At 41.5% G+C, this 72,089-nt stretch overlaps 2 protein-coding genes and 1 pseudogene across 7 annotated transcripts in view; all 3 read left to right on the plus strand.

Annotated features, from left to right (window-relative positions):
* Window positions 1–465: 465 nt before the first annotated feature.
* LOC308081843 (syntaxin-4-like) lies at window positions 466–1,299 on the plus strand (annotated as a pseudogene). The gene has a single exon. The product of its transcript is annotated as a syntaxin-4-like (transcript).
* Window positions 1,300–4,849: 3,550 nt separating this feature from the next.
* phactr3b (phosphatase and actin regulator 3b) lies at window positions 4,850–50,797 on the plus strand (the record flags this gene model as incomplete). Its single annotated transcript, XM_080423465.1, has 13 exons — window positions 4,850–4,958; window positions 22,518–22,679; window positions 23,151–23,228; window positions 23,802–23,942; window positions 24,757–24,987; window positions 25,090–25,294; window positions 26,388–26,578; window positions 27,364–27,517; window positions 44,013–44,068; window positions 46,032–46,093; window positions 47,108–47,248; window positions 47,630–47,706; window positions 50,423–50,797. 13 exons carry the CDS (start codon window positions 4,850–4,852, stop codon window positions 50,436–50,438), a joined length of 1,623 nt encoding a protein of 540 aa, XP_080279591.1. The 3' UTR covers window positions 50,439–50,797.
* A 13,863-nt stretch (window positions 50,798–64,660) lies between these two features.
* usp48 (ubiquitin specific peptidase 48) overlaps window positions 64,661–72,089 on the plus strand; it is an 18,750-nt gene continuing 11,321 nt past the window's right edge. For 4 of the 5 annotated variants that reach the window (XR_013932951.1, XM_080424872.1, XM_080424873.1 and 1 more), the window contains exons 1-10: window positions 64,661–65,330; window positions 65,732–65,852; window positions 66,375–66,516; window positions 67,526–67,653; window positions 68,293–68,417; window positions 69,426–69,534; window positions 70,225–70,358; window positions 70,463–70,548; window positions 70,983–71,162; window positions 71,750–71,896. Coding sequence is in view for 4 of the 5 variants with exons in the window: in XM_080424872.1 (XP_080280998.1) it covers window positions 65,197–65,330; window positions 65,732–65,852; window positions 66,375–66,516; window positions 67,526–67,653; window positions 68,293–68,417; window positions 69,426–69,534; window positions 70,225–70,358; window positions 70,463–70,548; window positions 70,983–71,162; window positions 71,750–71,896 (1,306 nt within the window). In the remaining variant the exon portion in view is untranslated. The remainder of the gene's footprint in view (window positions 65,331–65,731; window positions 65,853–66,374; window positions 66,517–67,525; window positions 67,654–68,292; window positions 68,418–69,425; window positions 69,535–70,224; window positions 70,359–70,462; window positions 70,549–70,982; window positions 71,163–71,749; window positions 71,897–72,089) is intronic. The other variant, XM_080424874.1, reaches the window with a different exon arrangement.

Here is a 72,089-nt window from a genome sequence, read left to right on the forward strand (position 1 = left end):
ACACCACTAAGGTCATGTCCAACCCAGATTTGGCACAAACAAGGGAATGAACTCGTTCTCATGCTATGCAACAAAAATGTGGAATGCCCTACCAAAAGGAGTAAAGGAGTGTAAAACCCTACTCACTTTGAAAACAGCCCTAAAAAAACACCATCAGGAGGCTGCAATTCCCAACTGGCCCCTGCCAAAGTCTTAACCTAAAATAGTTTTTGACCATGATGTAGCCATACTTGTTGCCTTTCACACAATGTGACTACCAAAGCACAGAGTCATACAGAATGTGCCCTCTGAGTGACAGGAGTTCACAAATGGAGTTTCATTGGCATTAATTGATTTATCAATTTGGCCAAGAAGATGATTAGAAACCCAATTCTTAACTCGCTCTTATAACCACATTTCGTCGGTTTCGTCATCAGCTCAGCATTATATTGTCAAATTTAAATTGTAATTTTCTCACTTTGGAAAATGTGGGATCAGACAATAGAATTACGAAATAGTGGGTGGCCGGACGAGGATGAGGAGAATCCAGGACCCTCAACAGGGAGGAGTAGAGAGAAAGAGAAAAAGGCCTTTTTTAGGAAGGTGCAAGAAATCCACACAGGCCTAGAGAGTCTCAAAAGAAATGTCACAGACCTCGAGAAGAAACAGAAAACTGTGCTGGGTGCAGCACTGCCAGATGATAGTGTGAAGAAAGAGCTCCAGACGCTACGAGAACAGATTAAAACGATGGCCGGCGACATAAAGAAGAAACTGAGGATGATAGAGCCCAAGAAGGGAAAGGATGATGGAAAGTATGTGTCCATAAACATGCGGATGCAGCGCACTCAGCACGCCGTCCTGTCCAGGCAGTTTGTGGAGCTGATGGGCCACTGTAACACCACCCAGGCTCAGTACAGAGCCCGCAACGTGGAGAGGATCCAGAGGCAGCTCAAGATCACCGGCACCAATGTGACCGACGAGGAGCTGGACGCCATGCTAGAGAGTGGACGGACAGATGTTTTCACACAGAACATCTTGAGCGATGCCCAAGCCACCCGGCAGGCGCTGAATGACATCGAGTCGCGAGATCCTGAAGCTAGAGCGTAGCATCAAGGAACTGCACCTCATATGCCAGTCTCAGGGGGAGATGGTGAACGACATCGAAGCGAACATCAACCAGTCATCCATCTACTGTATGTGGAAGTGGCGAAGGAAGGTGTAGGACAGGCGGTTAAATATAAGCAGAATAGGTGCAAGAAAACATGTTGGGTTGTGGTGTGTCTTGCCATCCTCATAGTTATTCTAGTAGTCTTCATCTAGGCATTTGGACATTGGACTATACAAGACAGATCCACCATCACAAGCTTGAGTAATCTGTCATATAGATGATGCCCACATGTCAACTGACAGGGCACTGGGGAATTAGGCCTTAATTATGCCTTTCCACATTTTCCCCAACTACGATTATTTCTTTTCACATTACAGAGTTGTGCTCACCCTGTCGCCTGTCCCAACCATGGACAAAAAAAGGATGTCCCGTCTGCTGCTCATAGACACTGCTGCTTGATTATGAATCTCTGTCCAAGCTTGGTCTTCAGTGGACACCATAAGACCATGAGATGTGAGGACTTGTTATTGACATGGGGATATGCCCATATATGAGATCTCTTTATCTGTCAGTCCTTGACATCATATCCCTGATATAATAAACTATAATAAACTTTATTTATATAGCACCTTTTTAAACAATGTTACAAAGTGCTTAACAACTTAAAATCAAACAGTGAACAATACAACAATTAAAGCAATAAGAACAACACACAACAGTATCAGTGACAGACAGTAAGTATACAGGAGATGCACCAAATTCTGCTGTTAGGAGGTTAAAAAGGCCTTTCTTTAAAAATTGGTCTTTAATTTGGATTTAAAATGGCAATGGAACTAGCTACCCTGAGGTCCAATGGGAGGCTGTTCCAGAGTCTAGGGGCCCTGACGGCAAAGGCCCGATCACCCTTGGTCACAAGCCTAGACGTATAACATCTAGTAGGGCCGAATCAGAGGACCTTAGGCGGCGGACTGGCACATGGGGTTCTAGCAGGTCAGCTACTGTAGGTATTGTGGTGCCAGGCGCTTTAAAAGTTAACAATAAAATCTTAAAATCTATTCTAAAAGTTACTGGCAGCCAGTGCAGTGCAGCCAGTACCAGGGTTATGTGCTCTGATCTCCTAGTCCCAGTAATAAGTCTGGCGGCGGCTTTCTGTACTAACTGCAGGCGGTGTATGGATCCTTTGCTGAGAGTGGAATATAGGGCGTTACAATAGTCCAGGCGCAATGAAATTAGGGCATTAATGACTTTGTGAAGGTTGGGGGTGGAAAGGATTGGTCTAATTCAGTGTATGTTCCGTATGTGGAAGAAGCAGGTACGAACCAAATCTTTTACCTGAGCCTCAAGACGGAGGTCAGAGTCCAGTAATACGCCCAGATTCTTAGCTACTGGTGTGACATTTACTAACATGGAGTCAAGACAGTTGTGTAAGTGGGATCTAGAGGTGAGAGGGCCAAACAGGAGGATTTCTGACTTGTTTATATTATATTGAGTAGAAAATGTGCAGACATCCTGATGTCATCCATGATGTCATCTATATGCCAATTGATTAATTGACTGATTGATTGCACCTTTTTGTGCCCATAAATGGAGTCGACTGATTTGTTTGCGCCTGATGCCATTACAACACAGGTTAGACAACACACTCCATATTTGGGCGTAGCTGCATTGGGTGCTCCCTTAACATGAGGAAAAGTAGCAGACCATAGACTGTAAAAATGAATGGACAAAGCGACGCCATTGGTTTCTACAGACCGTAAATGAAGCCCATTCGTTAGCAATTTCAAATCCGCCATCTTTCTATATCGCGTCATAGCTAATGCAACCGGAAATGAATGCTATTGGTTGGGTAGCTTGTCAATCAAGAGCGGGGGCGGGGAATGAATGCTATTGGTTGTGTAGCTTGTCAATCAAATTATCCCGCCCCTCCTAGAGCATACCCTACTTTATTGTCAATTTTAAAATAAATGGGACCATAATTGACCAAAACGCATATCATGATGATTGAAAGAAGACTTTAAACTAGCGACTGGAAGCATATAGTATTTATGACAATGTTTATTAAGGTAAGAAAATCAAGTCTAAAGTTTCTTCAAAAAACCCCACACTTGCATTGAGAAAAATTCTTTCTGACTCCAGCAGGGGTAAAACAGCAAAACTACAGGCCATTCATATGAAGTGTCACTTCCTATATAGACTCAATTTCAAAGGCCAATGCTGGGCTCTTGGTCGCAACAGCTACAACAAATATTCATTAACAGTGCTGAAAGCAGACCACTGACTGACTTATTAAGTCAGTGGCCTTGCTAAGCCACAGGCAATGGGATCAGCCCATTACTTCTCTGATTGGCCATAATACTAGATCTACAAGCTCACAATGCGTTGCATCGTGACTCATTGTGGGCTTGTAGATCGTAGGGCTGGTGGTTAATGTCTGTTTTGTAATAATAATCAAAATCTACAAAGTAGCCATGCAGTAACCGATTGATTGATTGATTGATTGATTGATTGATTGATTGATTGATTGATTGATTGATTGATTGAATGATTGAATACTCTATTAACAGTTAAAGGTCTGTTAAGAGGATTTAATAGGAAGAAAGCACTGTGGCTTCTTTCCATTGGGGTCCTTTGTACTCAATTAATCAAAAAACTAAAGTTTGTTCAGTAGCTCTCCATGTCTCTCCAGCTCTTTATTAAACAGAAATGCATTTTCAGCTCAGGATACCAATTTTATTGAATCAGGACAGAGAACTCAGACATGATACAGATTAAACAAGTGAAATTGGAAGTGATGACACAAAGAAATGAGCACGCAAAATTGGAACTGGAACACTATAAAAAATTAAGCCAATAATGGGTACTCTCTCCTGATTGGCTGAAATGGTGTCACCTACTCACCTACCTGAAAATGTATTTTCTCTCTATCAAAGAGCTGGAGAGACAGAGACAGAGACACCCCTGTTACGGAACAAACACTCTATAGCAATCAGAATATAGTGCTTTAACCTTTTAACAAAAACCTTTTTATTTTAACCAAAACATATCAATAACCCCTACCTTTTAAGTACAGTACTTGAGTAAATGTAGCCTACTTAGTTACTAGGCTATTAGGCTACTAGCATGTAGATCACCTCAAGATGGTAAAATGTCAGTGCATGATTAAAACTTCTATGTATACTAAATCAATGGGTTGAAGGCAAATCAATGGATGGATGGATGGCTGTAGGTAGGGGGAACCTCACGTACAGCTACTGTAGTGGGGCGCTACTAGTGCCCCAATTTCAAAACGTCAAGTGCGCGCACTGTCACAGCAGGCACGACACACGCGCGCGCGCGACACACACACACACACACACACACACACACACACACACACACACACACACACACACACACACACACACACACTCACACTCACACACACACAGCACCAATGTGATTCTGCAGCTGCAGCGCGTAATGGATTTCCCCCATCAGCCTCGCTCCTGATCGGGACCCCATTAAACAGCAGCAACAGCAGCCAACAGCAACAGCAGCAGGACTGAAGCTGCAACAGCAGGACTGTGAAGCTGCAGCAGTCTGTCTGTCTGTCTGTCTGTCTGTCTGTCTGTCTGTCTGTCTGTCTGTCTATCTGTCTGTCGTGTCGACCACGTTCAATCTGCAATCCCACTTGATGCTGGTCGTGGTGACCTTGGCTGACGCTGATAGGCTGCCCACGTTCCGTTTGTCATTCTCCGTCCTGCTCGTCTCCTCATCGCCACCATGGCTTCTTCCAACGGGCTGGAAGAAGACTGCGTGCTGCAGCGAGGCAGATCTCAAAGTGACCCGAGCAACATCACCGAGGCTCGGCTAGGGGAGGCGCACAGAGCAGGTAAAAAAACATGGATGTTTCATGTTTCATGTCGCCGTGTGTCATCATCCGTGTCATCCCTTTTCAATCCCATGAAGTCTTTTTTTTTCTTCTTCCCATTCGTTGATGCGGTGGTCAGCTGCTTCCTTAACGGATCGTTTATTAGCCCGTCTCACAACCGCTTATGTTATGACATCCCTAATAATGTGTGTACGACGTATAGGCCATGCTATGAAACAACCTTAGTGCAGGGGTCTTCAACGTTTGTCAGGAAGGACCCCTTAAGCTGAGAGAGAGATGAACCAGGGACCCCCCCCCCCACTACATATTGAATAACATTATGTTTTTCATAGATTCCATAGATAGCTTCATAGACTTTGTTTGACAGCACTGTCATCAGTGTATGTTGGATTCATGTTAATGTGTATATTTTCAGACCCCTTAAACCCTCAATGCTTAGAAAACTTGTACTTGATCTGCTCTTTTTCCCCTCTACACCAAACCTCTTTGCCGGAAATAGCCGATCTACAAGCTCACAACGCCTCGCAGCGCAAGGCATTGTGAGCTTGTAGATCTGCTATTTTCGGTTAATGTTCCCCTCAGAAAAGGAATTCTAGGGTTCAAGTGGTTAATGTAAAATCACATAGTAGCTCTGAGGACCCCCTGTTGAAGACCCCTGCCTTAGTGTATGTTTTAAACATGCGCTATTTATACAACTATCCCTTGATCTCTGCTGTCCTCTAACCCTTTGTCTGAATTGTGTTCATAATTGCTTAATATCATTTAACACTCAAAAATCAAGGCTTATTTTAAAAAAATCATACATTTGCGAATTGGAAGACACGTTTCAAGTAACCAAATCATTAGTGACCATGAAAGCAGGTTCCATATCACCCAATTTTGGGGATTCTGGGATATGGATAGATGTGCAGTAGTAGTAGACTAAACAGAATTTGCCTGTTTAAATTGATAATCGCCTACTACATGTTACTGGTGGTAGTCCATCCATGTACAGTATAATGATCACAGAGATTGCACAGACCCTTATGCATCACTGCTATGAAGCACACCCTACACTGTATTACAACACTGTTTTAAGTATGGTGTGTAATACATAGTGTTGTGATTCATACAGTGTCCATATATCAGTGGTTGTTACCATTAACCTCGGGTGGACAAGTGCGTTCAAACCTGCATCACACAAGAATGGCCTGTGTTGAGTAGAAGCTGATTGTGACTGGTTGTGTATTTAGCTGTTTCCATGGTGACCCAAATGGCAGAAGCTAGCACTTGGCACTCCCACTGTGAGCAGAGATGGTGTTTATCTGGCTACTTCCCAGGTTGGTTTGCTCAGTACACACCCGGTGATGCACAGCAAAGCACAATCATGCTGAAAATGCCAATTAGACTCAATTGTGGGTGTGAGTGGGTGTGATCCGTTCTTCAATGTCGTCACTGTTGGGCAGAATCCTCTCATATCTCCATATTTGAACCCATTATTACCTGAAGCCGATTCTAGAATGTCTTCCAAATCCCAACAGTATTCTGAAAAACGTATGTTTCTATATCAGTGGTGCTCAAACTTTTTCATGTCAAGGACCCTCAAAATTATATGTATTTGACCGCGGACCCCCATCTCAAAATATTTTGTTCCAGGGACCCCCAGAAGCAACGATTTGAGTTAAAAATGTTCGCTTTAAAAGAATATAAGATTTGCACACATTTTCGCTATTTTTGAATAGCCAAAGTGTAAAATAATGTTTTTTTTTAGCTCAAATCAAAAAGTGACACAGATGCGTTCCAGGTCTTAATGGGTTAACTTATTATGGTTTTGCGTAGATTCATGCCTTACCTCATCATACTACCGTGTCACACAAAAGTAGCAAAAATAGAAGATGTACAAGCTCACAACGCGTCGCAATTGTGACGCGTGGTGAGCTTGTACGTCTTCTATTTTTGCTATTTTTGAATTTGAATCCAGAAAAGTAACAGTTTTGGACACAATGAGATTTCCACTCGACAGCAACAACGATGTCTGACATGTGTAGTTGGGTTAGTAGTTGCATGTGATACAACTGTTACTTGTAATCAGAAGTATATCTAAAGTTAGCCAATCAAGTCAAGCTAAAGTTTAGATATAACAATATTGTTGAAAGATTGTTATATTGTTATTTTGTTATGGTTTTTATGCCTATGTAATGGAGTGGGTATAAATTAGTCTGCTAGTGCTGCCATATGCCATTCATTTCAATCCATTTTTTTGCTCCAAATTCACACAGATCCCCTACCGCGGTAAAACAGATTTCAAGCAAAGCTGTCCTTTGCTGTGCAGCATCAGGCAGATAAGGCTTGGGCAATGCAGCACAGAAAAAACCCAGTCTGCCCTCCCCCATCTCCCCAACCTCTCTGCTCAGTTCTAACCCTTTCATATCGTTGGCATCCCTGTGGTAGCTGTGATCTTGGCTCATGTGCTTGAGGAACAGTGAGAAGAACCATCACTATTAGCTTAAAGGGATACTTCACTTTAGGGCCGGGGAGACATTTAAAAAAAATATTAAAAATAAATGAAAAAAGTTATGGAAAATTCATGGCCCCCTCACGCATTAGTAGGACACTCTAATGCGTGAGGGGGCCATGAATTTTCCATAACTTTTTTCATTTATTTTTAATATTTTCTTTAAATGTCTCCCCGGCCCGAAAGTGAAGTATCCCTTTAATATAATAGGGGACATGACATCTTAAAGAACTGATGAACATGACACTCAGGGCAATGTCACAATTCCTCAGCCATACAATTGACTAGTTTTAATATTAAAATTACCTCTGATTCCGTCAAACTACTTGGGTTATGGCTTAACTAAGAAAAAGTAAAGAAAAGATATTGGTCATTAAAGTTGTGGTTTCAGTGTGGCATTTAGAAATTATTACTCACGTAAAGCCATAACATTTTTAGGCTGCTTTACATGCCATAAGCACGGTGATTTATGAGGACCATCAACATTCCACATCAAACTGTTGACACTCTTAAAAAAGTAAAATTATAATAATCTGTGCAGTGTGCAGAAAGCTCATATAGTAGCCAATGGGCTGGCTGTAGGTTTTGTGTGTGTGTGTGTGTGTGTGTGTGTGCGTGTGCGTGTGCGTGTGCGTGTGCGTGTGCGTGTGCGTGTGCGTGTGCGTGTGTGTGTGTGTGCGTGTGCGTGTGCGTGTGCGTGTATATGTGTATGTGTTCCCTCAAGTGATGACGATACCTTGCTGATGCCCCAGTACACAGCAAAACCATGAGTGTAAATGTTTAACTCTGAGACTGGAAAGACTGGACCCTTTACAGGTCACTTTTACGCTCAGGATTTTTGCTGTGTAGCCTCTAACCTGTAGGAGGAGCTCTTGTTTACCCCTCTTGGCCCCCTGCTGTTGTACTAATCTGACAGGCTGCTGTCACATCAAAGGCTCTCTCCTTGGACTCTGCCCACCCCTGATCCACCCATTGATCCACCAGCCAGTTTCAGACTTGTGTTCCTTTTTGCATCCCATCAGAGCAGGTTGGAGGAGGCCCGATGAGGAGATTAGAACGCCATATATATGAGTAACATGTTTTATTAAATATCTATGCATGGATAGTTGTGGGCCTTCCCTGGTTTACCTATTCAGAGCTATGATTTAGGTGTTTCGAGGGGTGGTTGAACACAAAGAAAAGCCAGCCTGGCTCCTGGCATCTGGCAGCATACTCCTACATGTTATTGTGGAACCTTGGAGCCTGGTATTCAGCTGAAAGACAAATGTGCTGAATCCCAATGAGCATTTTCATGGCGACCTCAGTTAAAAATCTGAGAATGGAATAAAATATATTTGTTATCTGCTTATAGACCAGAAATGCTGATGCATAATGCAAAGAGAATGAAAGCAGAGAAGCTGTATATCAGTTATGTCCACATTTTTCTTAAGCTCGAATGAAATGTTATGCTGCGTTCACCCGGGCATATACAAAGACACATGCTACCATTCATTTGCAAAGGAAGCCAGCGACATGAAGATACAAAAAGATACAAATTGAAGTTGAGCTGGGTTCAACTTCCAGATACAAAGATTCAAAGCTACAACTGTAGCTCCGATGGACGCACGCTTGATGACATCAACGACTGCGTTGAGCAACGCAGATACAAAGCGACAGAGCGACAAATATGCTGTGTGTTTTTGTATCTGCCCGTGTGAACGAGCATGAGGCAACATGGCATCTTGATGTTCAGAGCTAGCACTACTGCATTCCATGCTTTTGGAATGGAAGAAGTTTGCAGAGAATATAAGCTAATGTCTGCTACATAGGGCTTGGCATTATTTGATATTATATTGATATTGTGATATAATAAGACTAGTTATAAATAATCTGGGATTTTGGATATCGTAATAGCGATTTCTTTTATATGGCACAAGTTTTAAACATTTAAGTCCTAGCTACTGCTACAGTTTAGCTCATGAGGCAGCTGTGGCTCTGGAGGTGGAGTGACTGTTTGGGAACCAGAAGGTCCTATAACTGGCTATTCCGAGCTTTGTGTGTGTCGAAGTGTCCTTGAACAAGACATTGAACCCATAACTGCTCCAAATGAGGGTGGTACCTTGTGTGGTTGCCTCTGCCGTCAGTGTATGTGTGAATGGGTGAATGTAACGCATATTATGAAGCGCTCTGGAATTAATCTGGATAAAATCGTTGTAGAAATGAAACCATTTACCACGCGGCTGAGGGACATCAGCCTCTACTGAAACAAGAATGGGGGTTTTCTTTAGACGTCTTTGACGCACATGTCAGTTGTCTTCATTCGCGCGCACACACGCGTGCGCGCACACACACACACACACACACACACACACACACACACACACACACACACACACACACACACACACACACACACACACACACACACACACACACACACACACACACACACACACACACACACACACACACACACCAGAGGAGACATGACGGTGCTCTAAGTGAGACGAGAAGTTCTCTGAAGAGGCCACATGAACGCAATACTTGGTCGGATACCAAGGTATTGCATAAATTAAGTTATGAAAAGTGTACAGCAGCTGCATGCTGCGACTACTGCGTCTGTGACTCATCGTCAGGGTGAGTTGGGCAGCTCAGCCACCTGCCCAATTGCAGAGAGAATGAGCACACAGTCTGTCCAGAGACTTGGAGCCAAGGTCATGCTGCCTATGTAGACCATTTAGATAAGACTTGCTGCATCACTGAGCACTCTGTTGCTTGCTTAATGTAGATATGCTAGTGCCAGAATCCTCAGAGGAAAGTATCGTTAAAATGTCACTCTTTGATGACAGTAAATGTCTTCAGACACCTTGATACAATGATGCAATTGAGACATTTTATGAAAGAAATGTTAGAAAACATCTAAATCGCTGTGACTCTAGCGAGAACATCTGAAAGCAGAGGTGAAGGGTTTGTCATGAGTAGCATGACAGTGGTTTGGTTGTGCATTGCATATATAATAACTGAATAATCTAAACTATAGTGTTTTCAATGAAAAAATGGACTTTGCCTATGTGATGTTTCATGAGTGCCTTTTCCCCCTTGGGTCTTTGCGCAGTATTGATTATTTTTTTAATATCTTCTGGCTAAGACACAAGAGCTACAGAAGCCAATTGAAAAGCAAAGGCACCTCATCCTGTGCATACTCATCTATTGTTCCATTATGCACCATGCAGAGATGTCCCTGGGTTCCACTGACTCCAGGGACAGCAACGCCACACACACACACACACACACACACACACACAGGGCAAAACATGACATCACCCTCCTCCAATCAAATGAAAGGACACTATGTGTGACTCTCACATGTGACAGGCTAGTTTGGTTGAGAAGGACACATAGTGAAATCATCCGTGTTAATTTAACACTGAGTGTAAAAATGGACCCAAATGGAGACTGGACTGGCAAGGTATTAGTTTGGCCCATACTCAAGTGCTGACTGAGCCCAAGAATGCTGGGGGACTGTCTGACAGACTGTCTGTCTGCAGCAGGGCCAGCTCAACTGTAAAGTTAGGCTTTCAACAGAAAATTGTGCCAACATGCCACTTTTTTCTGTGTTGTTTTTTCTCTTGTGAACCTTAGTGACCCTTGATATCCCTCATTGCGTTTTATTTACTATCAATATACTGCTTAAAGTGTTGGTGTGAGATTTGTCTTTTCTACTACTATCACTTTACCAGCATGGACATCTAATATCTTTGTTCTTTTGGATGTTTTGCATTTGGACATTGTCCACTCTGCACCTAGTGCATGCCTGTCTACCCTGGAAAGGTGCCTCATCTTTTGTGATCCTTGTTTCTTCCTCAAGTGCCAAAAGGGTGAATGAGCATTTTAAGCTTCATCTTAGATAGTTCATCTGAAATTGTTGACAAGTAACGTAAATGCTGGGAATCAAAGAACCAATGGTCTACAATGTAGGGCTGCATCTATGGATTATAACCGAGAAGTTTTTGGGGGGGATCATTTAACTTTTTATTAAACATTAACAACATTAACGTTTTTTATATATCAATAAACCAACGTGAAAAAATGTTAATAGATTTTTATTATCAACTACAACTAAATCAATTAGTATGACTAACCACTTAAGCCCTATTTTATAGTTTGTTGCGAAAACAGCGAAAATAGCCGATCTACAAGCTCACAATGCATTGCGTTGTGAGCACAAATCAGAATAAAACTTTCTAAGATCACAGGATATAATAATCAACATCAAAAGAAGCGCTTGATGTAATGTGGTAATTCTGTTTCAGAATGAGAAAATAGGGCAAAAAACATAGATGCTCCCCCTCCCCCGCTTACACACAGACACACAAACACACAGACATACAGTACACACCACCAACAACATTGCCCCTCCCCCTATTTACTACACAATATGAGATTTCATTTGTTAGCTACAGAAGGGTGTAAAAATCCATGTTGACAGAATAATCAGCTTTCAGAAACAGATGATTGTGTTTGATGTTTGCATGCATGAAAACAATAAAATATGAATAATAAAAAAGACAGACCAACCAGCTCAGATAGTAGTTATTCTTGCAAATTTTGGCTTGTTTTTACTGGCTGCTTGCTATCCAAAGCTTAAGTAGCTTACAACTCTCATTCCTAGTGTTGTTTTATTTCACTTTCAGTGCCCATGATCTTTGTAATTAAGCATAATACATTTTGCACATGCACTTTAAATGTTTATAATTGAATGCATGTTCTGTTTCATTAGAGAATGCAATAAGCCAGACATGTGACTGCATTCACAATAACAGAATAGCTTCTGGGGTTGGATGTGTACATGCAATACATAATGATGCTTACAGTAATTCAGAAAGAGAGATAATTATCCAATTGTATCAAGACTAGAAGTAAAGAAAGGTTTCTACCCAGTGACTGAGCAATGGACCAATCTTCCTCAGGGAATCTACTTGACTTAAGCTGTTAGTCATTTACACATGATGTATTTTTTATGAATGTTTCATGTGCTGACCTAAATCCTTTCAGACCTCAGTAAAAGCAATATGTTGCACATGAGAACACACTAGAGCATCCAGCTGATCCCTTTGACATTCTCATTATGCAGCAAGGCAGGGGAGGTTTGGGGAAAATAAAAACACATCTGTGATCGTGCACAGAATAGTGTGGAAAGGCATTTGTAGACTACAACCCACCGGAGCTAAATTATATTTCTTAATTTGAAAACATCCACACTGCGTCTTACAGAGAAGGGAATTGCACTTCATCACGAAGAGAGACCGTCCTCGTTGTGGTTGTGATGGATGTAATTAAACAACACGATCAAGCACGGAGAAGGAGTGGAGATGATCGCTCGCATACTGTAGACGTGACTCACACAAGGCGGCGTGAGGGGGGGGGGGTGAGGGCTTTCAACAGATACATTCATTCTGCAGAGAATGGTCACTGAAATTAAGCATGAGAATCTTTCTTTGGAATTAAGTCTTTAACCTCCCTCTGAGAGAGCTCAGAAGGATCCATTCCATTCATGCAACAAGCCCCAACAGGAATTGGCTAGGTTTAATATAAAACATCATCAAGGCATATATGTATATTTTCCACAAATAGCTGTCATAAATAGATAACCAGCTAAATTACAAATCGTAACCAATTACTACCTTGTGTCGGGTGTATAATCTGGCAATGCCCTGCAAACAAACTGCTGTGAGCATCTTCTGGTGTGGTACCTGCTCCGTTTTGTGAACTACCACACATAAGGACAAGGCCCAGTCGGTGCCAAGTTGAACCTGAGAAATCTGGCATCCTCCCAAGTTCCCAACATTGACGTATCACTTTCTGTGGAATCCTCCAAGTGCTCTGCAGCAACAGAGCAAAATTCTGAGTGTTCATTTTTTCATTTTTCAAAAGAGTCCATTTATTTTATTCTCAGAGTTAAAATAATTCTGCTGTGTGCAATCTCCCAAATATCACAAAGACTGCATTGGCTCATAGGCTACTTGCAAAGCCTTTTGGTTATATCTGAGGCATGATTCAGCAACTTTATGGGTACACTAGTGGATGTCTAGTGGATATAGGCAGGATGGTTTTGTCTGTATTCTGGTTCGTAACTATGGTAACTGCTTTATCATAATATGACATTTAGCTCATAATGCGTTGCATCAAGATTGTAGATCTGCTATTTTCATAAGTGCATTCATGGAGTATAAATTAGGCAGTAGGAAAAGACACATAGTAATAAGAAAACATGATTTTGATTTTCTAGATCTGAACAAAAGTCTTTATTACATGTTGATACACAATCTTTATCTTGATAGGTGAGAACTAATAGGCATTTGGACAATCTGCAAATAAAGTCCTGAGTATGTTGTTTCATCATTTCTTTAGCCCTCATGTCGTCGCTGTCAGGTGAAAACCTTGTTATTTTTCTTTTTTTCTTTTTTTGTGTGGATATTTTGGGGACTTTTCTGCCTTTATTGGACAGTACAGTGGAGAGTGACAGGAAACAGGGAGAGGAAGTGACTATGCAGTTATTATTCAGTCACAAGTTAATACTTTTCATTAGTTCAATATTTATAAAACCCACAGATACACTTAACCACTTTTAATTTCAGTTTAGCAAAAAATAGTCAATCTACAAACTCACAACACAATCTACATGGAGCTTGTAGATTAGCTATTTTCACTACCTCTGTGCGACACTCTTGAACGAAGAAGTAGGGCATTCATTTACCAAAAAGGTGAAATATGGAGATACAAGGATTCTGCCTGACAGCAACGATGTGCTATGGCTATCAATAGCTGCTCTCTGATTAAGTCACTCTGTGGATGAGATGTGCAATCAATTGTAAACCACTTTGGTACTAATAATTCCTGTGATGGACACACTATGGCTACTGGTTTGACTCGTGAGCTGCTGATGCAGTGCCTGGTTCTGCATTTCCCTACTCTCTTGACACTTACAGTAACATCAATTACTGATTACTGATGAAAACAATACAGAATATACTATAAAAAAACGTTTTTTTATCTCATCTGCAGCAAACGAGTTTCCTCGTCATCTGGCGTGTGTGCAGGTGCCCCCCCTACTTGATGCTCCCTCAGTGAATGATATGGTTCAACATCTTAATCTCAAATTAGAGTCAGCTCTCGACATAGTGGCTCCTATGAAAACTAAAAAGAAACTTAACTCTAGAGTAACACCTTGGATTGACGAGCACATGCGCTCACTCAAGAAAGAATGTCGTAAAGCTGAGCGAATTTGGAGAAAAAACAAACTCACTGTCCACCTAGAGATCTTTAAGAAGTCAACAGTGGCCTATAACAAAGCACTGCGCTTGGCAAGGCAGGCATATTTCTCACGCATTATCAATGACAACAAGCAAAATGCCAGAGTCTTATTCTCTACCATTGAACATCTCTTAAACCCCCCCCAGGCTTACAAGGAGTCGCTCCCTGCTTCTAAAGCTAAGTGTGATGAGTTCGCATCCTTTTTTGAAAACAAAATTTTTAGCATTCGAGCTGGTATTATGAATGCTGCTGCTAGCACTGCAAATGCGGCAAATGGTGCATGGTGCAAAAATGTAGATCCCTCCAGAGGAAGCCTAATATCATTCTGCGCAATTAATGAAGAGGAACTCCGTAAAACTATATCACAGATGACATCATCATCTTGCTCACTGGATGTAATACCCACCCCGTTTCTCAAAGAGGTTTTAGACAGTGTTATTGGAGATATCCTAAGAATTGTAAACAGCTCTCTACTTTCAGGCGTCTTTCCAGACTCACTGAAAACGGCTGTAGTCAGGCCGCTACTCAAGAAACACAACCTTGATCCATTGGTGCTGGGTAATTATAGACCAATCTCAAATCTGCCATTTTTGGGCAAGGTCTTAGAAAAAACTATCTTTCATCAACTGGATGTGTTCCTACAGAACAATAAGGTTCATAACAAATTCCAATCTGGCTTCAGGAAAGGTCATAGTACAGAAACAGCACTTGTAAAAGTAATTAATGATCTTAGGGTGTCCGCTGACGACAAAAATGTATCTGTTCTCCTACTCCTTGACTTAACCGCTGCTTTTGATACGATTGATCACACAATTCTACTACAACGTTTGGAGTACTGGATTGGTTTGTCAGGCACAGCCCTGTCTTGGTTTCACTCTTACCTAACAGGCAGAAGCTATTTTGTCAGTCTAGCTAACTTTGACTCAGACAAACACAACATCTGTTCTGGTATTCCACAGGGCTCAATTCTGGGTCCCTTATTGTTTTCCCTGTATATACTACCGCTGGGAGAACTCATCGCCGATCACGGAGTGAACTTCCATTTCTATGCTGATGATACCCAGCTGTATCTTTCAGTAGCTCCAGACGACCCCTGCGCTCTAGACCCATTGTTGACCTGTCTGTCCAGTATAAAATGCTGGATGAGTGAGAACTTTCTTAAGCTAAATGAGGATAAAACAGAAGTTCTCATAATTGGCTCCAGTGAGCAGAGAGAATCAATAACAAGTAGACTTGGTAACCTGGCTGTAGAAAGTAACACCACAGTAAAGAACCTGGGGGTGATTATCGATTCTGAATTGAATTTCAATACACACATTAATCATGTCACCAAGATTGCTTTCTTTCATCTTAGAAATATTGCACGAATTAGAGATTATCTGTCGTTAGACGATGCAAAAACGCTGATCCACGCTTTTGTTTTCTCTCGGCTTGATTACTGCAACGCACTCTACTCTGGCCTGCCAAAGAAAACAACTGACAGATTACAACTTGTTCAAAATGCGGCAGCCAGAATTTTAACTAAAACCAGGATGAGAGAACATATCACTCCAGTTCTAGCTTCACTACACTGGCTCCCGGTTGTTTTTAGGATTGATTTTAAAATTCTTTTAATAGTTTATAAAGCTCTAAATGGTCTGGCACCTTCCTACCTCTCCGACTGCCTAGAGAGATATGTTCCAAACCGGGCCCTCAGGTCTTCAAGTGCTGACCTGCTCGAGGTGCCTACAATGACATATAAAAAATACGGTGAAGCAGCATTCTGCTTTTACGGACCGACAGTGTGGAATAAACTCCCACTACACTTAAGACAGGCAGCCTCTGTCGATAGCTTTAAAGCACAGCTCAAGACCTATTACTTCACTCTTGCTTTTAGCTGATTCTTTGGTTGATTTTTAATTCCTCACTGTATTCCCTATTTTAATGTTGTTTTATGCCTTTGCTTTTGTTTTGTGTGAGTGGAAGAGAAAGTCACGGTAGTTAAAAGACAAGAGTCTGATAACTCCATCCGGAGGATTTAGTGAATTATCCTCTGGGGCACGTCGACACGTGGTGGACCCTCCAGGGCAGATCCTTTTGTCTATGTTTATTCTATATATCTTGTATAACCCCGATATCACTCTCAGGGGTGTACGGTGTGTGGTTTGGATGTGATAAGTTAGCAGATCCCCTGGGCTAGTCCACACGTGGTAAACATGGTGAAAATATATTACTAAGGTGTAATATTACTAAGTGAATATATATTACTAAGGTGTAATATTGACAATTGTGTGAAGATATATTACTAAGGTACACAAGGTACACATGTAATATTGGCAATTGTGTGTGTTGTAGTTGTGTTGTGGCGAGGGCCACTGCATTTTACTGCATTTTACTGCTTTTATTTTATTTTAAGCACGTCGACACGTTGTGGACCCTCCAGGGCAGATCCTTTTGTCTATGTTTATTCTATATATCTTGTATAACCCCGATATCATTCTCAGGGGTGTACGGTGTGTGGTTTGGATGTGATAAGTTAGCAGATCCCCTGGGCTAGTCCACACGTGGTAAACATGGTGAAAATATATTACTAAGGTGTAATATTACTAAGTGAAAATATATTACTAAGGTGTAATATTGACAATTGTGTGAAGATATATTACTAAGGTACACAAGGTACACATGTAATATTGGCAATTGTGTGAAGTGTGGATATTTCTTTAGCTGTGTTGTAGAGGACAGTGGCCACTACATTTAAGTTATATCCATTTGTGTTGTAGTTGTGTAGTGGCGAGGGCCACTGCATTTTACTGCATTTTACTGCTTTTATTTTATTTTATTTTATTTTTGTTTGCTTTATTGTTAAATTGGTTCTAACTGTAATTGTATCCTTGCTCTGTAAAGCACTTTGAGCTGCATTTCATGTCATGAAAGGTGCTATACAAATAAAGTTTATTATTATTATTATATTAATTGTCAGAAGTACCCCTTCACCACTCACACACGCATGCAGGCACGCACGCACACACACGCGCGCGCGTGTGCACGCACACACACACACACACACACACACACATACACACACACACACACACACACACACACACACACACACACACGCACACGCGCACACGCACACACACACACACACACTCACACTCACACACACACCTGTGATGGAAGCAATGGCCACAAGTATCAGTTAAGTAGAAATAAATAAAGTTAACTTATTAGTATTAAAGACAGTAAGAGTAACAGTATTAAACACTTTAAGGCTTCAGTATTGGTCTGTATAGTAAAGAGTAAATATATAGCATCCACTCCATCCCCGGCCATATCTATTGAACTCAATATAAATATTGAATGAGAGTCTAGTTGACTGAGCAGCACATGCCTTTGGTTTTGCACTTTACTTATTTATTCTGGGGTCCCTGGGGTCAAATTAAACCATTGACTTTTATAATGTTTGATGTGTGTTTCACCCCTCCCATTTAAACTTGTTTACATCCTTGTTTACATCCTTGTTTACATCCCTACTTGCTCTCCCCTCTGCTTGAAACTGATCTGAAACTACACATGCCAAATAAATTGTAAAAATGAATTACACGCACGCATTGATATATTTTTGTTTTAGAGATAGGCCTACCACCACAAAAATCAATCGCATGTTGGCTAAGCAAAGCTATTGTAAGAGTCTTTGCCAGAGCAGCCTTCAGTTGGCAACAACTCTAGGTACAAAACTAGAATGGTGCGTTCTGTGGAGCACAAATCTCTGCCTGGAGGCACACCCCTACCTCTCTCCATCGTTGTTTCTGTGTGGGGCATGTGATGGCATTGTTTTGTGTACGAAACGTGAACGTGTATGAAAAGGCACGGGGCCTTCATCCTAGTCTATGATAAAGGATGCTGATTGTTAATGCCTTGTGTCACTTACTGTATGTTTGTACAGGGCCAGACTGGGAATACAAATCAGGGCAGGAATGTAAATGACAGCGGCCCGCATGTCGATCCAAATTATCCATAATAATAAAGTAGGTAGCCAAAGTGTCGCAATCAGCTGATCAGTCAGTCTATGAAAGTAATATAAAGTAGACAATTTTGATTCATTGCGAAGTGTGTTTGCACCGACGCAAGGCGTGGGCTGCAGCCGCTAAGACCAGATGAATGCGCATGGGCAAATCGCATTTGTATGACAAGTGAAAGCGCTGGGAGCGTGCTCTATAGATGGGTTTCCGAGCGACGTCATCACAGAGCAGAGTGCGCAATCTGCGCATGCGGGTGGTAGAACGACCCGGAAGTGCCATTCACTCTCTTGTTATTTTCGGGATTTAGATAGGCATAATGCTGCTATTACAGGCATAATAGGCATAATGCTGCTATTATATACAAACAGATCCAACTTCCGACAAATCATTTTTATTGAGTAAAGAAGATATTACAAACTGCATCATTTAATCTACTTTCATTAAACCTGGTGAAGACCATTCATTTTATGAATGTACAATGGCCAGAGCTGCTGCGGGTAATAGCGCCCTCTACAGGCTCATCCCTCCACTGCGCGCATCATCCTCTCATGTTTACAAACAAGAAACCCATCTATAGAAATGTTGTTTGTAAAATAGGCCCCTCCCACAGATGTTGGAAGCCAATTATAACCAATTGGAATGGCATTACAATGTATGATCACACGACTCCAGAGATCACATGTAGACATTTTTGTCAAAATATGTAGGACTATCAGCTAAAAGAGGTAGAAAAAAAGGTAGCCAGAAATGGCCTTAATAATGGTGCAATACAGTGTTGACAAGTTTCTAGATATTTGTAACTACATTGTTTGAACTGTCAAATTATTGTAGCACATATTATTTGAAGTTAGAGATTTTGCAGGATAGCAAATCCCATTCTGAACTCCTAACTCATGTTGAGGCTTGGTCAAGGAACCTTTCCTGTCCTGCGGACAAGATAGGTACCCCGGCCCTTTCACATACCATATTGATGAGGACTGATCATAACCTATTGTCTGCCTACAAGTTAGAACGGCACTAAGTTGACAAAAGCTCTGCTTGTGCTCTGCTTGTGCCTTGCTCGCTTGTTTTTCATACTTTTTAGTCTTCAATGTATTTAAAGGTGTTGTCAATGTTACCTGAATGTTGAAAAGTGACGCGAAAGGATCTTTGGCTACAAAAAGAATACCTTTCCCGCGCGTATCAGACGGTAAACCTACCTTGGTGAGATTAACCATGGCACCAGGCACACATAGACTCTTACAGCGGCGAAAACAGAATCTCCGGTCCTGACCTTCAGCCACATAATAATTGTAGCTGTACAAGAAAACATTTCAGACTTATGTGGAAGTTTGCACGGATGTCAAAAAGTCCTAAAGAGGATCGGGGTCTCCATGGCAAGCCACAATAAACCACTGACATACGGTACATAACAGACTGACTTCAATTATTTTGTTTTATTTGTTCTACGGCGTGCATTGGGCCCACACAGAATGTGTTTCTCTTCAGATTGCCTTATTGCATCAGCAGCTGTGGTTCTGTTTACATCTCCACAAGAAAGCATCATTTTATTGCTTTGGAGATATTCGATCATGCACATGTTGAGTGCTTGAAGAAGACCACATGCTGCAAGTGACTGAAAACATCTCAATGATGATTAGCAGCATCTCCTTTATTATGGGAACTTTGAAGTAGTCGAGGCTTCATGAGACCAATTAAATGACTGGTAATGCCTAAAACAAGGATGATGTGATTATGCCAAATGCATTGCAGTGACAAATATAGACGACTAATAATGTAGCCTACCGATAGAGACGTAATATGCTTACTCTAGAACAGAAGAATAAATAAAATCTTGGAATTAACTTTATGTTTGATTTACAGAACCCTAAGCCACCCCCCTCTGAAGAAATACATCTTAGAAATAAAAAAATACAGGGACTTTTTGCTTACATTATGCATTATTATATCTCGGCTGTGATTGGCTGGAGATCTCTGTCTTTCTGTGTGGCAACAGCAACCCCCTATTCCTCATGCTCTTATGGTTCTGTGCCTCCAAGGGTCCCTTCTGCAGCATCCACGCTGGTAACCATGGTAACGGCAGTCTGACCCTACAGTGTTGCTGCAGTTATTAGCAGGCTTGACCTGAATTTCCTACCACATGTTAGCCTAGGCAGGCAGACATGGATGTATTAAGAGGCAGACATGGCTTGGACAATTGACCCGCTTCCCGTTGTTTGAGGTCAAAGACCGAGGCACCCACTGTGCGGTTGCCTCGGGTGTCAGTGAAACCCAAGGCGCCAATTTGCCACTCTTTCACGGATCGATGAGCTCAGTTATGTTTGGGCTAACGCTGTGCAAACAGTCTGGATGTCTGTGATGTTATCAATTTCCATCCCCTCCGTGTTATTCCATTCAAATCCTCCGATTTCCATCCCACTCGGAGCTGTACGTGAGAAATTGTATAACAAAATGAGCTACGCTTGTTTAGGCGGCTAAAGTATATGTTCTGCCTGAAACAAACGCCACAATGTTACACCCGTGGAGTGACAAAAACAAAGTGTGTTAATACATTAGGATTTCATTTTATGTGGGCTTATCATTCTGGACTTTACCATATATTTAAGAGCTAAATGAACAGATTTTGTGATGTTACACTGTTATAGTAGATGTTGGTAATAGATAGAAAAGTGGAATATTATTGGAATAATCCCTCGCACAGCCCACAGCTCAGCTGTAAACTCACTGAAGTGTCAGGCAGCTCGTTGTCAGAGACAGACTGTGTAGGAGTGTTGTCTATTTCTGCTCTTCCTCTCAGAGACCATGCAGGAACATCTCCCTGTCTCCAACACCCAAGTACAGCATATAACACAAGTCAGCTTTCACAGCACACCCTGCCTGCTTCTCTGCTACTTTGTCTGTTGTTCCATTGTAATCCCTTGCTTGGGCCTAGCTTAGCATGGAGGCTTAGCATTCCTCTACAAGTAGTCAGAGTGCTAGCTAACAGGAATGGTTATTGATACTTGGTCAAGGTCTGCCATTAGTACAAATAAGTTGAGATTGTGGTATCCAGTCATGTGAATAAATTCACACCTCAACTCAATTAAACAATAATGATTATTTTTGCAATCCACTGCGGAAGCAGAAGATAGCCTGCATTATTGGCAGCAGTTTCCTAATTTGGTCTGTGAATGCATGGGCAATTAAACTGAGGCTAATTTAATTTAATTCCATGTGTCTTTCAGAATGACTTTTAAGGGCAGCCTTTTGTCCCTGTGCCTGGAACAAGGACGGTCTGTCAACCCATGGAACTATGTGTGTCAGATGCAAACAATAGCATTCACTGTCTTCTCCTCAGCAATCAGACTGGAATCAATCAAGCTTTTACAGTCAATGGCCTACATCCACATTACCCTCATGAAATAGAGTTGGCCCTATATCAACTATTGTAGGTAGAAATTCTTTGAATGTTCAACTCTTGTGGGGTGCTAATTCACACCCCAGGAATGTTAGTTGATACTGCAGTGCACGTTATGTTATAATAACCACATGTTTTGTGTGTGTGTGTGTGTGTGTGTGTGTGTGTGTGTGTGTGTGTGTGTGTGTGTGTGTGTGTGTGTGTGTCTGTGTCTGTGTCTGTGTCTGTGCGTGTGCGCGTGCGTGTGCGTGTGCGTGTGTGTGTGTGTGTGTGTGTGTGTGTGTGTGTGTGTGTGTGTGTATGTGTATGTGTGTATGTGTGTGTGTGCGTGTGCGTGTGCGTGTGCGTGTGCGTGCGTGCGTGTGTTGTAGACATGACGGACCAGCAGAGGGTGCTCCATTCTGGCTGCCCGGTCTCAGGTGTCCGCACGCCCCCCGTCCGGCACAACAGCAAGCTGGCCAGCAGCATTGGTCGGATCTTCAAGCCCTGGAAGTGGAGGAAAAAGAAAAACGAGAAGCTGAAGCCCACTGCGAGTGAGTGAAGCTCAGTGACGTACAGCCACTTTAATGAAGCACACAGGGCTTCTTGAATGAGTTGCACCCCCGTCATTTGGGGTCATTGTTATGGATCTTTGATTAAAGGTGCAGTAAGTGATATTTTTGGGTTAAAATTGTGTTAAATAGCTCTATATTTTCAGGCCGCGATACCAATTTCATCCAATCTGGAGAAAGAACTCATACAGGATACAGGATAAATAAACAAGTGATATTGGAAATGATGACAAAGAAATGAGCGGACAACATTGAACAATATAAAAAATGGGTTACCTCTCTCCTGATAGGATGGAATTGGCAGCCCACCTGAAAAACACTTTATAGCGATGATTATCAGATTTAAGAACACCGTGAAGGGTGGATTTGCTACCATGCAGGCCCAGCAGTGGTTGTTTTGTGGTTAAACTGTGTAAAACAGTGGTATGAATGGAAACCGTTTGTGTCATTTAGCGCTGGAGAAGAAAGCAGCGACACAACAGCAGAGCAAAATGGACCTCGTCAGCAGGGGCACGGAGGAACCAGATCCAGGTGCATAAGGAGAGGGCATGGATACGCACGCACACACACACGCACGCACACACGCACGCACACACGCGCGCAACAAAAACTCATGTTGCTATGTCAGTGGTTCTCAAACTTTTTCATGTCAAGGACCCCAACATTTACATGTATTTGGCCCGCGGACCCCCATCTCAAAATATGTTGTTCCAGGGACCCCCAAAAGCAAAGATTTGAGTGACAAATGTTTTGCACAAATTTTCTTGATTTTTCAAAAATAGCAGATCTACAAGCTCGTAGCGCGGCACTCGGTGCCGCGCTATGAGCTTGTATATCTGCTATTTTTGAATAGCCAAAGTGTGAAATAATGCTTTTTAGCTCAAATCTAAAAATGACACAGATGCGTTCCAGGTCTTAATGGGTTAAATTGTTTATTTCTTCTTTTTGACTTTTTTTATGCCACGTAGCACTTTGAGATTTGTTTCAAATATGAAGTGCATCATAAATAAAATGTATTATTATGATTATAATTATTAATTATTATTATCCCATCATAATTATAGTGACCCATTCTTACCCTTTTCCACTGTGTGTTATATGTAGAGTCAGATCTAGCCTGTGGGGTTGACCATGATGATCCAGACAGCCCCACACAGTCAGACGGTGAGGAGAGAGACGAGGAGCCCATGGTCCCTCTGGCCACCACCTTGGAAGAACTGCTCAGTGATCTGAAGACCTTGACGGGTAAAATGACTGACTAAACTTTAGACACTAAACAAGCATCACAGGCACTCACTGCAAACCTACTGCAAATACAAATTAAAGACTCTATTCAGCACTGTGATTGGCTAGCGAGACACATGATGAAATTAATAACCTATAAATAGGACTTCCATCACTGTGATGACCACACCGCCCACTTCACACTGGGTGTGATTTTTTATATTTTTTCTGGAAAATGAAAAAAATTAAATACAATAAAAAAAATATATAAAATAAATCAAAAAGGTTATCGAAAAAACATGGCCCCTCGCGTATTAGGAGGGCAGGGTGAGTCACCAGAACCAAGGACAGGTGTTTTTGATTAATCTAACATGTTAAAAATGGAGTTTGAAGTTATAATGGGTTTGTATAGGCAGGGGGCGTGTCTGATAAAATGAATATCAAATATCTAAATACTGAATCAAAAACGGTCCGGGGGAGCCTGAGTAGACGATAAAATGACCAAAAGTTTTTTTGAAAGTGAAATATCCCTTTAAGGTCCTGTGTATTCAATTCATCGAGACCACACATAGTCCACATATTTTTCTTATTCTTGTGGACACTAGGGTAGGGCCTGTCATAATTCTAGCTGAAAATTATTGTTGACAAATTATTTTCAGCCTTGCATTTGGCAATTCTTTTTGTATGTAACAAATTTTATGTAACTGTAATGTTCTATTGCTTGCCCACAAGGTGGAGCCAAATATCACTGAAGCAGATCTTAACCTCGCCACCATCGCAACTTCTCATCATTTAGGGCATGGTTGAAGAAGTTGTTGCTGTTGTGTAATTTCAGTACAAGACCTGACAGAACATTCAAATGCAATTGGAGACCGAGGTCAGAGCGTGGAGATAGAGAAGGACTGCACGGCACTAACTGTCCCGAGCAAAGACCAATCCTTGGGGAAAGTGGAGGCCCCTGAGGGGAAACAGGAGGCCACCACGGCCCCACCACAGAGACGAGCCAGCACCCCTCCCCCACCCAACATGCCGGTCAAACTGCTCACCCGACTGGGCAGTCTAGAAGGTCGGTCTGCCAGGACAAAGATTCGATATGTTACGTAACAAGATGACAAAATGACCCAAGTCAGCACTGTATCACAATATGAAATCTCCCCTTACCATGCAGGCCCTCATCCGGTACCGGTGAAGAAGTCCCCAGCCACTTTGCCCAGGAACTTCACTCTTCCTAAAGATCCACAGGGCTCCCTGCTGCGAGGCAGGATCTCCACACCGACTGGGTCCCCTCACCTGGCGCTACACCCAAAGCTGCCCCCCAGCTGCATCATCGAGGAACTGCACCGTGCCCTGGCCAGCAAACACAGACAGGACAGGTAACAACATCAGGATTAGATATGATCTCTGCTGTACATCTGTATGGTGGCTCTTTATGCCCAGGATGAAAAGATGCCAGCACTCTCAGGCATAAATAATATGTGCCATTTTGTATGCACTACAGAAAATAAATAAAATAAAAATGTTTGGCCTGTGACTTTCATCACCGTTTTAGGACATGATGAGGAAATTACCCCTCTTTATAGATGACACACAGGTCAACAGTTTTGTGTATTTTGGGTACAATTATGTAAAAAGTCAGTGTGCTTTGCATAAGGCAGAAAAATAAAGAACAGAATTAATACATTTTAGGAATAAAATGGTTTTGCCTTTTCTCACACCATCAGCAATAAACTCGTATTTGTCGGGAGAATTGTATTGTGCAAGAGGATTTATCCTTAAATCGAAACAATGTTTTAACCACTTGAACCCTATGATTAGTTGACCAGAGTCCCCTAAGGCGCTATATTGTCAAGGCCCCCTCCTGTTTACGCTATACACTAATGATGATTGACATCACAGGCTGACTATATGAAGTCGGAGATCCAAATTGGAGCCATTCCATCCCTATGTGGATCCCGAGATCCACATGATTCTATTTTATTTATCTATTTGTAAATGTATTGACGTGGTTTATGGGATTTCTTTGGTTTGGCTTTTCCAGAGACAGCAATCTCCCTACACCAGATGGTAATTACTAGTGACCCACTGTTAGTAGACGTTTAGATTCACAGTTATGGGTGTAACTGCACACTGATGAAGGCTTTATGTCTAAAACTTAGTTTTTACTCCCTTCAGTTTTGTGCCTACCCGTGTCCCTTTGATGCCCATATATGAAGATCTCTATCTTTCTGGCCTTGTCCCTATATAAGGGGATTTCTTTGCCATGATTCCTGTTGATCCTGATGTTACATTTGTGTTCAGAGATCTTAGGAGTTTAACTCTCTTTGTTTTACCAGAGCAGTAAAATCACCATAGGCAGTTCAATTCATAAACCACATATTTGGTTTTGCATGATATGTGCCATCTGAACTTTACTATGTAAGTGGAAAGCATTGATTAGTAGGCTTTTCTTTTGCACTGTCACTGTAGCTTCCAGGGGAAGGAGGTGCGCTTTTCTCCGAAGCGGCGCTTAGATGGCCGTCTGTCTCGCACCTCCAGCACCGAGAAGGAGCCCGTCGGCGAGTCAGAGAGCAAGAAGGAATCTGATGAAAATAAGGAGAACCGGCGCATGGATGAATACTACAGTGACCAGGAGAGTTGGAATGAGTCAGTTATCTCCGGTAGGTCTGCTGATAATAACACACATTCACAAAATAATTAATGTATAAAGCCAGTATAATCCAGGCATCGTGTGAGTGGATAAAAAATAAAGAGTCCTAATTCATGGCCAGCCAGTCGGCCAGTGATGTCAATTTGATTGATTGATTGAATACTTTATTAACAGTTTGCAAATAGTACAGTGGTACGATTATACAATGGTGCTAAAAGGATAACACAAAAGCCCTAAGGGCTTGTTTCCATTGAGGTCCTGTGTATTTAATTCAATTCATCGAGTATGTCAGTACCCATAAACAGCTGTCTGAGGTTACCTTGCCCGTGACTCAATGTAAACGAGTGTTTGTATTTCACTTTTAGATTATTATATATTAATAGTAATACCAATACTAAAATACTATGCCATACGTAATATATTAACTACTGTACGTTAACATGAACATATGCCTGTTTTACAGAAACTATTATGTCCACAGCTTTGAAGAACTTAGTACATGATTGTTTGATTAACACTGTGATATAGGCCAATTGACGCGGCAGATGTTAAGAATGGACAAAAAAATGTCTGTGATGATTAATTTTAGATTTGAGGAGAATGGACAAAAGTCGCCTGTGTGACGATTCGTTTTAGATCTTAGGAGAATGGACAAAAGCCGTCTGTGTGACGATTGGTTTGAGTTTAGCAGCTTCAGCCGCGAAACGCGGCAGGGCAGACACAAAGGTTTGGCTGGTGACCCTAATTTGCTGCTAATGCTCCGGCAATAACAAAACAACACAACCCCACCAACAGGAACACTTCCACGCGGAATGAGGAAAGAGCTGCTGGCCGTGAAACTCCGCAACCGGCCCAGCAAACAGGAGCTGGAGGATCGCAACATTTTCCCCATGCGCAGCGACCAGGAGCGCCAGGAGATCCGTCAGCAAATCGAGACGAAGCTGGCCAAGTGAGTGGCTCTGTGTGGACCCGGCTACCCGTCGACACGTCCAGTTCATCGTCATCAGCCCTCTACCCCTCCCCTTCTTCACTGTGTCCCATGTATGTCTGTTTCATCATTCAACATCTACACACTATCTCAACCCATCCGTTGCTTTATCACCAGTGGTGGACAAAGTACTCAACCCCAGTATTTGAGTCAAAGAATAGTCCACTGAAGTCTAACGTCACTTCCCCATTCTAAATTCTAAATCACGAGTATAAGAACTGTGTTCCAAAAACAAAAAATGAGGTCAGTGATTTTACTGAATGGATATGAAGCATCAATTGATGGTGAAAGGGTATTAATTCAAAAATAAAGGGCCTGCCTACAAATTGACCACAGTTCGTAGGCTTAAAAATGACCCAACGACTACATCTCCCATTAAACATGCGTGCGGATTACGGCACTACCGTCGCACGTAATCAGCATCACGTTGTGTTGCACTGGATTTCTTCTTTCCGTTGGAGAGTAGCGTTGTCAGTTCTCAGTTGTTTCATCAAACAAACATGTTTTTACTGAGCGTGACGTGCTTCAGTGGGGACAGAGAGTCACGTGGTTTCCTACTCTAGTTTCCAACGCAACTTCCAGGTACCACTGCCGAATTAATAAAGCTACTCATTTGTTTATTTTTGGAACACAGTTCTAACATGATGTGGAGGGAAAAAAAGTCTATGGGATTTAGAATGGGGCAAACAACTCTGTGACCCACGGGGTAACAGAAGTGACCTCAAGACTTCTGTTCTGTGAAATCAAATATTACTCAACTACAAGTTGTACTTGAGTTAAGGTACTGGAGCACTTGCTTTTAAAAAGTATTCAAAAGTGCTTTTTTTTTTAATCCAGTATCCAAGTGTATAAATTACAACGTATATTTTCTTTTTAATATGAATGCATTGCTTGTAATGGAATTTAGACATAAAAAAGATTTTACAGAAATGTAAAAATAATAATTGTGAAAATAGCAGATCTCTCACAACGCGACACGTTGTGAGCTTGTAGATCTGCTATTGTCACTATTTGAAAAATAGTGGAGTGAAAGTCATAAATATCCAAAATACTTAAATAACTTAAGTACAGTACTCAAGTATATGTACTTTGTTACTGTCCACCACTGTTTACCACCAACCATTAACAACCCCCCTGTCCTGAAACACCTGAGAATTGCCTCTACACTGGATTGATTGATTGATTGATTGATTGATTGATTTTAACCACCATATCGGCTGGGTACCTTTTCATTGCCCAGCAGATATGGATTTACAAGACACTTTACACAGTGATCAATGCATACATTTAATACATCATATACAGATGGGTATCGAATTAAAGGAAAAACCTGCATGCCTGAGTAGAGAAACATGCAATTGCATCTGCTTCCATACAGGTTTACTGTATGATACAATTAAGCAATGGATATCATATCATGCTCTATGGCATGTATCAAAATGCTGAGCATGCCCAGTTAACCTCGATTTTTGATCAAGAGGTGTCAATGGACAGGGCTCATGTGTTTCAATGTATTGTCTATGTTGTCACTGCTAAAACCTCCATGCATGTTGACGTACCCTTCTGTCTTTCTCTAACTCCATATCTCGTGCTCTCTTTGATTCAGAACGTTAAAATGTATGCTGCATGAAATGATATCTACTGTTACCTACACTAGATTTTTAATGTATTCATTAAGGCTCATTGAGAGTACGTGCGTGTGTGTGCGTGCATCCGTGTAAGGGCCTCATCACTGCCTTCATGAATATTTCAAAGATGGAAATAATCTGACCTCTGTTGGAAAGAGATAGCTTTCCTTAAACAACTGATACTTTAATTGCCTTGTCCTAGTAAATCAAAATCCCACGATTTTATTTTAACCTGCCACAGGTGCAGCTTATTTGGGTCAAGCGGTCTGAGTTTTTGGCGTATGTAACAGGATTTTTGTGAAAGGCTGAGGAGGAATGCACCAGAGAACATAATCTTATTTGCGACGTTATGTAAATGATGAGAGGGTGCTATTGTGGGGAATTAAATAGGATTAACAATCAGTTGGGGTTCATTCTCACTGAATAATACAGTGCAGCATCTACTGGAAGTCTTATGCAACACCCAGGTGGAATGTTTCACCTAACGGTTACAATGCTGACTTGCTTGCCATTGACATTTTGACAGTGGAGAAGTCTTAACACCAAGCAGTATAATGTAACACAGATAAGAGTAAGCTGACCTCCTGGAAAACCACAAGGAAATCCAAAATATAGCTAATGTGTAATTGTGTATCATCTGTAACAGCATTGTGTCCTGGACCTTCTCCAAAGACAGTCCGACAGAGGATGAATTTGTGGAATGAAATTGTGTTTATGTGAGCTTTTTGTCACTCGACAGATGTCTGAGGTGTCAAAATATGACAAAAATCTGGGTTAACACAGGTGGATTGAACATAGTATAATCTATGTGTGGGAAATAGAACTCTCACTCTAGTGCATTCCAGCACTCCAGATGAAATCAGCATTGTGATCAAATGAATAACTTTCATTTGATGTTATTGTTATTAATAATAAATGATAATAACTCATTTGTTCACCCATTTTTTAATTAGTAAGTTGAGCAGGCCTCTTTCATTCTTTCCCTCTGTAGATCATTAACATGTCTGTCATACCTTTGTGCGGTTGACGTAATACCTCAGTTACTAAGTCATTCACACCTTTTTTTTTTAAAGATTTGTTTTTGGGCTTTTATGCCTATAGGACAGTAGACTGACAGGAAATGGGGAGAGAGAGATGGGGAGTGACACGCAGCAAAGGTCGTCGGGATCGGAACTCGAACCCGCGACACGCCGTCAGACTGGCATTGCAGCCTAGGGTGCCTGGAACGCCACACCGCGGCCCAGGCCAAAGTTATTCACACCTTACTGTGTATTGTTGTTCGGTGGTCTTTGCATAATTCTTTTTCTTCTTTTTTACAGTTCCACCTTAAATATGGGTTTAAATTGATCACAAGCTTTCTGTACTGAAATACATTTTCAGGCCTTTGGCCAATTCGAAAAGTAAATTGCATTATCAAGTCAAGTCAATTATATTTGTACTAGAGGTTCGGGCCGCTACACCAGCCCTCACATCTAGAGTCAGTCTAGAGAGTCTAGACTGATAGATGTCTAGACTGACATCTATGCCTATATATGGAGATCTCTCAGTCCTTGTCCCCTTTATGATATGGAGATCAGTGATGTCATCAGTATATGCCCATATATGGGCATGCTGATTTGCCCATATATGGAGATCTCTGTGTCTATCAGTCCTTGTCCCTTTTATGCCCATATGTGGAGATCTCTGTATCTGTCAGTCCTTGTTCCTTGTATGCCCATATATGGAGATCCCTGATGTCATCAGTATATGCCCATATATGGGCATGCCCCCTTTTGTGCCCACATATGGAGCTGAGTGATTTGTTTGTGCCTGATGCCATGATGACACATTGAGGTTAGACAACACATATTTTCTGCATTGGGAACTCCATATGGTTATGGCTGAGTCATGGTGACATGAGCGTGACATCAGAGGCCCGCCCGCCGGCCGCCCGGCCGGTCCTCCCTTAAGCCAATTTTAGCACATTTCATCCCAGGTGGAATCAATGTGCTTCATGTTAACCTCTTGAACCTTATTTTATACAGTAGCCTACTTAGTTAGTTTTAGTTAGTTAGTTAGTTAGTTTGTTTATGTATCTCTATCTCATGATTTAACAAAGCAGTTGAACATACAGAATAAAGACAACAAGATAATTATTGACCGAAAAGGTATGGACTGAAGCCGAATCTTATTATGCCCACATTATTAATATTTAAATTAATTGTCACAATTAGAAAAAAGGAAACAAAAGAGCAAAATAAATAAAACCAAGTATCGAGGATGCTGCAAGTCTTACATCAGAACAAACTAAACAGAACGAAAATAACCTTATTTGGCTTTGCATCAATTATACAGAATACAAAAAGACCTCACAAGATACTTTTCCTTATATATAAGTTCATTATCCAGTTTATTCCATAAGTTTACCCCAGTGGCAGATATACACCTCTCTTTGGTGTTTGTCCTTGCAATTTTGTTGTTAAAAATAGCAGTTCCCCTGAGTTCATATACTTTCTTTATCTAGGCTCAAACAGCTCCTGCATGCAGAAAATAGCCAATGTAGATCACAAAAATAGCCAATGTAGATCACCTATTTTCGCTATCACCTATTTTAAGTTATAAATTATGTTTTTGAAAATCTTCGCCTAGATTAGGCCCAGATCTTCGCCCAAAATAGGGCATGGTTTAAAGTGGTTAAGAAAACAACAACAAAAAAACAGGTGTCACAGGTTATAGTATGTAACAGATTGTACTGGCAAGTACTGGCATTCATTGATTGTGCCTTTTTTAATACTTCGGCTTGATCATGCAGACATGTGGATTTTGGTTTGGTTTTGTGCTTTTCTACAGTCAAGAAAAATACTAGACATGAACCATTTTCCCAGATGGTTTTGCAGAAAGAGCAAGATGAGAGTAGGGCTTTCACGACTAGTGATTTTTACTGGTCGACTAATTTGACCCAGTGGGACTAGTCGAAATTTACATACAAAAAAAATTAAATGTTATTTTTTTGAGCGGTGTAGCCGCTCCTATAAGTGGGGTTGGGAATTCGTCTTTCCCTGTACTGTGATTGGCTGACTCTATTCAGACCCTTTGCTTTGATTGGCTAGCGAGACGCATGATGAAATAATAACCTATAAATAGCACCACGCAAAAATATTTTTTTTTTAAGTGAGCTTCCATCACTGTGATGACCACTGTTGTTTCTAAATAACACCGCTCACTTCACACTGGGTGTGATTTTTTTTTTTTACCATTGTTTTAATGCCATCCTACAACTATATTACTATTATTATTATCCTCCTCCCTTTATTTTTATGCCGTTTTAAGGGAAGCGCTTCTGGCACAGCAGCACAGCAGCGTCTCTAAGGATCCCCATTGCCCAATAATAGGCTATTATTGGGCATACTTTTGACCCCCTTTTGATAAAAATAAATCCAGGAGACCTGGTTCTGCCAGACCCAGAATAAATTCCTAGTACGTAACACACCTACAAACCACCTTATAAGTGAAAAGCATAAATCAGAGCACTACGTCACGCTAAGCTTGGCCAATCAAAAAGAGGGACAGGGAGGAAAAACGTTGAACCGGGAGGAAAAACGTTGAGAGGGACAGACAAAGCCTCATGGAGGCCTGACCCCCTGGGTCTGGCAATAAAGTCAGGTGGATAATAATAACAGTAATGGGCCATTACTATGGCATTAAAAAAAAAAAAAACTACAATAAAAACTATATATATATAATGCCACAAATCACATCATGTCACATAACATGTTTTTCAGTTGAAAATCAGTTTTTAATCAAGGAACAGGGTCTTACGATGAAGTATACTGTACGTTAGCCTTTCTTTACCCTGATATGATTCACTATATGAGTGGTGAAAAGGTGAGAAGTAAAGACTCACTTATTTTGTAATGTCCCCACAGAAGAGTTCACAATTGGTACAGTGGTTTACAATGGTTATCACAATTCCTTCTCCGTACACTTTCACGGTATTCGTGCATGATTAGCGTAATCTCAGGTTAAGGCTGCTAATTGAAGAGATTAAGACATCAGAGTGAGATTATGGCATGGCAGAGAGTGTTCAAAGAACCGTAGATCATTTTGCAAAGGGCAGATGAGGCTTTGTTGTTCTAGTAATTTAACAGATGGTGTGAGAGCTAAGTCAGGCATCAGGGTGGTGTGTTCCAAGAGACCGTGAGGATCTTTGCGTCTAGCATCGTGCCTCCCCACGTGCAACCCTACCCACCCAGGGCATTCAACAGCTGTGTGTGCCATGCCATTCTGAATAGCACGAGTAGCAGGCCAGCTGTGCGTGCGTGTGCGTGTGTGTGTGTGTGTGTGTACGTGTGCGTGCATGCGTGCGTGCGTGCGTGAGGTTGTACATAAACGGCTTTTCCAGACACACCTATTTCCATGTGAGCTTCCACGTGTAACTCACATTTGTTGATCTGTTGTTGATCTGTGACAAAACACTCAGACAGTGTTATGAATATTAGTCGGTGTTCCATCGAAATGCAGACCACTTTGCTCAGTTGAAGAGAGAATAATTGTCAATGAATTGAAAACACAGTAAGGAATATACTGTAGGTGCATTATTCAGCATATTGTTTTATCCTGGCACATTGGTGCAATGTTCTGTTTACTGTACGTGTTCCTAAAGGGATGACAATGCTGTTTTTTATGGAGGCATTTTAGCCTGAAGTCAGCAGGTCAGCAGGAGGTATTAAAAAAAGGCTATACGTATTACACCCATCCTCTAATCGTTGCTGTTGGGCAGAAACCTCGTTTTGTATCTCCATATTTCAACGTTTTATGTTTTTAGTTTTTAGTTTTTCTAAATGAATACCCTAAGTGTCACACAAAAGTAGCAAAAATAGCAGACCTACAAGCTTACAACGCATTGCGACTCACTGTGAGCTTTGTAGTCTTTTATATCTTTTCACTTTTACTTAGTGAAACTAGTGAACATGGAAGTGGTTAAGTCTGTCTGTGGGTTTTATAAATATTAACCACTGAGAAGTATTGACTAGAGCTTGTGATTAAATGATAACTACATTGGATCCATTGGAACACGGTTTATTTTTTTCTATTTCGTTTTTTTGACATATGAGGTTTCTACCCATACAGGAACATTATGTTATGGCAACCCCCGTTTAGTCTTACGTAACGGGGCGGCCGGGCACAGGAAATAATCAATCGGGTGTCATGAGGGGAAAGTGTGACTGTAGCGTGTGCTGGGTTATGGGAGGTACTGTATGCACTATAGCTGGTCCATCAGGTCAGGACAAAGCCCAGACACACATGTATGTTTATCGGAATGTACTGAATGAACGACGCCGCACTATAGTGTGATGTACTCTCCGGAGACATCTCGATGGGAAGTCAACATGGACCACAGTTGGAATGAACTGACTAATCCCTGGCAAGCAAAAGAGCCACGTGTGGTGTGTAACAAGCATTTTAAATAGCTGAATTAATCTCAAGTTAATCAAGGCATTATTGTTAGGTAATAAAGCCATTATTGTTGCATACAACACAGTTAGTAGCAAGATTAGCAGGCAATGAAATGATTGTACTGCAAGCAAGTGTGTAGGAGAATATAATTAACCCATTCAATCCGGAAACACATCTCTGTCATTTTAGATTCATTTGGCTATAAAAAAAATAGCAGATATACAAGCTCATAGCACAGCACTGAGTGCCACGCTATGAGCTTGTAGATCTGCTATTTTTAGTATAAAATAAACAACAACAAAAAAAAAATCTAAAATGACACAGATGCTCTCCCGGTCTTAATGGGTTAAATAAGATAAAATGTAAATAAGTCATTCCATGAATGAAGAAGAAAGGAACAGGATTAGTAAAATATAAATCATGTTGAGTAAGATTGAGGTGTAGCTGGTGGTGTTGACAGGACTGTATGTCTCTGCAGTCAGTCGTGTGCAGTCTGGACTGGCAGCACAGGTGTGCATAGCTAACTGATGGTCAGCCAACATGAGCGGAGCTGTTGCTCCAGACAGGAGACAGCTGAGGCCTGCCATTGTTGTCTTACTTTAGATGACAGCACCATGTGCTCCTCCAGTACCATGTCCCACTCCAGTCCTCACTCTGTGGTGGTCTGTAGGAGAGGATGACCGGAGGGCTGGCAACTATCCATTATTTTCGAAGTGATTGTTCAATTGATTGACTTTTTTCGATTCATCGAATAACCGAGAAGATCATTTTGTTGTTGTTTTTTTGTTTTGTTTTGTTGAATATATATCAACAAATCCACACGAAACAATTCAAATAATCTAACTAAAGTGATTAGTCTGATTAACCACTTAAGCCATACTTTATATTTACAAAATGTTCTGAACATTTTCCATTACATTTTTTACCTAAAATTGATAATTGTATTTAAAAAAAACAATTATGGATGATTAAAATCGGTTTGTTTGATTACCTGTTGCACACTTACATGACTGGCCTGGCCACTGGCAGTAACCTGGACTCCACCCCCCCCCCCTCTCGCCTCCCCCTTTCTCTCACGCCTCTTGGCAAACCAAACCAAAACGTCCATCTTGTTCCTGTATTGTATGAATCACACTGAATTCATCAGGCGGACATGTTCATTCGTAGAACGCCATGTGCTGCTGAGGACCTCACAGCGTAGTGTTGTGCTACGATGGAACAGGACAGCCTGCAGGGCTGCATGTGTCATGCTGTGCATTGAACAGCTGTTGTTAACAAAGTACATTGATTCCAAAAACAAAAGACACATGGAATTTAGAATATGGTGCAACTTGTACGATGGGGTCCTTTTTTCTATTGAAAACACTGAAAACACCTGTTTCTTCAACAACAACAACAACAACAACAACATGCACCCCATACAGTAAATATGCATATTTGAAATACATATTTCAAAATATACAATTGATCTCCTATAAAAGGTACATCTTTTAAAGAAATAAATATAAATATGAAATGTGATGTGAACATGTTCAAATTATTATTGGCTACATGTACAGTATGCATACGCATGCACATACTGTATACACACACATCAGTTGTCAGTATTATACAGGTATTGTTTCAGGTATTCAACAGCGAACGTGACTAAGTTGTCCCCGGTTGCTTTATTATCACATAACGTAGATATGATTTGGCTACATTGGGATTCAAGCATTGCGTCCTACATATAACTTTGATTCAGTTAATAAAACTGTACTTCAGCTCTGTTGTGAAAATGCAATAAGCATCATAACCACTTAAACCCTATATACTTAGTGTAGGAGCCAAATGGGGTTTATATTTGTATTTGTGCACTGGATTGGATTATTGATTTGTGATAGTTGTAGGCAACGCATTGGCACTTTGATGATTGGAGTGTCTCTGTGGGTGGCCTCCAGCAGCTTACAAATAATGGTCCTCACCTGCTCACCTTAAGGCTGGTTTGACCGTGGGGGGTAGGGTGAGCTTGGAGAGATCATTTTTGTTGACCGCATTTATTGGGGATCGCTATCAGCCACAACATACTTAGTTCAAATCCATGAACGACAGCTACGTTATTTCTGTGAATTTATAATTTCTACACTAAATCTCTTCCCCGAAAAAAAAACTGCGTGAGCTTGTACTGTAGATCAGCTATTTTCGGCAAATATCCTCTGCAGAATAGGGATGCTAGGGTTCAAGCGGCCAACAATACTGCTGCAAATGTCTTTGTTTGACTGTATTTTTATATGGGCTGTGATGCAATTATGGAACAACACAGCATGTTTCTGTGCTGCATTGATTTTATATTACTTCACCTGCAGGCTGCCGCAGAATGCAGAGCAGTGGGTTGGCCAGGGACAGGGGAGGGAAACCCTCTATATCTATATTTAGCTTTTTCATCAGTGATATACTGCGGCACCAGCCATAATCAATGGCTCATATACGTCACTAACCCCAGCTACCTCAGTTGCCTCCCTCCCTCACTCTGCCAAAAGAGAGACTGTGCCTGCCATCCCCTCAGTTGGAACCGAACCCACTCCCCAACAGGGCTCTCGTAAGAGAGATATCATCAGCTTACTGCAGGCATCTACACTAACACTACATCACTACCTCTTTGTCTTCCTCTGCTTGTAGACTCAGATGATTATCATTTAAGAACAGCGGACTGAGTAAGACTGGGTAATCAGCATGCTCCTTGTGACGCGTGATTTTACTATCTATAAAACATAGATGAACATATACAAGGCATGAGTCCCCCAAATTTCCTACAGATTCGGATTCAGTTTTGGTATAGGGTATTTGTGAAGGAGACTTGAGTTATTCATGATGATAGGCCCCTCACCCACATGTATTAAGCCCCTTATGTCTGTTAGAATCTGGCAGTGTGAGAGGAGGATAATTAGGTGGCTTTTTAGGGTATTTTTAGGGCCTTTTTGGGGCATATTGGTGCTGTATTGGATGTGAGTAGTATGTAGAAGGCGAGTGACATGCAAAAGAGGGGAGAGAGAGAGAGAGGGAGGAAAGCAAAGTATGTGCTTCAGACCACTGAGCCACAGAGAAGCCAATAATTGGATATTTGTGGCGTTTTCTGCTGACACTATAGCTCAGTGTGTGAAACTGAAGCGAGAGAACAAGCACCCACATACGGCTTCTCTCCTGGGGCCCCTATAAATATCCCTGCGTTGAAATGGACGCTCAGCAGTAGACTGTAAGAATCCATCATTAGCAGTTAGAAATTTGCCATTGGCACGATTCATGGTTTCAGTGGACTAGAGAAATGATGCGGATTCAGAGTCAGCCTTATTTGTCTTTCTTATCCGCCCCCATCCATTCAGTCTCTACTCCAATAAAGTGGAAATGATCTTTAAACGATCTTAAAGGGGAATAATATGTGTGGTTTGTGACGGTTTTCATAATCTGTTTTCACTATGATGAAATATTAACGTTAGGGCTTCCCTCTCTCTTTCTTTATGGACCAGCAAGAGAACTCAGCCAGTGAAGCGATTGGTTTAACAACATCCAGACCCCTCACTCAATTAGAATAAGAGCAGAGCACATTCATTGATTCATATTGTACTTGTATGACTAATGCCGAGCCTGTCTGGGGGCATAAAGTAGCATGCATTTATTCTCGTTTCTTGGGGAAATTATTTTGCTTTTTTTGGTAGTCGATCGAGGCCAGTGAGTTAGTTCATATCTACAGGTACACTACTGACACTCATTGGGCTGCCTTCCTTTGCTTCTCTTGACCTCAAAACATTACTGTGGTACTTTGTATTTCTCTCTTCAAACATACATTCACAAGGCTTACCTGCTGTGTTGTGGTGGCGGTCACATAGAATTAGATGTTAATACGTAGGGCTTTCATAATGAAAGTTGCGTTGCTGCTTTTAATAGACTGTTGGTCAATGTTTGCTCATTAATGTTTGATCCCTATAACTGCAAACTAGGGTCGGTGTTTTCCGTCAACTAGACTACTTCTTTAGCAAACTCTTTAGTTTGATACCTGAGGTTAACCGGAAAAGGTTAACCGGATGTTTTTTCCCACTCCCAACCCTGGTTAAATAAGGGTTTGAATTATGATGACAACATGTGCTATTTGAGTCTATATGATCCCATGCAAAGGCCCCATCTCCCTTCCACCCTAGCAGCCTGTATTTGAGCCTACAGTATGGAGAGCAGCAGCACCACCAGGCCTCAGCACAATTATAGGGTTGGAGTTGGCAGATATTGTAAAGCAGTTGGACGTACGTAAGCACCGGATGTCACTGGTTGTGCATATATGGTCTGATCCAAAATCCCTCTAATTGCACGCTGTCACCACTACGTGCCACCCATGGCCCACACATGCAGTAATTAACTGTACACAATCACTTGTATTTCTAAAGATCTACAAGCTACTAAGCTAGTACCCTCTAATTGAAACATCAAATGTCGAGCCCACCCAGTGAAAGCTGTGATGTTTCGCCCCTTTTATAACCTTCTATTCCTGCACCGTTCGGGATTAGACAACCAATGATCACACTGCATGTCCCAGAATAGTTCACTAATGGTTGTGGTCTATTCATTGTTTGTTCAGGCTATACCCCCAAAATGTGTCTTTCACAATAGTTTCATGGATTTCTACCTATCATGTTGGACACCACACAGTAAAGAAAGGATTATGGAATCCAGATGGGATGATTCATCACCATGATGGGATTTTACGGTTGCATTCATATGATGAACTCGTGAACTGAAATGCGTTGCAGGTATAGGACGATACTGTAGGCTTCTTTGATGATTTCTAAGGTTGACAGAGTTTTTCTATAGCCTTTGAGAGTGAGCTCTTGAGACACAGAAGGCATTGGGAAATTGTGTGTCAGTTTCTCTCAAGTCTTCACATTAGAACGAGCGGATTCAATTGCCAATGCCATCCGTAAACTTGACCTTCAATGCGCCAACTGTTTTCTTGGATCCAATTGCAATTATTTTAATTCATGATTGAATGAATGTGAAACATTTCTATTGTATTTGAAAGGTTATAGCTACAGTACTATAATCTAAACTGCTCCTACCAGAACTGGGCTGTTTGAAGCTGCCACCATGCTGTGCTCACAGTGGACTGTCTATAGCCAGACATGCCCCCCTCCGTGATCTGTGGACATGCAGTAAAGGGCAAAGCCTTGGAGTCACACATGTGCTTGGATAAACGATTGATACTTGTTTTTATAGGCTATATAAAGCAGGCATCAAGTCTGTCTTTGAATGCGCACCATTCATCTGTAATCAATAGCACAGCAGGCCTTTGAACAAGGTAGACGTTATGGTGCATGAGCCATGAGCTATTTATAGAGGTTCTTTTATTTTTTATCTTAGTCATTTGACTGCTGATGCTGTAAGGTGTTGTGTGTGATGTGGAAAATGATTGCCCATGCCCTGTGTTCTTTAATCAAGATGCACCCATACATGTGCACTCCATCTTTCAGGTCCATGTTCGAGTAACACGAGACATTCAGGTCAACATTCAAACACCCAAGACCTGATGTCAGATCTGCACTTTGTCTAAGTTACATAAACACTAAACTTCCGGTGTTCTTGGATGAAAGAGGATTCCTTTAATTTCCCCTGGCAACTCTACTGCCCTCGGGCTGTCCTGGGCTCATTTAGACAATGCATTCAGCCATAGCAGCGCTCCCACCCTCAGACCTTGCTACTGTAGAGATAGAGCTAGGCATTAGGTTCCACATCAGTGGGCAATAGCAAGCCACTGTCCACCCCGTGGCCCCTGACTCATCCCGTTTTCCTCTGGTGACATTCCTATCAGCCCCTGCTCTTACAATGCGCACATCGCTTTGACATGCTTGTGAGTTGTCCAACAAATGAGGAACTTTTACATCTCGCCAAGCAGCTGATGAGTACTCGAGAAGAGTAAATGACTGTAGAAGGCTGGGAATAAAAAGCCATTTGAACTCTATGACCAAACAAATGCTCTTACACCCCTTCAGTTTTCCCAATGGATTTTGTTTTGTTTGTTTGTACAGTGCCTTCTTTCCAAAAGTTCTGAAAGTATTCATTAAATATCCTTGGTATATTTCTGGTATTAGCAGTATCATACACACAATGCATCGTGCAAACAGCCAGAGCCAAGTAGAGCCAACCTAAATTCAGATTATATAGACATTTGTTTTTCAAAACAAAACTGTACTGGGTTTTGTGATGTTCTATATGGTCAGAATCAACTATGTTTGTGTTAGTTTACAGGTTAAAAGAGTGACTTTGAGAGCTGTTTCACCGTACAATGTAAGTCAAGGTTGGAGCAACTATTTTTGTTTTCTCGCCCACCTTTGGAGTTACATCATGGCTAAGTAACTACACAACCCAAACCTCTGCCAAAGTGTCCTTGCCTTTTAAGTATAAGTATATGGTTCAAATGATTGTGTTTAGTCATTAGGTTAGAAATTGGTAAGTTTAGGTATAGGTTTGGTGTGGTTAAGGCCAGGTTAAGGATCTAAGAGGGTGGTTATGAAATGACATGACCTCAAACTCCCAGATAGTATAGCCTTCTATCCCAAAGTATTATAGAAATGTAATTATTGATGATACCCTTGTAACAGCAAATTATAGAGCAAGAAAGTCAAAATGGCAAGCAAGTAAGAATAAGCTTGACTTAAAATAAAATAATTGCACAAAATAAAGGATGACATCACAAATGTTGTCAAAATGTTGTAGTCAAGGTAAAGGCAGCACCTTAACTGTAACAACAATAAAAGACTCAGGTCTGTTCAAGTTATTTAATGAGTTCCTACCTTTAGTTTCTAAGAATAACTGCTTTTGTAGCAGACACATGTGGAGGTAGTTACTGTATGTGTTGGTTATGCTCAATCTCCTGGATCACAGATGCCCTCCAATTACTGATGCCCGCTGTGCTGTTGTGGTGCTTCATTCAGACTGGAGGTCTGATGTTTGCATAATATACATATGACTGTTAACAATCAGTCATGTACAGCTAATATTGGAATGTTTTACAGTAGGCTATGTTAACTCCACCTAACCCTTTGATGACAAGATCTAGCTTTGTGATTTTGGAAGAGTAAATTGTAGGGGACATACATCACTAGGACATGGTTTCCTTATCATTACATTTTCCCATGCTCTGAGCTCACATTCCAAGTTGCTAGAATGCACCTGTGCACTATAACTGGGCTGAAGTCAGCAATGTTTAGAAAAGGCGGAGCTTTCCCAAAATAGATTCAACATTTCCACAAAGCTAATGTCTCTTTCCAAGACAGCGATTCTTTCTCAGCCAGCACTTTCAGCTAAAAAGGTCAGGCGACTGAGCCGTGTCTGGACACTGGATGCGAGCCAGGCATGTTGTTCCTCTCCCCAGTCAGCTGTGGGGGGTGTCTAATGAAGTTGAGGTGCAGGGTACATGGGTACAATGTAATGACCCCTTGCTGGTCGGTTAGAAAGGTGGCTTTTAGGGGGCGCTCGGGTGGGTCTCTTCTTGTTTTTAGAAGTAGCTGGCACTGTTAAGAAAGAAAAAGCAAGTGCGGTTCCTCTGGATGCCTTTGTGTTTAGGCATTGGGTGCTCAGCTATGAATATAACTAGATTCAAATACCATGGAAAAAGCGGCACTCCAAAATGAAGGATGCAAGACTGGCTCAGATAAACATTCTTATTTATTGGGAACGCTCCCCAATGCTTTTTCCACCTCGGTGGTATTTGAATCTAGCTGGCACAGTTGTTTGAAGTGTGGTCTTGGAAGCCGCAGCATTGCATCTTAACAGCTGCGTGGCTAACTTGGTTTCCTGGACAGTGTGTATGTTGGGGGTAGGGAAGGCAATAAGGCATTCATCTTGGAAAGTCATCTATGGAATCTTAGATTTAAGATGCTGTGGCATGCAGAGAATTTATGTGCTGTATTTTTGTCATACCAGTACAGCCCCTCTAATGTTGTTTTGGCTCAACTACGGGGCTGTGCTTTATTTGGAAGAATGTCAGATTTTATTGTATTATTTTATTCGCACATTTGATTATGTATCAATTATTTCGTTTATGTTATATTTGTTAGGTATTAGAATATATTACACTTTTTCTAATCAATAATACAATATTGTAAATTATACATCACACACACACAGGCTGTTTAATTATATAATTATGAATATATAGTCCACGCTACAGCAGATCTGATATTCATTATTAGGTATGTCAAACTTCGTCAAATCAAATGCCATCTCAAGGACTAGGGACAATGCTGATGTACTCTACAGTTGTAATTGTAATATATTTCTTATGTTACGATCCTAGTCTATGCAGCAGTTTTGATGAAGGCTTGCTAAGGGAATCTCCTCCTCGGCGGCTCCGCCCCTTCACAAATGATGAATACGTATGAAAACAAAGGGGCGGGCTCTCCTCTCTCCACAGCAAGCGGCACTCTCCAGTGTTGCCATGTCGGCTTATTATAAGCGACTTTGGGCTTGCTTTTCTGTAAAGTCGCTTGTAAATATTGGTAGTCTTCGGGTTGCGTTTTTTTGGGCTTGTTTCTAAAGTGTGCTTATTTTGGGCTTGCTGTGTAATGTTGTTTAAACCAGTGGTTCTCAAACATTTTCAAGGACCCCCAAATTAATATGTACCGGTATTTGTCTGACTCTGCAAACCCCCATCTGAAAATATTTTTATGCCAGGGACCCCCATACAAGATGTGTCTTGTTAAGATGTTACAAAAATATTCCACATTTTCTCTCTAGAATTTTTGGAAAATAGCCATAAAGTGATATCACTTTATGGCTATTTTCCAAAAAATATGTTTTCCAATAAAATTGTTTTCCTAGAACTGGTTGCTTATTTCTTTCCCACCTGGCAACACTCGCACCATCTACTACTCTCATCAGGTTGCGAGGCAGAACAGAACTGAAGTGAACAGAGCGCAGCAGCACAGAGGAGCGCGCACTGTGCACACACAGCATCAGCAACGGATACTTTCACTGTACTTACTCTACTGATGATCCTCACTTTCACTGTACTCTTACTGGGATCGTTTACGCTTTTGTTCATTCAACTTTTCCAGTACCTTGTTGTAGGCGGGATGATGATGATGATGGCTTCAATCATAGAAGGACAAGTCGCGTGATAAACGCGCAACTTTTATTTAGTCCCCGATGAGGAGGTGGCTTCGAGTTTTTGTAAAAGAAGTCGGTTTTTGCTCTCACGATGGGACGTGATGGGAGTGTTTTCTTGTAAAAATGTGTAGATCGCGGTGCTCGATCTACACATTGATGTGCAGCTATTAAAACTAAAGACTGTGAGACAGTGAGAGACTTTGGGGCGGGAGTGAAACTGGATCCAAAATGGTCCAGAACGTAATTTTGGTGTTTTTTCGTAGGAGACTCAGCCAGAGGCCATTACCTGAAGAACTGGAGGGTCGAAACATCTTGAAACGTGAGTAGCCCTGTTTAATTTAATCATCGATTTTATTATTGGGATCTAATGATAATAGCTGATCAGAGTCCAACAGTCCAAGAAGTTTCAGAGTGGTTGGCCAAAAGTAAATTAGCCTATCCTTTAGATTTTAAATGTGTGGTTGTTAAAGTTAATTGGTGATGAAGACATTTATTTTCACATAGATTTCTATCATTACTTGGTTCACATTTCCAAGCTTACTGTGATTTACAGTGAACTGTCAGTTACACCAGATTATGTCCTGGAGTTCTTTGAATTACAAAAAGTTTAGCTTTCATTTGGGGAAAAGGCTTGATCTGATATAAGAAACTACAGTAACGCAAATATATGCCTGATTTGATTGATTGAATACTTTATTAACAGCTTGCAAATAGTAGCCTACAGTGGTACGATTATACCATGATGCTAAAAGGATAATAACACAAAAAGCCCCAATGGCTTGTTTCCATTGTGGTCCTGTGTATTCAATTCATAAAGACATACAACAATATACAAGACATCATCAACACTGTATGTACAGTAAACAGTTGGGGTGGAGGTGGGGTGGGGGGGGGGGGGTCATTTATGGTGTTAAGCTTATATACTTTTCTAGTTGCAAATTGCAGACAGTTTTTGATGTCTGCTGGTAGGGCATTCCACATTCTGGTGGCATAGCAATAGAACGAATTTAACCCCATGTTTGCGCCGAAGCCTATTCTTGACACTTCACATCCACAAAGTCAAAAAGTAAAATCTAGGATGCAGCACAGTCAACTCAGATCACATGGACCGATCATGACACTTTTACTGTGACTTCTTCATCTAAGAAGCTTGAAAGCCATTTGCTGGCTTTTTGTGGCTCTTTTTGCGTATGTAGGTGAGTCAGACAGCCATGGCTCTAACGTCAGACATTGCACCTGTGAGCCTGACCCACAGCAGCTGTCTGTTTTAGCTAATTTTATATAGCTCTCTCTGTCCCTTAGCACAGTCACATGTGCATGCAAAAGAACACACTTTATTTAGGTTCCATGATCGCTATTAGGACACTTAAAGTCTGAGCTGCAGCCAGGGAATACAGATTAAACCTACATTGGATCCATGATGTGTTACCCCTTTACGTTCATAACTCAGAACCACAGCCAGTGGAAGAACTCAACAATGGCATTACATTTAATTAATCAGCTCAGGCCAGTGGCGTACCCACCATAGAGGCAAGACCCCCCCCCCCCCCCTTCGGAGCGGGGGGGGGGGGGGCTCGCCTGCCCTAAACGTAATTCCTGGGAACGCCACTGGCTCAGGCTGACACTTTCCGTCTCTTTAAGGTCCAGATAGTTGTTATAAATACAGAGATTTAAAAACAAATTTAGCACCATCTTCCTGCTCCATCTGATTAATCGAATCCTACTGAATACGAGCCTTAATCTGCCAATCTCCTTTGCGCGCTCTCTCTCTCTCTCTGTGTCTCTCTCACACACACACATGCACGCACACACACACACACACACACACACACATGCACGCAAGCACACGCGCACACACACACACACACACACACACACACACACACACACACACACACACACACACACACACACACACGCACACGCACACGCACACACACTCAAAGGCTTGAAGCCAACCCAAGTGTCCTGAGTCCTGACTGTCTTGACCATAGTTCCAATCCACCTGTTCAAAGTATTTAGTACAAAGGGAGCGGAGGGGACAAATTGGCACAGATCGTCACAGACTGGATTCAGTGTTTGCTGTTCGCTGTCCCAGCATCAAATCAAATCTTTGTGACTTGTGACAGAATACATTAGATTGTATAATCTGCTTATCATTATTATGACAGTGTGTGATGTCCTGTTTGTCCTTGTACTGTCTGCTCTGTACTATTAAACTCAAGTGTTTGATATAAAACCACTTGAGAATCTCTGATTTCCCATTTTCTGATATGTAACAGAAAGAAATGACCAGTCTGAACAGGAGGAGAGGAGAGAGATCAAACAGCGGCTCAATAGAAAGGTAAGGATTACTTTGTGAATCCTAGCAATTCAATCACTTGCTGACAGTGACCCATGCACATTCACTCCTGCACATTTACACTGAAGATGCAACTCAAATGCTCCGAAACACAAGCAAACCTCAATATATTACTAAATAGAGTTCAACCTCAATGTACATACTGTACATCATGGTATAGTTCAAAACTCAATATAAAACCTCAATATGCCTGATATGGTTGAAACCTCATTATACAGCCCGGCATAGTTCAAACCTCAATATACAGCCTGATAGTTTGAAGTTCAAATCTCAATAAGCAGGCTGATATACCATAGTTCAAACCTCAATATACATTCTGATATAGTTCCAACCTCAATATACATTTAGGTATAGTTCAAACCTCTAAATACTTTTTGGTATAGTTCAAATTTCTGAATACATATTGGTATAGTTTTCAGACCTCTATACACCCTGGCATCTGGTATAGTTCAAATCTCTTTAGGGATTCTGGTATAGTCTAGTAGTCTTCCGCCACGGAACCCAACCCACCTCAACCCGCCCCGCGAACCCATATATAAATCTATGGCTTGCGGGGCGGGTTGAGCCCCGCGGGTCGTACCTATAAATCTGTAAAATCATGAAGGTTAGAAAATACACCCCAAGTGTATTCAAACTGTTTTATTGAGCATGTGATTTCTTCTTTTTTTTTTGCGTGTGAGAGCGGTTGACCCGCTCACCCGCAGCCCGCATAATTGCCTCTGAAATCCTGACTCGACCACCCGCGCCACAGGTTGACCCGCGGGTTACGGGTCGGCCCGCTCATCACTACTGTCTAGGACTGGAAAAAACGTTATTATATTAAAATGAGCTGACGTTTCAGTCCATAGATCAGGACATGGTATAATATTCTTTAGTTTACAATTTATATTCGTTTTTAGTTTGACCATCACTGCTTTTTAACTTAAATGATATACAGGGTTTGACTTTACAGCAATCTCTTATAGCGCCATTCTCCCCTGTTTTTCATTTTCCCAGCTTAACCAGAGGCCAACAGTGGACGAGCTGCGGGACAGAAAGATCCTCATTCGTTTCAGTGATTATGTGGAGGTTGCCAAAGCTCAGGACTATGACAGACGGGCTGACAAGCCCTGGACTAGACTGTCCGCTTCTGACAAGGTACGCTCACGAGACATCTCTACATTGCCTCTCTGTTTTTGAGGTCAGGCTATTGTCCCAGAAAATTGTTTTTTTTTGTGAAATACCATGAGCACTATATACCACGTGAAGCAGCGGCTGAAATTGTTCTATTTACTGATGGCTTCATTTTTATGGTATGTTGATGCTACTGTATGTCACTGACATTTTGCTCAATTGAAACTCTGAAAAGCTGGCCTATTTCTCTTATAAGCCTCAGATGTTTTGTCCATTTTTTCATTGGATATATAATTCATGCTCGTTTTCATTTGAATAGCTTTGACACCTGAGCACCACCATTTACATATAATGGGACACACCTGTGCTCATGCTTGTTGTGGCTGTTGTTTTTTTGTTCTACAGGCAGCAATCAGGAAGGAGCTGAACGAGTTCAAAAGTAATGAGATGGAAGTTCATACTTCCAGTAAACACCTGACAAGGTCAGTGGCTATGACTGGGTTGGAACTTTTTGTTGGGTGTTCGGTGATTACTGTAAGGGCCCTATTCCAGACCGAAGTTGCTAAAGCCACTAATATCGGATTTAGGACTAGGCAAGGGGCGTTCCCCCGCAAAAGTTGCTATTCTAGGACACCTGCTTTACCCGCAAAACACCTGCACTACCCGTTACATTATGCATAGGTGTGGTTTGGGCGTTACAATGATAAAACCAATCACCGTGCCAGATGCCATTACCTTTAAGAGAAGACTGTGCTAGCCATTATCCCCAATCCAATCTTACGCTCTCCTATCTCCCTGTCTGCAGTGTTGCCTGGTCTAATTATTATAAGCCACATTGGTCTTGTTTTTCTGAAGTTGCTTGTAAATAATGGTAGAACGGTTGTGAGCTTGTAAAATCGTAGTAGCAAATAGCCAACATATATAAATATGCACATTGTTTAATGGACGACATATATAGGTTTGAAGTGCTCATGTGGCCTATTACAGTCGCTTCTTTTGGGCTTGTTTTCATAGACCTGGTTGCCTATTTTCTCACAAACTCTGCAGCCGCACGGTAGGGATTTTACATGGACTTAGCTCCTGGACTTTGATTGCCTTTCAATAAAACCACATTTGATAGACATAAGTATCACCTACATGTTACTGATTAGAGAGAATTTTATATTTTTGTAATCAGTTCATTATTTCCTGCGTAATTGATGAATAAAATTGACGTGTGTAAATTGGAGCATTGCATTGCGCGATGCACAAATTGTCTTCTTTAAATAAAAAAATATCTTTTATAAATACAATTGACACAAGGAATTGACACCCTCCCTTCTGCTGATTATAGGAACATTATAATCACAGAGATTTGTTGACAATAATAGCCTAGTAGAGAGAGGTGCGCGCTGTGCGCCCTGACCGTCTCCAGACACTCATTGGTTTTAGAGTCCGCTGTGCCCTTTCCCAAAGGTGTGTGGGCAGAATAGCAATTTTGGGGATATAGCAACAACACGCCCACGACCACACCTCCACCCGCAAATAACGGAGTCGGCGTAATGGAGAGCGGGTTTAGCAGGTGCAGAATAGCGTTTAGGGACAGTGTAGCCTGGGAAGCAATGCTTTTCGGGTCTATGATCCGGTCGGGAGCGGAAGTAGCCCTACGTCACCAGGCGCGTCATCCGCGTCATCATGCGACCGGATCGCGACAATCCGGATAAAGTCCTTGATGCGGCGTAGTTTCGCTTATTTTTTAAATATAAATGTGAGTGTACTTTCCGGAGACTATTTAGCGTCTGTATTATCCGACGGGGAAATTCTATTCCATTTAAATAGGGATTGGGGAACCAAAACAAAGCGGCACGCAAAACCGGATCGCGACAATCCGGAAAGAGAATTATTATTATTTATTTATTTTCAGTAGGCGTGGCCTAGACCGGATCACACAGGTCTTTAGTAACGCATACCAGGCTTTCCTCCGAGGTGGAAAGACTGGTGACGCGAGGTTAGGGACAGTGCCAGTTCCCTTATCTGTATTTCACGGGTAATGGGTAGAAAATCACGGGTAACGGTTAACAGGTGCAGCTTTAGATTGGTCTGGAATAGAGCGGCAATGTAAGGGTCAATGCAAGACTGTGTCATAAAAAGGCAAATAATTGTAGCCACAGTATGCAATAGAAATAAGACAGGTTTTTTTCAGCATGTGGCCTTTCATCAGGGTCAAAGTGTGCAAAGAATATTTCATATAGAATATTCTACACCTTCAGATCAGTGTGTATGCACAGTGTAAGGTTTGGTCAGATTTAGCTACATGTAGCCCTCTGGAGATAAGAAAGCTGCAGCCTTTTGCTCCACCCTTCAAATATAATGAATGTGCGCACAGATTTAGCTTACGTTTTGCTTACGCAATATGTTAGCTCTCTATAAGGAGCTAAAAATAGGTGTGCTGTGAATTAGTATATATTCAAGACAGGGGTGTCAAACTCATTTAGGTCACGGGCCAAATGGGCTGGACCCAGAATAGGCTGGACGAGTTGTGCACGTACACGTGCGCATGTGCCCCTATAGCTTTTTCGTTCGTTTTTTCAACCTACTCTCATGTGTCTCTCTGCTATTAATGCAAAAAGATATATTTAACTTTACAAACTTTTTCTTATGACTACCTAAGTTTAACACCCTGAAGATGGTTGTGGGGCCGCTACGCATGGGTTGTATCCCTCTCAGAGTTTCTTAATTCATTTCAATGTTGAAATAGCCATCTGAATATAGGCTTTTTAACTTTTTCACCAGAAGAGTGCCTTTGTTTTTTCCTTTGTTGCACTACCTAAGTTTCTTCGAGTAACCTTTTACTGGGTGCATGGTCTAGAAAGGTTATTTAACACTCAGAGAGATTACCAGCACTCTCTGAAATATCCTTCCGGCACTTTTATTTAATTGGCACAGGCAGCATACAAAACAACGGTTGTGTTTTGGCCCAAAGCCTTCTTCAGCTTTCCAGTCAAGTACAGTAACTATAACACTGAAGAAGGCTTTATGATAAAATGTGTACATAGTTCTGCACTGTGAATTAGTGCCAACACAAGGCTGAAGAAAAGCCAAAGCTTAAGAGCTCTGTCCATTCCTCAATTTATAGGGTTTCGGTTGAGGAAATCGGACAAAATTATTATTTCAGTCAAAGACACTCACAAATTCTCTTATTTTCCTCTTCTTTGGCAGGTTCCACAGGCCATAGCAAGCAAGTGTTTCTTCTGTGAAGAGTTGCTGATGTCTGGTTCTGTCAAAGAAGACCTTGCATGGAGTCTTCCAGTGCCCTAGCCCACAGTCCCTGGGTGTCCTGATATTTGGGTGCAGTGAACCACGGAGGCTATGTCTCCAGATTCGGAGCTGCTGGAAGAGGGAGGTGCATGCAGCTCCCCTTAACGCTCAGAGGAACATCTCCTTACCTTTTTTCCACCCATTCAGAGGAGCAGGAGCTACATGGTCATGTCCACCATAGGAAAAAATAAAGACTTCTTTTTTTTTTTAACTGACTCTTTTGAAAGATGGCCTTTTTGATGGAAGTGAAGAAAATGTGCATGTGACCGACTATCTGTCCCACTCCAGTACCATTAGTCACATCCCAAGATGTGTTTGGGTTTCACTGATTGAGTTGATTCAGTTTCATATTGATTGTGTACATGTTCTTCAATGGAAAAACCATGTCTGTGTAGAAGACAAAAAAAAAACGATTTGTAAGCACTATTTATTGTCTGCACAATACAGGTTTTGAATTTGTAAGAAATCTTGTTTTTGTATGGTATGATTTTAATGGGGTTTCTAAATTACATGTGACATTCTGACAGACAAAAAAAAGATGTATGTAGTGATACATTAATAAAGATCAGATTTAAGTTGATATTTACACACCACAGATTTTAATATATATATATATATATATATATATATATATATATATATATATATATATATATATATATATATATATATATATATATATATATATATACTGTATAATTATACTTTTTGTTACCTTAAATGATAAAAACAAATTATCTCAATACAAAGGATTACCTTTTATGTACTACTAGAGGTTCGGCCCGTTACGCGGCCCTCACATCTAGAGTTCAGGCTGGCCCTCACACCTACGTTGCATGTTTCCAGTTACAGTATATAGTTGACATCATCGTATTGTACATGTTGATTCAGAGTGTCCAGCCTGGCACTGTGTAGAAACAGATGGCAGGCTCAGTGTAAGTCACACTGTACAGTAACCGACATCAGGACCCCTCGCTGACTGGAGTAATGAGTTGATTGGTTACAGGCTGGACATCCTATAGGGCTCGTGGGCAGTGAGCCCCAGAATAGTGTCTGAATCACGGATGTGTGGGAGGAAAGGATGCTCTCATGGGCGTGGGTGGGATATCCTGACTTCCGGGTGATCCTCACACTTCTAGCCAAGAGTAAGCACCTGAGCACACACACACACACACACACACACACACACACACACACACACACACACACACACACACACACACACACACACACACACACACATTCATAACACTGTCTGAGTGTTTTGTCAACACAGATCAACAAATGTGAGTTACACGTGGAAGCTCACATGGAAATAGGTGTGTCTGGAAAAGCCGTTTATGTACAACCTCACACACACACACACACCGGAAATAGTATCGGCGGTATCAGCAATAATTTCAAGCAAACAAAAAGAGAATGAACAAGAGATCACAAACAAGTGTTTGCATTTCAACTGAGAGCCATTGATATTAGATCAAGATTTGTATTTCTTACAGCCCATATAATTACAAAAGAGTTAAAAGAAAATGTGTTGACATTGCAGCAACATGACAAATTAAAAAGAATAGCAATAAAGTAACAAGAAAATAATAACTAAATATACTAAAATCCTAGCACACTATGAGGTACCTTTATTAGGCAATGGATGTCTTTGGGGAGCTTAGTTTAAAAAATTGGTTTTATTTTAAATTGAGCCATTGAATGTCTTCATGCTGTATCGGTCACTTACAGGTATATGCGGCAGAGCCATTAGAAGCAACAGTGCTTCAGGGCAAAGATTTTAAAACAGAGGTTCTCTGATAGGGAAATATTAGCCTCGAGCCTTTTTTGGAATTTAGTGAAGAATAGGATAGAATCAAGTGCATTTCATGTGACTTAGATTTGGTCAATACCGCCATCTAGTGCTAACACTCAGTACACGAGTTATCTTGGACTGGGGCTAAAAATAATGAAGTGAGCTGCAGTAAGAAAATGTTTGTTTGTTTTTTTGAACGAGGGATAGATATTACAGCTAAATGTATCTTTATGTATCAAATCCATCCTTCAGTATCACACTTTTGTACTTCAGCAGAACAAAATTGTCACGTTATCACACAATGTCACAAGTTATGTTGAATGACAGTAGCTTTGTCTCTAGCTCGTCTTCAGAAGAGCCCTCCAGCAGTCTCTCTAGTCATCTCGATCATTATGTTTAAATTGTACATGCCATAGGTTAGGACTGCATGGCACAAACAAAAGATGAACACAGATCATTTGCTAAGGAGGAAAGACTGGCCAAAAGAAAAGCACGGTATTGGTTTTATGTTGAGTGTCAGCAACAGAATCTGACATACAGTAATAACGCTGGGTGGATGACACTTAACATTAAGTTGCAGTATTACACTGCAGGTCATGTTTTATTGCACTGCAGTTAGGGTATAACTGATGAATAATTATTAATTAATATTATATTACACAACATTATAGATTAAAAAAAAGAGAATGATATATTACAATAGTTAACTTTTAAACGTGTTATTATTGCATAGCCTACTACTAGTAGCAAACATCTTATTCTACATAACTTATAACTTATAAATAAGGAAATTTATTTTTCTGCTAGTGATAATAGTTCATAGGGTCATTATTGCTATTGCCATAGGAATTACATGTAATGATGGGCCAGGGTAACAAAATATTGTCATATAATATAACGGCAGTATTTTATATTAAAATACGATAACTTCGTTTTGATGACTCAGAGAGATTAAAAACAAATCTCAAAGTTGAAGAAGTTTTCATGATTTTTTTTCAGTGCTGTAAGGCAGGACGTTTTTGTATCAAACCAACAATGTTTGAGTTGTACACATAAAATACTGTACGTGCATCCAAAAATGTTATTAGGCTATTCTTTTCTGGTGAACCTTATTTATCTTAGACCACCTTTCAGCACTGCATTAACACAACCATTAGAAGCAGCAGCAGATGTGGGTTCAGTGCCTTGCTCAAGGACACTTGAGCAAGTCCCATCACTGCTGCTGTGTAAACAACACACTGCTGCTGTGGATATTTTTGTACAGAAGCGTCTCTCATGTTCAGTTCAAAGCATGCCATGTGACCATTATTCAGCTGCAGTGAGTAAGGCAAATGGGAGAATGTTGTTTGAAGAGCCAAATGTGGCAACCTGCCAGAAACTTCTTTGGAATCTTGGCACTCGTCTGAGTGGAAACTGTTCACAAAAAGGTCAACACTGTCTGGAATCTAAGGAAGCCAGCTGACCTGAAACCAGTCACAGAGGTGACCCAATATTGCTCCCTATAATCCATGTGAGCCCCTTGACCAAAACAAAGTAGGCTCTAAGAATTGGGCCAGCTCCTGTGGGTCATGTCACTCAATCTAATGCATGCCTGGACTTTTAAGATGATAGTATGTACTGTTAGAATGTTGGGGCATTAAAGATATTACATTTAGAATTTTTTTTCAGCATTCACACAAAACACATTGATTCTGAACCATTTTTGTGTGTGTGAAATTGTCACCTGTGTTGCAAGAGTGACTTATGAAATATCTTTATTAGTGCTCTTATCAGTGATTTTAGATAAGAATAAGTAAAATACATGGCTTTATATGACTTCAAATAAATCTCAACATTTATGTGCTTGAAATGTTTGGTGAGACAGGTGATATATTGGTCTTCTACTGTTTCAGCAACAAGCCAATAAAAAGCCTTATACTGTGGACAGCGTTACCCAGTGGCTTTAACTACATGTACAGATTTGAAAAACACAATTATACATTTTCTCAAAGTTGCAAATGTTAAAGCCAAACATAACTAAATAATGACAAGGCACAATTCCCACTTACATTTTGCCATCATATTCATTAGACAGGGCGGTCCCATGTGGCCACTCATGTAAAGTGCAGCAAGCTATCCTCAATCTCTCTTGGCACGGTCACCTTGTAGCTATGGCACGAAAGCTTATAATTACGCCCGTCATTATTGTCCCAGTAGGTGGATCCTTCCACTTCATAGCAGATGGCAAACTCCAAAACAGCACCAGGCTGCAAGATGAAGGGCGGGACAGGAAGACGAAAACAGAAGATATCGGTGTCTGGTGAGTCAGGTTCCCCCCGGCATACAGTTGATACCCAGGATGCCATTGTGTCTGTGCAGGTCCGCCAATTGGTGAAAGAGTATTGCACTCTGACCTTTTTCTCAAAAGCTAAATTAAGCACTTGTATAGTGCCTGATATCCCCAGCTCTGAGCATTGGACCTGTTCTAGGCACACCCTCTGGCTCTGGACGCACTTCAAGAAGTCAGACTGTGCCCCCTTATTGTCGCAGAAGCAAGGCTTGAAGTGCGGCAGGGACAGCTCCAATGACTTTCCAAAGGCCAGCTCAGAGCTCATCAGTAATCTGTACTTGACATATGCGGGTATCTGGGGTCTCTCGCCGACTTTGAAGACCTTAACTTCCTCTAGTTCGAGGCCCATGGAGTCCACAAAGCGTACCTTAGCCTCCCTCTTCCTCTCTGTGGATGAAGGAAGAGACTGGGCCCGTCTCCTGATGATAGGACTAGTGGGTGGGTCGCTTGACAAGCTGCGCCTTAACTCAGGGCTCTTTGCAGGAGAAGGAACTATGGGACTTGGAGGGCGGATCCGGACTGTGGTTTTGGCAGGTTGAGGTTTGGGATTATAAATGTCCGTCAGACGGATGGTGGTCTTTCCAGTGCTAGATACACTGCTGAATCCACTGATGGACTTCCCAGTTGAAGGCCTCCCCTGCCGTCCTCCAAAAGCCCCAGCCATGTTTATAACACCTGCATGAATAAGATTACTTGTTAAGAGAAACAAACTAACGAAGGCATAATCAATCAGACTTCAACGCAGCATCTACATGTACAATTTTGACATACACTAATAAATGTTAGTCAATGCAACAGAAAATGTAACAGTGGGTTAAACATTATTCCTATTAATCTTGCAGGGGCCAAACTACTCCCAAACCTTAATGTTGTTGCAATCCCAGCTGTGACCATATAACTGTAAAAATCCCAGCTCTGCAAAAGAGATCGGTAGTCCGGGGGAAAAACTGAATTATGTTCAAGCTGCTGTAACTGAGATGATGTTGACCTAAACACTAATAGAGGGACTACAGAGCTACTGCACTTATTTTTGATGAGCGACTCGTTCAGTGATGGAAGTGGGTGGACCCACTCTTTGAGCTCAGCATTTGACATTTAACATGAGACCCTAACTGAGGCTAAGCGTAGTGTGAATATTTATAGCAGATTCTGGAGCTGCTATGCTTTGTATTTATCATTTCCAAAAGGATCCCTTAAGTTGAAAGGTTAAGTTGGGCCATAGATAGCTGGTAGCATGGTATAGGGCACCTTAGCATTCATATAGTTGTTGGGTAGAGTAGGTTAAAAGCCCCCCTTGGGGTAAAAGGCCCCCTGGCTGTAGCCTATAAAAAACTGCAATGCACCACATGTTATTTTAAGAGATGTCCACGGCTCCCACTATACTCCTTCTTAATGTTATGAAAAGGCTTTGACTTTTACAGGGACTTCTTCCGGGTCGCCATCTCTCCGGTCGTCCTCTGTCTCTCCAGATGTCACCACACTCTTCGTGGTCATCACCCAGTCTGTTCCTGGTTGTTACTGGTACTCCCACTCCCAGAGTTTTCAGTTAATAAAACATCAACTGATGCACAAACTTGGACACACCAACAGTTTACTAAATACAATTGTTTTACACCTGAATGTGGAATTAAACTTCATTTGTGTCAATATTCCCCATGGGGGGCTGAGTGTGATGGCCTTTACACTTTTATTTTTTGTACAATGACATCATAGGCCTATATCTAATGTTCCAACTCAGTATTCCTATAACCTTAAGCATTGCTAATATTTAATTGTAGCCTATTGAAATGCATTTTAATTGGTTATAAAATAGACGGCTAGTCTACCAATACAGTGTCAGGCCTACATATTTAATCCAAATGATATTGTCTATGATTATATCAAATACAAAGAGGCTAGATCAGCATAGCCTACCCGTAGTGGCATGGATCACACGACGCTCGTCCGTCACAAGCGTCATGCATGGCTGAACTTCAACCTGTTTTTTGCACTTTCTCCATTTACAAACCGTAGGCTACATCTACATAAACGCTCAAATTTCCAATACAAAATACTTACTCTATGGCCACTAATGTTACAATTATGTACGTGCCCACATAGCCTAAGTACCCGTATTTTCCGTATTATTCAATAAAAAGCATTTTAATCCAATCAGTGGCCATTTTCTCATACGCTTTCAACTACGCGACCCTATCAGTTGGAAGGTGTATTGCAATTTGATACACTATAACTCTATGAGAAAATGGCCGTCAATCGGATTAAAATGCTTTTTATTTAACAATACGTAAGATACGGGTACTTATACACACCCGAAGTGAATTGTAACATCCGTGGCCATGGGTAAGCACTTTATAATTGAAATCTGAACCTTTATGTAGATGTATGGGCTGTAAATTGAGAAAGTGCAAAAAAACTGGTTGAAGTTTTTGTTTCAGGGCTAAGCCTATAAATTAAACACATCATGCGTATTCGCACATAGACTACATGTCCCATGTTACATAGCAGGTGTTATCACCAGCATGTGATGCTAGAGTCACACAGTAGGCCTATGTATCGTATTGACATGTATGTCAATATTATCATCTGATTCAAATAAGGCTGTAAAAGAACATCGCACAGCCCACTGGCATGTTTCTTGGCAGGACGAACAATAGCATTATATCGCGAACTGCATGCATCTAAAAGAAAACAATCATTTTATGGACATTTTCAACCTTATATTGTATGTAGGCTAATCATATGTCGTTTTGCACGGAGCACCCTCTCATCAATTTGATTGGTGGATATTCATTATTGCAACCTGGGATGGGCACGATTCTGCAGGAACGAGTGTCCCAATGCATCTCCACCAGGGAAAGGGAACTTAATAAGACGTCGTGGGGCAGAAACAGTCTCAATGTGGCCTGGTAATTATTTTATTGTTGTTTAGCTCTAAATGATGAATTACTGTAGCTGCAGCAGCACTCCATGTTTTCTAATGAGATCGTGATGCAATTTCACTGTTGCTTCCAGTTCCTGTAATTAGAGGAGACGCGAGATCTGTGCATGATGCCACTGTGACTGTAATGTGGTTTGTGTTGTTTAGCCCACTGATTTTCAACCTTTGCAGGCTGCGACCTACGAAATTATCATATTTGAACTGGGGACCTCTCAAAATAATCACATTTGAACTGGGGACCCCTCAAAATAATCACATTTGAACTGGGGACCCCCCCCCCCCCCCAAATAATCATATTTAAACTGGGGACCCCCCACCCTGACAAGCACTTAGAATTGTAGGAGTTGAGGTATTGCATTTTTGTTTGACTCGGTTCCACAGATTAATATTGTGAAAATGGCCGATCTACAAGCTCACAAGGCCTTGTGTCGCGAGGCGTTGTGAGCTTGTAGATCTGAAGATCTTGTAGATCTGAATTTTTGCCTCTTTCTTATGTTATTTGGCAATTTTTTAGGTATTAAAAAGGTATTAAAAGTACTTAAATTGTCACTTCACTGTCATCTGGGGACCCCCCCAAAATCATGTGCCGAACCCCCTGGGGGACCTGATCCACACGTTGAGAACCACTGGTTTAGCCTACTACTTGAATTCAGGCCTATAATGTATTCGTGGATATAGCCAACATAGCGATATAGGCCTACTTCTTTATCAATAAAATTATAATTATATTATAATTATAATGGGATTGGGGCTATTTCATTCAATTCTAGCCTATAAAAAAAAGAATTGCAGAGATGTATTAGGTTGTTTTGTTACAGATTGTATTTCTGAATTCTTTATTCCAAGCGTCAAAATGGGTAGGCGGCAATCACAAAGGAAGTCAATGCAAGTCCAGATTACAAGTCAAGACAGTGTCCATACTACAGACAAAGTAAGTGCAACACAACACAAATGCATTTAAAGGACGAATTCACCCATTTTCAACCTATCTTCATATAATTGGTCCCCACTAACATGATAAAATGGTACCATATTATCATGACCAATTATATGAAGATAGGTTGAAAATGGGTGAAGTCGTCCTTTAATGAACCAAACCTTAAAAATCCTGAATGCTGAATAGTCATGAATACTAGTTAAAATATATGTTTACACTGATACAGTATACGTAGACTTAAAGGTGCTGTATTGATATTTTTTAGGTTTAAAAAAAACCTTTGGAATAGCCTATTTTTGTTTCGGGATAGAGAACCAATTTATCAGCTTCAATTTTATAGCGTTCCAGTTTTATTTTGTCTGCTCATTTATTTGTTTTCTTACTTCCATTATCCATATCCTGTGACTTCTCTCTCCTGATTGGAAAAAAATTGGCTCCCGACCTGAGCTGGAGAGACAGGGAGACCCCTGTTACGGAACAAACACTCTATACAAATAATCACTATCTGAATATAGAGCTTTTCAACGCTTTAAAATGTTTTCACTTAAAGTACCTACCTTTAAAATTATGTTTCTTTCTTTACTCTATATCTGCAGCGGCTCCAGCAAAAAAGACGGCACAAACCTAATAGCACCTTGAACAAATGCAATGTCCCGCAAATCAGGTCAGAGATCAACCAGATATTGTTATTGTGTCGGGAAAATATATATTTAATGTCATTCTGGTGGTGTCTGGATAAGAAGACAAAGTCAAATTAATTTGTCTCTTTTGTCTTGATAGAAAGATACAGGATAATTTATGCCTCTGCTTGTGCACTTTTTGACACTGCTAGGATAAGATATTGTATCTGCACATTGCACCTGCACATTTTTAGATAAGCTACTGTAAGACAAGACCCTAACTTAGTAGATGGCATAGGATGAGAGGAAGAGCTGAGGAGGTGAAGGGTGATTGGAAGGTGGACGAGAGGGAAAGGAGGGCTAGAATCAGGTATAGGAGGAATACTTCCACCAGCAGTATAACCAGCACTTCATTTCACCATTACCAGTATTAGGACCACAACTTTTATTGCATCCAGTATTTCTATCCTCATTTTTATTTTGTGGTATTATTCATCCTTTTTTTTTCTACTATTACCTTGCTGTTGTAGTGTATTGTTATGTTTACACTGTTCTGCGGAACAAAGCCCACCAACTTTTTGCTGCTTAAGTAATAAAACCCTTCTTGATTCTTGATTCTATAGTGCTCAGGAAACACCAGAGTCAAAGTCCCGTACAGTAACCTCTGCAGGAGACAAAAGGGATCCCAAAGTTCAGCAGGCCTCTCAGCGCTGTCTCTACGGAGACCAGAAGGCTCCAGGTGCCAGAAAGAATAGGATAGCATCAGCTATTCCCAGCCACCAGCCGTCATCCTCAAGTCCAGCTTCACCGGAGAACCAGTCACCAGACCAGGAGGATGCGGTTGCAAGTAGCCACAACAGAGAAGATGCCAGTGACCGTGATCTGTCAGAGTTAGAGCGACAACCCTTACCCCCTTCTGCCCGCGTTCCTCCGCAGCTCAGCCTGAGGCCAGAGGTCATTGGCCCTGATGACCTCTCCTCACACGTCCAAACACCCAGAGGACAGAGTCATGGCAACTTTAACTTCCCAGACTTCCTACCGCCACCCTTTAACTCCTGGAGTCTCAGTCAGCTGGCTGTGTTCTACAACATGGAGGGCCGAGGAGCCCCTCGGCCCAGGCCCGTGGGCCCTTTGGAGCGGTACCTGGAGAGGCTGCTGAGGCTGGAGTGGCTTCAGGTCCGCACGGCGCAGGAGGAGAGTGGGACGTCCAGCTTGGCAGACGTGCTACCCGTTTGCCCGCGTGCTACCTGTTTGTCCCACAGCGCTGCCTCCTCTCGTCTCAGCTCTCCCAAGTGCATCCTGCAGGGTCAGCGCGCCTTCCCGCTCACATTCCTTTCAGCGCTGGACAGCCACTCTGCCCTTCTCTCTGGCTGTGCCTGCACGCCCTGCCGCCTACGCTATGCCTCCTGCAGTAAGACGTGTTGCCGTTCTGCCTATGGCCACAGCCGTCTGTCCGGAATGAGTCCTGTGCGAGACCGCAGGAATCCCTCGCCCCTCCCCAAGAGGAGCTACAGTGAGAGCCGCGCGCACTCATCAGACAAGGGCTCGGTATTCAGAGCTCAAAGGTTCAGCAGCCCTGTGAGGGGCAGCAGCCCTGTGAGGGCCAGCAGCCACCTGAAACGTATGCAAGCTTTGGGGAATGTACGCAACCCTGTACATGGTGCTACCACAATGCCTCATTCCACTCTCCCAGGCTCATGTGCCAGGGCTGGGAGAGACCTTTCGGGAGGAGGGGGAGGAGGGAACGTATGGTCAGAGGACCACAGGTCAGCGGGTTTGAGGAGGAGTGGCTCAGAGCAGAGAAGAGGCCGAACAGAAAGTTCACGAAATGTGTCTGAGAACAGACGGAGTGGTTCTGAGTGTAGAAAAGGGTTTGCTGAGCGGAGGAGAGCAGCTGGACCCAAGGAACGGGAGATAAAACCAGATGCTGTCACTGCCATAATGGACAATTTATCCATGTCTAAACACTCACCTCTGTGTAAGCCCAGCAGGCCAAAGCAGGTTGAATTTGTGACGTAGTGGTTCATTTAAGTGTATGTCATCATATGTCATACTTATTGCAGAACATCTGTTTTTCTTTATTAATTTGTCCATTTGCATGCTGTTGGGTCTGATTTGATCTCTGGTGTTTTTGTCTACAAGGCAGATAATTATTATATGAATATTGCAATTCTTGCAATTGCCTATTTCGCAATTACAAGAAGGCAACACAGAATGCTGAGATATAAAATCACAATTACACATATGTTACACAATTACAAATATTAAGTCAGAATTGCGACTTTTTGTTTTTACTCCACTCTAGCTTCCATAGATTATTTATCAATCCAACACAAAATTCTTTTCAAATAAAGTTCAGGAGGCTAATGCAAAATTCTATGTACACAAGGGTTATATGCTGGATATTTTATATTGATGAAGTTATTGGTTTGAAGTATTTTGTATGTATATTATAATAAAAACAATATGATACACACAGTGCCTGTGTCATTTAAGAATGGAGAGGAGGAATCGTAGAATGTGAGCAGGAGGAGGATTGCGGACAAAAAGAGGGAATGGGACATGCAGAAGGATGAAACGTTATTATAGGGGTAGATAAGGATAGAATGTTGGAGGATAAGAACATTGTGGAAAAAAAGCATGGTATGGAAGTAGTGGATGGCATTGAGTGGAAGAGCTGGGGTGAAGGGTGACTGGAAGGTGGATAAGAGTGAATTAAGGAGGGCTAGAATCAGGTATAGGAGGAATACTTCCACCAGCAGTATAATCAGCACTTAATTTCACCATTACCAGTATTAGGACCACAACTAGGCCTATCACCAGCGCTCTTAAAAACCATCACCACTAACGCCACCTCCACCAGTGAGTATGAGGTTGCTACTGTATAGTAACAGCACCAGTAATGGGAAATTCAATCTTTGTAAAATAATCTGCATCAGTCTTCTGATTGATTGATTGATGATTGATTGACTGACTGAATACTTCAGTTTGCAAATGGTTCAGTGGCACGATTATACAATGATGCTAAAAAGATAACCCAAAAAGCCGTAAAGGCTTGTTTCCATTGTGGTCCATGTAATCAATTCATCAAGACATTTAAAGACAATAACATAAAAGAAATCATCAACACTATAGCAATAAACGTGTATATAGAGAAAACAATTGCTCTATCAAAGCTATTCACTGTTATTGCTTTTACTGTGTTCATTACCACTTAGAATCCCTCTGCTAAATGTGCAACTACATTCCCTGCAAACCATGATTTGTCACATTTGTCATTGTTATGGTTATCTTAATGTGTTACAGTAGTTTGACTTATAAACGGGAAATGTATCATATAAGGTGTGTACTTAAATAAAATAGAAATTAGGCAGAGTACCTCAGTCTCTTGTGCAAGTAAGATAGAGACATCACTTAAAACCAGATATCAAGTATATTAAATGTGAGAGAATAGAGTATATTCATAGTCATATACGAAAGTGATAGTGCCAAAGAGACGGTGGAAGTTGTAGTATTGTTATCCAGTGTGTTACATTCACCCATTCATATACACATTCACACATTAACAGTGTGAGAACCATGCAAGGGTTCAACTTCACCTCACCTTCAACTTTCACAACACAGGTTTACAGGTATAAAACAGTGGGTGAAATTATTTCTGTACAAGCTCGCATCATTTGTAGTTTTTAGGAAAGGGACAAAGAATAGAAGTAGAAGGAAAGAACAAGGTAATACCAAGGACCCCAACGGAAACAAGTCCGCAAGGACTACAAAAGTATTATAAATGTAACTGTGATGTTTTACATTCTTTTTGCCTAATACAATTTTCAATCAAAAAATCAAGTAATCATGTGTGGCAGCCGGGCAACAGGCTTTGTAATTCCTGGAGGGAGGGAAGCTCACCTCTCTCGATGCGCTGGGCCACATTTTAAAAGTCAACACATTGCACCCCAGCAGCTCCTCTTATGTTCAGGAGAGAGCTACGGACTCAAGTGACCTGATGTTTCGGGTCACCATTAGAGCTGGAATTAAGGGGGAGGCTGGGCTGGATTACTTCACACAGCTGGGAGGGAGACTGCAAGAAACACATGAACTGACCCGGTAAGTGCTTGCAGAGGCTGGGGCTCGGCAGAAACTGGCTTTTGATGAAAAAGGGTGTGTCATTGTGTTTATTGTCCTTGGGTTATGTTCAGTTAGCATGTATTTGATGTGTTCTTGAAGTTACCCTGAGTGAGAGGGGTGATTTCAGGGATTTATATGAAATCGATGTCTGTCATGTCTCAGTGGTGCATGAGTTGACGCCATTTGTTTAAAGATTTGTTTTTGCTGGCAGGAAATGGGAGAGAGAGATGGGGATTGACATGCAGCAAAGGCCGTTGGGATCGGGACTCGAACCCGCGACACGCTGTCAGGCTACCCCTGAGCCTAGGTGCCTGGACCGCTACGCCAGCTTGGGTGTTTTGACAGGATACAGGATAGGTGGGCACTATAGGGACATCTGGTCACCTCAATGTAAAATTGGCTATTTTGTCCAAATGTTAAAAAATACAATATTTGTAAGTAATGTAAAGTATACATGATGTGAACATGCACGGTACATCATTATCAGACTTAATTTTATCCTGCAACTTCTTTTTTATGCCCCAAAATGACTGGATATACAGGTTTTGTATACATTTGTAGCAACTGTAGAAATATTAGACTTTAATTGTCAAATGTTTAAGAATGTTCTAATCTTGTAGCCTGTGCTCACCTATCCTGTTACCTTTTGACTGCGTCAGAAATACATGTGAGTGCGTGCATGTGAATAGAGTATTCCTAATAAAACATCATTGTCATGACTACTCTTTTGGATCTAAAACCTACTGGTCATCATTACAATACTGTAACAGTTACAACAATATTGTAATAACCAGGTTTTTGCATCAACTCTTGTCTCTTGTTGATGCTGAGTCAGCATCACAACTCCACACCTGCGTGTTTAATTCTTTGCGGTAATAGGACAGGTGGGCACCCAAAACATCTGGGCATTAGGGACAACTGGGCACCAACGGGGGGTGCCCACTCGTCTAGCCCTGGTTCAGAGCGTTAGAGAGAACTCACTAACGCTCTGAACCAGGGCTACCACTCGTCCAGGTGCCGTTATCTCCACCCCTAAGTGCCCACTCGTCCAGGTGCCCACATGTCCCTAGTGCCCAGATAGTTTTGGTGCCCAGTTGTCCTGGTGCCCACCTCTCCAGGTGCCCTGACATCCCAAAAATATGGTGCCCAGATGTCCCTAGTGCCCACCTAGTATTCACGTTTGCAGCATGTGGAGCAACGTTTACATTTGATAGCGCTTATATTGTGTTACTTCTGGTAAACTGTGCGTGAGAGACATCAGATGTTCTCTTTGATAAAAATGGTGCCACCTGGATGTCAATGAATGGCACTGATCGGGCCTGGAAGGGGGGGGGGGACACACCTTCCAGTCACAACAACCGTGACGCTGCCCTACGTCAACAGCGTACGTCGTGTTGCTTTTCAACCAAGGAAATAATTTATTTATAAACTGACGCAAGGGCGCTAAATCTAAAATAAACTATCAATAAAATGTGAAAAAAAAAAATATTTTTTGCCGAAGTAGATGCACTACGCACATTAAGGCTCGACTATGATGCTCCACTTTGACCAAATGCTGCGCAGTGCTGACTAACGTTAACGATGCACCGGGAAAGGGGGACTAACAGCTAACGTTAGCATAGCTTGCCGGGTCAGGCTAATAATGTGTAGCTAACGCGGTGGATAAAATGCCACTAGTCTTATCTGTGTCGTTTTCCTATGTAGAAGTGAAGTATTGTTATAGAGACGTTTAGACGTTGTGATATTATTATTGGTGACGTTATTTGTTACAAAGCATAGCGGCTATAGAGTCTATAGCTGCTAGTTAAGTTGGTGTATCATTCATTGCTAGCCACGGTTAGCCCGTTAGCATATGTTGAAAACGGGCCGGTAGGATCCACGACCTTCTCTCGCCCGGCTCCCCCACACTGAGCTGCGGGGTTACAAGGATCATGGCCCCGCGTCTACAGCTGGAGAAAGCGGCTTGGCGCTGGGTTGAAAGCGTGAGGCCGGAGGACATCTGCCAGGAGCACATAGAGATGGCATATCGTGTCAATTTAGCGGCCTGCAAGAGAGGAACGTGCAGGTGTGATGTGTTTTATACTGTATTTCAGTGGTTCTCAAACTTTTAAATGTCAAGGACCCCCCTTAACTCTGACAGTATGCAAATAACGGGTCCATTTGGTTCCATTTGTATACTGTCACAGTTACTGACTTGTGAGGGTCAATTTAGAACCCCATCAAGACCTCCTGAGAGTCCCTGGACCCCACTTTGAGAACCACTGCTGTGTTTAATGACATGCACCTATTCACAACACCCCCAAAACCTACAATAGTGACTAAAGTTAAACTCTTGTCTTACACAGTAAAGTTGTGGAGTTAAATGAAGCCTCAGAACTTTTTTGGATGAATTCCATTATGTCAAACAGCATGATATAATGATGTTATGTGTCAGCGTTTATAATCAGACATTGCTCTTGCTTGCAGGAGGAATTGCAAGGGAAACCCTAACTGCCTTGTAGGTATTGGTGAACAGGCATGGCTCGGAGATATCGATGAGAATGCTTTCCACAACATCGATGACCCAAATTCGGAGCGTCGAGATATGGTAATTGTTTTCGTCTGCCTCACCTGACCTCTGTCCCAAATGATGGAAATGGTAGGCTGCTCAAGTCCAGCATCAGTTAGCTCTGTCGTTGCCAGATTACTCACTTCAGGGCTTCTTGAGCATTGGGTTGGGATTCAAAGGTGGGGTAACAAGATGGTCTGACAGTGTCATGGACAATTTTAACCACTTTCAACCTGTGGTCCCTATTTTGGGCATGTCATTGATTGCATGCAAAAAAGAAATAAATAGCAGATCTACGATACTATTCTTTGAGACACACATCCGGGTTTTTTACCAATACGCACCTTTGTTTGACCCTACAAAGGGTCAGACAAGGGAATCACGTGACGTTGATCCCCTTCCCCTATTCGCTCATACTAGGACATGACGGATGTGTAGGCAGAAGATGAATTATATAGGACTTAAGTGGTTAATAGAGGAAGAGTACTATGTTTTGATGTCAAGAGAAGGCAGTGTAGGAAAAGAAAACAACTGACTTGTCTATCTGCCTGTCTCTATCAGAACACCTTTGTGGGTCTGACCAATTTGGGTGCAACCTGCTACGTCAACACATTCCTGCAGGTGTGGTTCCACAATCTTGAGTTGCGCAGGAGCCTGTACCTGTGTCACAGTTCTCGAGCACAGGAGCACAATGACGAGTCGGGTAAGGAAAATTGAATATCATAGACACTTAAGCGAGTTGTGGCAACTTTTTAACCCGAATCGCTGGGGGAAAATAAAACTATGCCAGCCTACACAAAACATGTCTGGATGATACATTTTATGTAGGCTGGTGGATTATTATTATAATTTTTAATTCTTTCCCAATTTAGTCATTGCCAATAACCATCATGTACTGTATATAGTCCCTGTCAGTGTCAGCCACTACTTGTTGGTCTTGCGGAAGTTGTACACAATCACATGTCTCCTCTGATACTACCGTATTTTCCGCACTATAAGGCGCATCTGAGTATAAGGCGCACCTTCAATAAATGTATTATTTTCATATATAGGGCGCACCGCATTATAAGGCGCATCCGCACTATAAGGCGCACTGACGGTGCGCCCTATAGTGCGGAAACCAAGGGAACCAATATTGATACATATATAAGGCGCATCGGATTATAAGGCGCATCCGCACTATAAGGCGCACTGACGGTGCACCTTATAGTGCGGAAAATACGGCTTCTTTTCACCTGACCATGAGGAATTTCACCGGGAGGGTGTAATGTAAACCATGCATAGTTGCACACTATCCCTTCCAGTTTTGCTACATACTGATTCTGAACACATTTTCTACTCCGTCCAACCTGTAGGAGTGAGTCAGGTTTAAACTTTAAACCCTTAATGTTGGTTGAATAAATGTCCTACCATTACCTTGGGGGGGGGGCCCAACTAGAGCTGAACTGCAGCGTTCATCCATGAATGATTGCAGTTAGTCCTGCGCATGCCCTGTCCATCCTTGGATGTTTGGAGTTTGTCCATGGACAATTCTTCTCGCGCATGTGCCTTTTGAGTAAAGGACGTTCCATGGTAATTGGTAACCATCCTTGAATGTCTTGAATTTTGCGTCGTATGTCCACGGTTTGGCTGACGAGCGAGTGGGAAAAAAGATTCAAAATGCAATATGTCATTGTTTTTTGACAGAAATTAACAGTTTAAATGTGTTTCAGACTATGATCCCGAGTCCATCTCTGAGCACCTCCAGTATCTATTTGCACTATTGCAGAACAGCAACAGACGGTATATTGACCCGTCGGGGCTGGTCAAGGCACTGGGACTTGACACAGGACAACAGCAGGTGAGCATTCACCTAAAGTCTGCCTCTTTTTATCTTTTAGATTAATATAGTTGAGTTCAGTCAAAATATAGAACAAGACAGGCGCAGATACAGTCTAAAACAGAGCAATTTTAATCAACTTCATACTTGTGGTTTTATTGTTTTAAATGCTCTCTTTATTAAAGGCAAATTATGTAACTTTGCCATGTGTTTACATAACAAAACTATATATATATATATATATATATATATATATATATATATATATATATATATATATATATATATATATATATATATATGTTTTTTTTAAATCCAATCATAATCCTCTATACCTGCAGTTATCAACCGCTGCAGTAGTGTGGTGGTGTTTACCTACTGAAACACACTACCCTCTCACTGTATTTTGGTGTTTGTTTTGGTAGACCGGGGCATTTTTGGGCTACCAAAACAGACAGTGAAAACACTAAAAAACACCACCACACTTCTGCAGTGGCTGCGAGGGACATGATGGGTAAAACTTATATCATTTTGTTATGTAAACACAGGGCAAAGTTACTATGCCTTTAACAAGAACAGATGTAAGCAGTTTTCCATATGACAGTAGCTGCTCTTATTTCCTGCCAGCCCGGTCATCTCAGTGTTGTGTTTAATTTGCAGGATGCCCAAGAGTTCTCCAAGCTCTTCCTGTCTTTGTTGGAGGACACTCTGTCCAAACAGAAGGACCCTAGCCTGCAGGGTGTCATCCAGCAGCAGTTCTGTGGACAGTTCTCCTATGTCACTATGTAAGGACATACTTACAACCCTACATACATACATCTATTAGTCATTACGTTATGACATCCATCAGCCTTGTAACCACAATGCCACTTAACAAATTGTTTGGGGGGAGTTTCACGCATCCCACTCTTCACATTAATAACACCTCCAGTTAAAGGCTTGTATATCAAAGGAGGCATCAGAACTTTGTCCTTGAACTTGTATAAACCCAATATCTCCCTTGCCCAAGTCTTGGCTCACAGGTAGAAATGTCATCTCCTGTGTAGGTTCTAATCCTAGGAAGGACATAAATGTTATAGTTTGCAGGTTTAACAGGGTTAGCTTGAGTATAAAGACTTTAGGTTGTGCCCATCAAAGCATTTCTTCCCAGCTGAAAATGCAACGCGCTCGCTCAAAAACGCTTCCAAACGCCTGAGTTGAAAATATTTAAACCCTCGGCAAGCAGGTAAGAATTGGGACACGTGAACGCAAAATAGACGTTCAGTGCCTCGTCATGCTGCCGGGTTTCCAAAAACACAGCACTCCCATTCTAAACAATGCTGCGCCTAGGAAAAAACGTCTTGGTGGACACAGCACCTTTCTGTAATTGGCTTTTTAACGTTATGATTCTGGATTGGGATCCAAGGAAAACTACTGATCTTTTAATGCATTTTAAGGAAGTGAGGTTATTTGGTTCACTCATTATTTCTAGTAATAGTATAAGCAGCAGTGGCTTGGGAGGTAGAATTGCCAACTTGGAATCGGAAGGTTCTCGGTTTGATCCTGGCTGCTTTGTCGAAGTGTCCTTGAACAAAACACTTAACCCTTACCTGGCTACTCCCGATGAGCAGATTGGTGCTTTACTTGGTTGTCTTCCGCCACCAGTGTGTGAATGTGTTTGTGAATGCAACGCACATTGTAAAGCACTTTGAACAAAGTCGCTATGTAAGTACACCAATTACCATTACCATTTTATTTTACAGTGATTAATGAAGACATTGGTTGAATGTGTTTGATGTGTTTTTGTGCCCCAGGTGTAACCAGTGCAGCCGTGCATCTGCACTGCCGTCCCGATTTTATGAGCTGGAGCTTAACATCCAGGGTCACAAGAACCTCACTGAATGTGTGACTGAGTTCCTCAAGGTAAAACATATTGTAATGAACTGTCGTTATGCATTTATGGTACAATTTCAAGAGATCACATTGTGTATATTTAAATATTGCAACAGCAAGTTAGCTATGTATGTCCTTTGACTTCCTCAAAGAAGCAATTACACAATACATATACATGTACAGTATATGTCACTTTTCACAGGGTGTTACATAGTTTAGTGTATTTATCTTGATTTCCAAATCATTATCACACACAGTCATTGTTTTCAAACTTATTTTTTGTTATTGTACAGAAATAAAATGAGCCAAATGTAGAAATAATAAGCTAAATATAGAAATAATTAGCAAATCATTCAGAACTCTGAAAAACATTGAATCAGTGCCGATAGTGCTGATCCAGTGGTGAAAAGGAGTGGTAAATGTGTCTATGGAAGATCATTTATGCCACTGAATAAAGATAAAAAGGCCTGGATCGTGAGTTCCGAGTTTCTTTATCGTAATTTAGACTGTCTTGTGTTTCTGTCACAAATTGCAAGAAAAAGTCATGGAATTCTGATTAATTCTGACCCACAATTACGAATTTGTGTCTCTGAATTAATCAGAATCTGTCACAATTTAGGCCTTTGTATTTTTAGTCAGTGGTAGAAATGATTCTGTCTCATGTCTCAGATGTACTCCTATATCAACTAATGGTGTTATGTGTTGCCTCCCCCCCACCAGGAGGAGAAGCTTGACGGGGACAACCGCTACTACTGCGAGAGCTGTCAGAGCAAACAGAATGCCACCAGGCGGATCAAACTCCACAGCCTCCCAAGCACTCTCAACCTACAGCTCATGCGCTTTGTCTTTGACAGGTTAGCCACGGCTCTGTGGTCTGTCGAAATCTGTAAACAAAACAAAACAGAACAAAAAACAGCTTAACTTTTGCACTACTTCATCGTATTGTCCTTTCAAACAGACAAACGGGCCACAAAAAGAAGCTCAACACATTTATCAGTTTCCCAGAGCTGCTGGAAATGGGGCCTTTCGTGGATGGAAAAGAAGGTATCTATACAAGGATGACACTCAAAATTGATAGTATTCACATGGCGTCCATTTTGCTCTCACATCATATTTGTGGGTCGGGGTGGTATGACGAGAGAGAAATGGCAGCCATGTGAATATGGTCACCATCTAGAGGAGCATCTGTCTGTGTGTGTCTGGCCGTGGCTAATGTTGCAAACCGCTGGACCGATCCAGCGCCACATTTCTTGTGCACGCTGCTAGTAGGCCAAGAAAGTAAATCCCCAAATATTTTCTCATCTTGGATCCGCCCACCCTCCATATTAACTAACATCATCAATATGATGTCAGAGGTCCACAGTAAAGCCATGCAGTTATTAGACCCTGTCTTGTTACATTACAGTATATTGAACTTGAATAATATTTTCTGTGACATAATAGGGCTATTTTTCTGTATCACATCATATATCCCCCAGACCAGAAGTGTACGTACGAGCTGAGTGCTGTGCTGATCCATCGCGGCGTGAGCGCCTACTCTGGTCACTACATCGCCCACGTGAAGGACGCGCGCACCAGCGACTGGTACAAGTTCAACGACGAGGAGATTGAAAAGATGGAGGGGAAGAAGCTCCAGCTGGGCATCGAAGAGGACATTAGTGAGTGGTTTGACATGGCAGGACAATTTGAACCTGAATCCTATCACTTTGTGGAAGCTTGTACGGAAAATGATTTCACCCACTATTGTATACCTGTCAATGTCAATTCAACTTCAAGTTGATGTGTTGTGAGGAGGACGTGAAACTCTGACAACACTTCCCAATGCATTCTGTGTATCAAGAACTCATCCTCGGGTGCTAGGTAGCCTACATGTAACGGCAAATGTTTTGAGATCTTCCAGCATTTCCAACCTTTTCTCTAGGTGTAGAACCATGTTAAGCATTTCTCTTATTGCTATTATGGCAATAGTGTCTGCTAAATATTCAACATGATATACATTTATATTGATCATTGGTAGAGCTAAGACTTAAAAACTCATCGAGAAGCAAAGGTCAACAAACTGTATGCCAATTCGAATAGGAAAACATCTAAGAATCCTGTTAGAACATTTTGGTTTTAAGTTACACTTATCCGTATCTTATCCCCCATCTGCACTACAGTGCAATGAGTTTTAAGTCTTGAAGTGTTTGCAGTACAGTTTCTCCAACCAGTATCCTCTTTTCTTCCTGTAATTTATCTTTTCTAGCTGAGACAGTGAAATCCCAGACACGAAAGCCCAAATGTAGTAAAGGCTACCACTGCTCAAGGAATGCCTACATGCTGGTATACAAGATCGTGGAGGAGCAGAACACAGACCCCTCTGGGACCAATGTCCCTGTTGTCGAGGTACCAGGTGAGGGCACATGACGGCCTCAAAATGAACCATCATCCTAAAGTGCTAGAGAGGTTTATTTGTTTAGTTTCTTCCTTTGGTTTCATGTGTAAGTGTGGGCAGTCTCTCCATCTATGTAGCTACAGTAGGTAGCTCAGTTTATTTGTTTGGGGAGGTAACTAAGGTGGTAGCATGTAAATGTAGAAAATCATTA

Source organism: Gymnoscopelus braueri, assembly GCF_963280865.1.
Source record: "Gymnoscopelus braueri genome assembly, chromosome: 3".
NCBI lineage: Eukaryota > Metazoa > Chordata > Actinopteri > Myctophiformes > Myctophidae > Gymnoscopelus > Gymnoscopelus braueri.